The sequence below is a fragment of the Nymphaea colorata genome, chromosome 8 (assembly GCF_008831285.2).
Source record: "Nymphaea colorata isolate Beijing-Zhang1983 chromosome 8, ASM883128v2, whole genome shotgun sequence".
NCBI classification, from domain to species: Eukaryota; Viridiplantae; Streptophyta; class Magnoliopsida; order Nymphaeales; family Nymphaeaceae; genus Nymphaea; species Nymphaea colorata.
The window spans coordinates 15,849,803-15,904,311 of NC_045145.1; the positions used below are offsets into that span (position 1 = coordinate 15,849,803).

Sequence of the window (54,509 nt, forward strand, 5' to 3'; positions counted from 1 at the left end):
ACACTACTGGTTTCAAATCCAACAATTTTAGCATCACACAAGACCAGTAATCGAAGCCCATTACAGGCGGCAAATGCAATAATTTCTGGATCATATAAGACCGTTGATCTGGTCCCAATCCTAGTTTCAAATCCAACAATTTTAGAATCAAACAAGACCACTGATTTAAGCCCACTACAGGCGGCGAATGCAACAATTTTCGGATCATATAAGACTGTTGATCCGGGCACACTACTAGTTTTACATCCAACAATTTTAGGATCAGACAAGACCACTGATCCAAGCCCACTACAGGCGGCAAGTGCAACAATTTTCAGATCATATAAGACCGTTGATCCGGACACACTACTGGTTTCAAATCCAACAATTTTAGAATCACACAGGACCAGTAATCGAAGCCCATTACAGGCGGCGAATGCAATAATTTCTGGATCATATAAGACTGTTGATCCGGTCCCAATCCTAGTTTCAAATCCAACAATTTTAGAATCAGACAAGACCACTGATTTAAGCCCATTACAGGCGGCGAATGCGACAATTTTCGGATCATATAAGACTGTTGATCCGGGCACACTACTAGTTTTACATCCAACAATTTTAGGATCAGACAAGACCACTGATCGAAGCCCACTACAGGCGGCAAGTGCAACAATTTCCAGATCATATAAGACCGTTGATCAGGGCACACTACTGGTTTCAAATCCAACAATTTTAGCATCACACAAGACCAGTAATCGAAGCCCATTACAGGCGGCAAATGCAATAATTTCTGGATCATATAAGACCGTTGATCTGGTCCCAATCCTAGTTTCAAATCCAACAATTTTAGAATCAAACAAGACCACTGATTTAAGCCCACTACAGGCGGCGAATGCAACAATTTTCGGATCATATAAGACTGTTGATCCGGGCACACTACTAGTTTTACATCCAACAATTTTAGGATCAGACAAGACCACTGATCCAAGCCCACTACAGGCGGCAAGTGCAACAATTTTCAGATCATATAAGACTGTTGATCCGGGCACATTACTGGTTTCAAATCCATCAATTTTAGAATCACACAAGACCAGTAATCGAAGCCCATTACAGGCGGCGAATGCAATAATTTCTGGATCATATAAGACCGTTGATCCGGGCCCACTTCTAGTTTCAAATCCAACAATTTTAGAATCAGACAAGACCACTGATTTAAGCCCACTACAGGCGGCGAATGCAACAACTTTCAGATCATATAAGACTGTTGATCCGGGCACACTACTGTTTTCAAATCCAACAATTTTGGAATCACACAAGACCAGTAATCGAAGCCCATTACAGGCGGCGAATGCAATAATTTCTGGATCATATAAGACCGTTGATCCGGCCCCAATCCTAGTTTCAAATCCAACAATTTTAGGATCAGACAAGACCACTGATTTAAGCCCACTGCAGGCGGCGAATGCAACATTTTTCGGATCATATAAGACTGTTGATCCGGGCACACTACTAGTTTTACATCCAACAATTTTAGGATCAGACAAGACCACTGATCGAAGCCCACTACAGGCGGCAAGTGCAACAATTTCCAGATCATATAAGACTGTTGATCCGGGCACATTACTGGTTTCAAATCCATCAATTTTAGAATCACACAAGACCAGTAATCGAAGCCCATTACAGGCGGCGAATGCAATAATTTCTGGATCATATAAGACCGTTGATCCGGGCCCACTTCTAGTTTCAAATCCAACAATTTTAGAATCAGACAAGACCACTGATTTAAGCCCACTACAGGCGGCGAATGCAACAACTTTCAGATCATATAAGACTGTTGATCCGGGCACACTACTGTTTTCAAATCCAACAATTTTGGAATCACACAAGACCAGTAATCGAAGCCCATTACAGGCGGTGAATGCAATAATTTCTGGATCATATAAGACCGTTGATCCGGCCCCAATCCTAGTTTCAAATCCAACAATTTTAGGATCAGACAAGACCACTGATTTAAGCCCACTGCAGGCGGCGAATGCAACATTTTTCGGATCATATAAGACTGTTGATCCGGGCACACTACTAGTTTTACATCCAACAATTTTAGGATCAGACAAGACCACTGATCCATGCCCACTACAGGCGGCAAGTGCAACAATTTCCAGATCATATAAGACCGTTGATCCGAGCACACTACTGGTTTCAAATCCAACAATTTTAGAATCACACAGGACCAGTAATCGAAGCCCATTACAGGCCGCGAATGCAATAATATCTGGATCATATAAGACCGTTGATCCGGGCCAACTTCTAGTTTCAAATCCAACAATTTTAGAATCAGACAAGACCACTGATTTAAGCCCACTACAGGCGGCGAATGCAACAATTTTCGGATCTGTTAAAATAGATGTAATGGGGAATCGGGTCCATTTCTGGACCCGGTCCCATGGGGCACGGGTATCGAGGCCGGCTCGGTACCCTAGGTGGCATTCTTCTCCCCTCCTATATAATCTTCACTTAAGTGTAATTGTGTGATTAAGTGAAATAATTTTCTCTCTCCTAGGGTTGCGGTGTGCACCTAGGTCAGAGCTTCCCGTGGTTTTTTCCTCTTTCTGAGGTTTTTCCACGTATATCGTGTGTTCCTCTCTTCTTCTTTCGTGTGTTGCATGTTTCTACATGGTATCAGAGCCGTGAGATCGTTCGGCTTCGTCTCGTATTTTCGTAGTCGCCCTTGCACCGCAGCCGCCTGCGCCGTTAGGGTTTCCCGCGCCGCCGCCATTGGGATCTTTTGCGTCGCCGCCGTCAGACGATCCAGCGCCGCCGCCTGTTGCCGCTTGTGACTTCCGCTGCCGTGGGTGTCTCCTTTTCCGCCGTCGGTCGATCCAGCGCCATCCCATCTTTCCGCTGCCGTGGGTGTCCAGCGCCGTCACGTCTCTGCGTCGCCATCGTCGGGCAATCCAGCGCCCTCGCCGACACCTAAGGTTCCGGGTGGTGCTGGTGTTTCAGCCGCTGCCGTGCTGTCTTGATGGCGGAAGAGCTTGCACCTAAAAGTGATATGGCCTTTGACGAGGGCAGCGCTCCCAAGAGCGAGATGTTGCCGGTTCAGGTCACGCCCATTCGTCTGACTAAAGACAATTATCTCTCTTGGTCTGCTGCTCTCGAGATTGGGATAACGAGCCGTGGTCGTCTTTCCTATATCACAGGCGACAAACCGGCGCCCAGCAAAACTGATCCTCAATGGGCGACGTGGGTGTTGGAAGACAGTCAGGTTAAGGTGTGGATCATTAGCTCTGTGTCCGCTGATATTCAGCCTCTTATTCTGCGGAAGCCGACTTCGTTTGATATGTGGACTGTGCTTGCAAGGATGTATGGTCGCAAGAAAAGGGTTCTGCGTACGTATCAGATTAAACGCAGTATTTATTCTCTGAAACAGGGTGACCTGTCTGTTGCCTCCTTCTATGCAGCCCTGAGAACTAAGTGGGAGGAACTTGATTATCATGTGAATGATAACTGGGACTGTGGTTCTGATCATGCTCGGTACTGGGAAAAGGAATGGATGGACCGGACATTCCTCTTCCTTGGAGGCTTGCGTGATGAGTTTGAATCCATTCAGAGTCAAATTCTCAACTGTGATGAGATTCCTGGAATAGAAGATGTTTATGCCAGAGTGGAATCCGAGGAACAAAGGCGTCAAGTGATGCAAATTGACCCCAGTCACGGGACTGGTCCCTCGGCCTTTGTTAGCCGTTCTTCTGTGTCTTGACCACGCCCTGTTAGGCGATGTACACATTGTCACAAATCAGGACATTCTGTTGACTTCTGTTGGGATCTTCACCCTGAGAAGAGACTTGTTCGTGGTCGCCCTCCGTCTAGTCGGCGAGGTCCTCTTGTGCAGGACTCAACTCCGAGTGGTTCTTCAAGTGGTGAAAAATCGAGGCTTTCCCCTGATCAAATCAAGGAACTACAAGGTTACATCAGTCGCCTTTCTACTACGTCAGAGGACACATCTACGTCTGATGGAGCTAAATTAGCTCAGGCTCTTGTTGCTACAAGTGATCAAGGTAATTCCTCTCCCGGTGATTGGATTGTTGACAGTGGGGCTACTCATCATCTGACCGGGGACCCTAAGATGTTTCAAGAATACAAGTTGACTTCTGGGCAGCAGCGTGTTTCTATGGCTGATGGTTCTTCTATTTCTGTGGCTGGAAAAGGGAGTTTCTCATTACTGAACAAATATTGTCTTCATAATGCCCTGCATGTTCCTAATATTCCCGTGAATTTGTTATCTGTCAGCAGTATTACCAAAGAGCTAAACTGTAATCTAATATTCTCTGCTGATCGTTGTTTACTGCAGGACTTGGGGACGGGGCAGAAGATTGGGATTGGTTCGGCTATTGATGGTCTCTACAGAATGCCAGTACAGGTTGCCTCTGCTTTGATTTCAGCCACCAGTGGACAGTTATCTGACGTGGAGGACAGATCCGCTATTATGCGCTGGCACGAGAGACTTGGTCATCTTCATTTTCAGTTGATTAAACAATTGTTTCCTAAGATGTTTCGGTCTGTTTCTTTGGACACTTTCGCCTGTGAAGTGTGTCAGTTGTCTAAGCATGTTAGGGCCTCGTACCCTATTTCGTTCAATAAAACCAGCCGTCCTTTTGCTTTGGTTCACTCTGATGTTTGGGGTCCTTCGGGAGTGCCCACCGGTCGTGGTTTTCATTATTTCATGACTCTTATCGATGACTACTCTCGTTGTACGTTCGTGTACTTGTTGAAAGAACGTAGTGAGGTTCCCGGCATTGTCAAAAACTTCGTTGCATTTGTTGAAACTCAATTCCAAACCCCTGTTCAGACCCTTCGTACTGACAATGCTCGAGAGTATGTCTCCCTATCCCTTGATGACTTCTTGCGAAGCAGGGGTATTATACATGAAACATCCTGTAGCCATACACCTCCTCAGAATGGCGTGGCTGAAAGGAAGAACCGTCATTTGTTAAATGTCACCCGGGCCATTATGTTTCAACGTCATGTCCATAAGCGGTACTGGGGTGATGCACTTCTCACTAGTGCTCATCTCATTAACCGTATGCCTACTCGTGTGTTGAATGGTCATTCCCCTTATTCTGTTTTGTGGCCTAATCAGAGTCCCTGGCCTTTGACCCCTCGGGTGTTTGGGTGTGTTTGCTTTGTCCATGATCATAGTCCCACTCTCAAGAAACTTGATCCTCGGTCCATCAAAGCGGTCTTTTTGGGGTATTCCTCCACTCAGAAGGGATACAAGTGTGTTGACCCTAGCACTTCCAGAGTCTATGTCTCCAGGGATGTTACCTTTCATGAGCACGAGGCATACTTTCCTGCGAATCCTCTTCAGGGGGAGTGTTTAGGTGAGAGAGTGGACGAGTATTCTTCGCATCAGTTGATTCAGTTCACAGATTTCTTGGATTACACGGCTAGTTCTCCGAGTGTGCGTGTGGTTGACACAGTCAGTGAGGACAGAGACAGTCAGATGGAAGGGGGCCCTGTGGAAGAACAGTCCCGTGATCATTTGTTTGGTCAGGTATACACCAGGAAGAAGAATGATGTGATGGAGGTTGTTGATGTTACCAATCCCGATCTTGTGAGCTCCCCGGATGATCCAAGTCCAATGAATGAAGATCTTCCCATAGCCCTACGCAAAGGCACCAGGTCATGTACTTCTCACCCTATTCAGAGATTTGTCTCGTATGCTAAACTCAGTAAAGACTACAAGTGCTTTATTACCTCTTTATCTATGGCTGTTATTCCCAGGTCAGTGGAGGATGCCCCAGGTCAGTGGAGGATGCCAGGGAGGATCCCAAATGGCTACAGGCCATGACAGAGGAGATGGACGCCCTGGCAAAGAACAATACGTGGGAGGTTGTTGATATTCCTAATGGAACTCACTTAGTTGGTTCCAAGTGGGTGTTTACTGTGAAGTACAAACCTGATGGCACTGTAGAACGCTATAAAGCTCGTCTTGTTGCAAAGGGGTTTAGCCAGAAATATGGGATTGACTATCTTGAGACGTTCGCTCCCGTTGCTAAACTAAAGACAGTAAGGGTCATCTTAGCTCTGGCAGTACAAAAGAAGTGGAGCATGGACCAACTTGATGTCAAGAACGCCTTCTTGAATGGTCACCTTGAGGAAGAAGTCTATATGAGCATGCCACCTGGATATGCGCAGAAAGGAAAGTGTTGTTATCTCAAGAAAGCATTGTATGGCCTCAAGCAGTCCCCTAGAGCGTGGTTTGAAAGACTAAGGGTTGTGATGAAGACTAATGGATATAAACAGGGAAATGGTGATCACACCCTCTTCATCAAGCAGAGAAATGGTCTGGTGAGCCTCCTACTAGTATATGTTGATGATATGATTGTCACAGGTGATGATGAAGAAGAAAAAAGGAAGATGAAAGAGACGTTAGCTGCCGAATTTGACCTCAAAGATTTGGGTAAACTGAGGTATTTTTTGGGAATTGAGATTGCTAGATCTGAGACTGGTCTTGTTATGAGCCAAAGGAAATACACTTTGGACCTTCTAAAAGAGACAGGTAAACTGGGATGCAGACCCTTTCTTACTCCAATGGAGTCTGGCACAAGGATAAGTATCAAAACTGGGACGATCTTGGATGAGGAAGGAAAAGGGAGGTATCAGCGGCTGGTTGGTAAACTCATTTATCTCACCCTTACTCGCCCGGATATTACGTATGCTGTGGGTGTGTTAAGTCAGTTTATGCATGCTCCTACTGATTGTCATTGGAAAAGTGCTGAAAGAGTATTGGGATACTTAAAGAATGACCCAGGGAAAGGACTGCTCTATACTCGACAAAGTCAACTCAGTATTGAAGGATACTCTGACGCCGACTGGGCAGGTTGCACAGATACTAGAAGGTCTAGATACTGCATCTTTCTTGGAGGTAACCTGGTGGTATGGAGAAGTAAAAGACAAGAAGTTTGTTCCAGGTCCAGTGCTGAGGCTGAATACAGGGCGGTTGCCATGGGGGTTACAAAAATGTTATGGCTCAAAATTCTGTTAGCAGATATTGGGGTGAAAATGGAAGAGAAGATGAAGATGTATTGTGACAACAAGTCGGCTATTAACTTGGCAAACAATCCAGTCTTGCACGACAGAACCAAACATGTGGAGATCGATCGCCATTTCATACGGGAACGCATAGATTCTAAGGAGTTGATCCTGCCCTACATGAAGTCTGAAGATCAAGTTGCTGATGTTTTAACTAAGTCTTTATGTACATCTCAATTTGAGAAAAATGTTAGCAAGCTTGGCATGTTTGACATGTATGCCAAGCTTGAGGGGGAGTGTTAAAATAGATGTAATGGGGAACCGGGTCCATTTCTGGACCCGGTCCCATGGGGCACGGGTACCGAGGCCGGCTCGGTACCCTAGGCGGCATTCTTCTCTCCCTCCTATATAATCTTCACTTAAGTGTAATTGTGTGATTAAGTGAAATAATTTTCTCTCTCCTAGGGTTGCGGTGTGCACCTAGGTCAGAGCTTCCCGTGGTTTTTTCCTCTTTCTGAGGTTTTTCCACGTATATCGTGTGTTCCTCTCTTCTTCTTTCGTGTGTTGCATGTTTCTACAGGATCATATAAGACTGTTGATCCGGGCACGCTACTAGTTTTACATCCAACAATTTTAGGATCAGACAGGACCACTGATCGAAGCCCACTACAGGCGGCAAGTGCAACAATTTCCATATCATATAAGATCGTTGATCCGGGCACACTACTGGTTTCAAATCCAACAATTTTAGAATCACACAAGACCAGTAATCGAAGCCCATTACAGGCGGCGAATGCAATAATTTCTGGATCATATAAGACCGTTGATCCGGTCCCAATCCTAGTTTCAAATCCAACAATTTTAGAATCAGACAAGACCACTGATTTAAGCCCACTACAGGCGGCGAATGCAACAATTTTCGGATCATATAAGACTGTTGATCCGGGCACACTACTAGTTTTACATCCAACAATTTTAGGATCAGACAAGACCACTGATCCAAGCCCACTACAGGCGGCAAGTGCAACAATTTTCAGATCATATAAGACCGTTGATCCGGACACACTACTGGTTTCGAATCCAACAATTTTAGAATCACACAGGACCAGTAATCAAAGCCCATTACTGGCCGCGAATGCAATAATTTCTGGATCATATAAGACCGTTGATCCGGGCCCACTTCTAGTTTCAAATCCAACAATTTTAGAATCAGACAAGACCACTGATTTAAGCCCACTACAGGCGGCGAATGCGACAATTTTCGGATCATATAAGACTGTTGATTCGGGCACACTACTAGTTTTACATCCAACAATTTTAGGATCAGACAAGACCACTGATCGAAGCCCACTACAGGCGGAAAGTGCAACAATTTCCATATCATATAAGACCGTTGATCCGGGCACACTACTGGTTTCAAATCCAACAATTTTAGAATCACACAAGACCGCTAATTGAAGCACATTACAGGCGGCAAATGCAATAATTTCTGGATCATATAAGACCGTTGATCCGGACCCATTTTAGTTTCAAATTCAACAATTTTAGAATCAGACAAGATGAGTGATTTAAGCCCACTACGGGCGGCGAATGCAGCAATTTGCGGATCATATAAGACTGTTGATCCGAGCACACTATTAGTTTTACATCCAACAATTTTAGGATCAGACAAGACCACTGATCGAAGCCCACTACAGGCGGCAAGTGCAACAATTTCCAGATCATATAAGACCGTTGATCCGGACACACTACTGGTTTCAAATCCAACAATTTTAGAATCACACAAGACCAGTAATCGAAGCCCATTACAGGCGGCGAATGCAATAATTTCTGGATCATATAAGACCGTTGATCCGGGCCCACTTCTAGTTTCAAATCCAACAATTTTAGAATCAGACAACACCACTGATTCAAGCCCACTACAGGCGGCGAATGCAACAATTTTCAGATCATATAAGATTGTTGATCCGGGCACACTACTAGTTTTACATCCAACAATTTTAGGATCAGACAAGACGACTGATGGAAGCCCACTTCAGGCGGCGAATGCAGCAATTTGCGGATCATATAAGACTGTTGATCCGAGCACACTATTAGTTTTACATCCAACAATTTTAGGATCAGACAAGACCACTGATCGAAGCCCACTACAGGCGGCAAGTGCAACAATTTCCAGATCATATAAGACCGTTGATCCGGACACACTACTGGTTTCAAATCCAACAATTTTAGAATCACACAAGACCAGTAATCGAAGCCCATTACAGGCGGCGAATGCAATAATTTCTGGATCATATAAGACCGTTGATCCGGTCCCAATCCTAGTTTCAAATCCAACAATTTTAGAATCAGACAAGACCACTGATTTAAGCCCACTACAGGCGGCGAATGCGACAATTTTCGGATCATATAAGACTGTTGATTCGGGCACACTACTAGTTTTACATCCAACAATTTTAGGATCAGACAAGACCACTGATCGAAGCCCACTACAGGCGGAAAGTGCAACAATTTCCATATCATATAAGACCGTTGATCCGGGCACACTACTGGTTTCAAATCCAACAATTTTAGAATCACACAAGACCGCTAATTGAAGCACATTACAGGCGGCAAATGCAATAATTTCTGGATCATATAAGACCGTTGATCCGGACCCATTTTAGTTTCAAATTCAACAATTTTAGAATCAGACAAGATGAGTGATTTAAGCCCACTACGGGCGGCGAATGCAGCAATTTGCGGATCATATAAGACTGTTGATCCGAGCACACTATTAGTTTTACATCCAACAATTTTAGGATCAGACAAGACCACTGATCGAAGCCCACTACAGGCAGCAAGTGCAACAATTTCCAGATCATATAAGACCGTTGATCCGGACACACTACTGGTTTCAAATCCAACAATTTTAGAATCACACAAGACCAGTAATCGAAGCCCATTACAGGCGGCGAATGCAATAATTTCTGGATCATATAAGACCGTTGATCCGGGCCCACTTCTAGTTTCAAATCCAACAATTTTAGAATCAGACAACACCACTGATTCAAGCCCACTACAGGCGGCGAATGCAACAATTTTCAGATCATATAAGATTGTTGATCCGGGCACACTACTAGTTTTACATCCAACAATTTTAGGATCAGACAAGACGACTGATGGAAGCCCACTTCAGGCGGCGAATGCAGCAATTTGCGGATCATATAAGACTGTTGATCCGAGCACACTATTAGTTTTACATCCAACAATTTTAGGATCAGACAAGACCACTGATCGAAGCCCACTACACGCGGCAAGTGCAACAATTTCCAGATCATATAAGACCGTTGATCCGGGCACACTACTGGTTTCAAATCCAACAATTTTAGAATCACACAAGACCAGTAATCGAAGCCCATTACAGACCGCGAATGCAATAATTTCTGGATCATATAAGACCGTTGATCCGGGCCCACTTCAAGTTTCAAATCCAACAATTTTAGAATCAGACAAGACCACTGATTTAAGCCCACTACAGGCGGCGAATGCAACAATTTTCGGATCATATAAGACTGTTGATCCGGGCACACTACTAGTTTTACATCCAACAATTTTAGGATCAGACAAGACCACTGATCGAAGCCCACTACAGGCGGCAAGTGCAACAATTTCCAGATCATATAAGACCGTTGATCCGGGCACACTACTGGTTTCAAATTCAACAATTTTAGAATCACACAAGACCAGTAATCGAAGCCCATTACAGCCGGGGAATGCAATAATTTTCGGATCATATAAGACCGTTGATCCGGGCCCACTTCTAGTTTCAAATCCAACAATTTTAGAATCAGACAAGACCACTGATTCAAGCCCACTACAGGCAGCGAATGCAACAATTTGCGGATCATATAAGACTGTTGATCCGGGCACACTACTAGTTTTACATCCTACAATTTTAGGATTAGACAAGACCACTGATCGAAGCCCACTACAGGCGGCAAGTGCAACAATTTCCAGATCATATAAGACCGTTGATCCGGGCACAGTACTGGTTTCAAATCCAACAATTTTAGCATCATACAAGACCAGTAATCGAAGCCCATTACAGGCGGCAAATGCAATAATTTCTGGATCATATAAGACCGTTGATCCGGTCCCAATCCTAGTTTCAAATCCAACAATTTTAGAATCAGACAAGACCACTGATTTAAGCACACTACAGGCGGCGAATGCAACAATTTTCGGATCATATAAGACTGTTGATCCGGGCACACTACTAGTTTTACATCCAACAATTTTAGGATCAGACAAGACCACTGATCCAAGCCCACTACAGGCGGCAAGTGCAACAATTTTCAGATCATATAAGACCGTTGATCCGGACACACTACTGGTTTCAAATCCAACAATTTTAGAATCACACAGGACCAGTAATCGAAGCCCATTACGGGCCGCGAATGCAATAATTTCTGGATCATATAAGACCGTTGATCTGGGCCCAATTCTTGTTTCAAATCCAACAATTTTAGAATCAGACAAGACCACTGATTTAAGCCCACTACATGCGGCGAATGCAACAATTTTCGGATCATATAAGACTGTTGATCCGGGCACACTTCTAGTTTTGCATCCAACAATTTTAGGATCAGACAAGACCACTGATCGAAGCCCACTACAGGCGGCAAGTGCAACAATTTCCAGATCATATAAGACCGTTGATCCGGGCACACTACTGGTTTCAAATCCAACAATTTTCGAATCACACAAGACCAGTAATCGAAGCCCATTACAGGCGGCGAATGCAATAATTTCTGGATCATATAAGACCGTTGATCTGGTCCTACTTCTAGTTTCAAATCCAACAATTTTAAAATCAGAAAGACCACTGATTTAAGCCCACTACAGGCGGCGAATGCAACAATTTGCGGATCATATAAGACTGTTGATCCGGGCACACTACTAGTTTTACATCCTACAATTTTAGGATCAGACAAGACCACTGATCGAAGCCCACTACAGGCGGCAAGTGCAACAATTTCCAGATCATATAAGAGCGTTGATCCGGGCACACTACAGGCGGCGAATGCAATAATTTCTGGATCATATAAGACCGTTGATCCGGGCCCAATCCTAGTTTCAAATCGAACAATTTTAGAATCAGACAAGACCACTGATTCAAGCCCACTACAGGCGGCGAATGCAACACTAGTAGTTTTACATCCAAAAATTTTAGGTTCAGACAAGACCACTGATCGAAGCCCACTACATGCGGCAAGTGCAACAATTTCCAGATCATATAAGACCGTTGATCCGGGCACACTACTTGTTTCAAATCCAACAATTTTAGAATCACACAAGACCAGTAATCGAAGCCCATTACAGGCGGCGAATGCAATAATTTTCGGATCATATAACACCGTTGATCCGGGCCCACTTCTAGTTTCAAATCCAACAATTTTAGAATCAGACATCACCACTGATTCAAGCCCACTACAGGCGGCGAATGCAACAATTTGCGGATCATATAAGACTGTTGATCCGGGCACACTACTAGTTTTACATCCTACAATTTTAGGATTAGACAAGACCACCGATCGAAGCCCACTACAGGCGGCAAGTCCAACAATTTCCAGATCATATAAGACCGTTGATCCGGGCACACTACTGGTTTCAAATCCAACAATTTTAGAATCACACAAGACCAGTAATCAAAGCCCATTACAGGCGGCGAATGCAATAATTTCTGGATCATATAAGACCGTTGATCCGGTCCCAATCCTAGTTTCAAATCCAACAATTTTAGAATCAGACAAGACCACTGATTTATGCCCACTACAGGCGGCGAATGCAACAATTTTCGGATCATATAAGACTGTTGATCCGGGCACACTACTAGTTTTACATCCAACAATTTTAGGATCAGACAAGACCATTGATCCAAGCCCACTACAGGCGGCAAGTGCAACAATTTTCAGATCATATAAGACCGTTGATCCGGACACACTACTGGTTTCGAATCCAACAATTTTAGAATCACACAGGACCAGTAATCGAAGCCCATTACGGGCCGCGAATGCAATAATTTCTGGATCATATAAGACCGTTGATCCGGGCCCACTTCTAGTTTGAAATCCAACAATTTTAGAATCAGACAAGACCACTGATTTAAGCCCACTACAGGCGGCGAATGCAACAACTTTCAGATCATATAAGACTGTTGATCCGGGCACACTACTGGTTTCAAATCCAACAATTTTGGAATCACACAAGACCAGTAATCGAAGCCCATTACAGGCGGCGAATGCAATAATTTCTGGATCATATAAGACCGTTGATCCGGCCCCAATCCTAGTTTCAAATCCAACAATTTTAGGATCAGACAAGACCACTGATTTAAGCCCACTGCAGGCGGCGAATGCAACATTTTTCGGATCATATAAGACTGTTGATCCGGGCACACTACTAGTTTTACATCCAACAATTTTAGGATCAGACAAGACCACTGATCCAAGCCCACTACAGGCGGCAAGTGCAACAATTTCGAGATCATATAAGACCGTTGATCCGAGCACACTACTGGTTTCAAATCCAACAATTTTAGAATCACACAGGACCAGTAATCGAACGCCATTACAGGCCGCGAATGCAATAATTTCTGGATCATATAAGGCCGTTGATCCGGGCCAACTTCTAGTTTCAAATCCAACAATTTTAGAATCAGACAAGACCACTGATTTAAGCCCACTACAGGCGGCGAATGCAACAATTTTCGGATCATATAAGACTGTTGATCCGGGCACGCTACTAGTTTTACATCCAACAATTTTAGGATCAGACATGACCACTGATCGAAGCCCACTATAGGCGGCAAGTGCAACAATTTACAGATCATATAAGACCGTTGATACGGGCACACTACTGGTTTCAAATCCAACAATTTTAGAATCACACAGGACCAGTAATCGAAGCCCATTACAGGCCGCGAATGCAATAATTTCTGGATCATATAAGACTGTTGATCCGGGCCCACTTCTAGTTTCAAATCCAACAATTTTAGAATCAGACAAGACCACTGATTTAAGCCCACTACAGGTGGCGAATGCAACAATTTTCGGATCATATAAGACTGAGCCCACTATAGGCGGCAAGTGCAACAATTTTCAGATCATATAAGACCGTTGATCCGGGCACACTACTGGTTTCAAATCCAACAATTTTAGAATCACATAGGACCAGTAATCGAAGCCCATTATAGGCCGCGAATGCAATAATTTCTGGATCATATAACACCGTTGATCCGGGCCCACTTCTAGTTTCAAATCCAACAATTTTAGAATCAGACAAGACCACTGATTTAAGCCCACTACAGGCGGCGAATGCAACAATTTTCGGATCATATAAGACTGTTGATCCGGGCACGCTACTAGTTTTACATCCAACAATTTTAGGATCAGACATGACCACTGATCGAAGCCCACTATAGGCGGCAAGTGCAACAATTTACAGATCATATAAGACCGTTGATACGGGCACACTACTGGTTTCAAATCCAACAATTTTAGAATCACACAGGACCAGTAATCGAAGCCCATTACAGGCCGCGAATGCAATAATTTCTGGATCATATAAGACTGTTGATCCGGGCCCACTTCTAGTTTCAAATCCAACAATTTTAGAATCAGACAAGACCACTGATTTAAGCCCACTACAGGTGGCGAATGCAACAATTTTCGGATCATATAAGACTGAGCCCACTATAGGCGGCAAGTGCAACAATTTTCAGATCATATAAGACCGTTGATCCGGGCACACTACTGGTTTCAAATCCAACAATTTTAGAATCACATAGGACCAGTAATCGAAGCCCATTATAGGCCGCGAATGCAATAATTTCTGGATCATATAACACCGTTGATCCGGGCCCACTTCTAGTTTCAAATCCAACAATTTTAGAATCAGACAAGACCACTGATTTAAGCCCACTACAGGCGGCGAATGCAACAATTTTCGGATCATATAAGACTGTTGATCCGGGCACACTACTAGTTTTACATCCAACAATTTTAGGATCAGACAGGACCACTGATCGAAGCCCACTACAGGCGGCAAGTGCAACAATTTCCATATCATATAAGACCGTTGATCCGGGCACACTACTGGTTTCAAATCCAACAATTTTAGAATCACACAAGACCGCTAATCGAAGCACATTACAGGCGGCAAATGCAATAATTTCTGGATCATATAAGACCGTTGATCCGGACCCATTTTAGTTTCAAATTCAACAATTTTAGAATCAGACAAGATGAGTGATTTAAGCCCACTACGGGCGGCGAATGCAGCAATTTGCGGATCATATAAGACTGTTGATCCGAGCACACTATTAGTTTTACATCCAACAATTTTAGGATCAGACAAGACCACTGATCGAAGCCCACTACAGGCGGCAAGTGCAACAATTTCCAGATCATATAAGACCGTTGATCCGGACACACTACTGGTTTCAAATCCAACAATTTTAGAATCACATAGGACCAGTAATCGAAGCCCATTACAGGCCGCGAATGCAATAATTTCTGGATCATATAAGACCGTTGATCCGGGCCCAATCCTAGTTTCAAATCCAACAATTTTAGAATCAGACAAGACCACTGATTTAAGCCCACTACAGGCGGCGAATGCAACAATTTTCGGATCATATAAGACTGTTGATACGTGCACACTACTAGTTTTACATCCAACAATTTTAGGATCAGATAAGACCATTGATCGAAGCCCACTACAGGCGGCAAGTGCAACAATTTCCATATCATATAAGACCGTTGATCCAGGCACATTACTGGTTTCAAATCCAACAATTTTAGAATCACACAAGACCAGTAATCGAAGCCCATTACAGGCGGCAAATGCAATAATTTCTGGATCATATAAGACCGTTGATCCGGGCCCACTTCTAGTTTCAAATCCAACAATTTTAGAATCAGACAAGACCACTCATTTAAGCCCACTACAGAAGGCGAATGCAACAATTTTCGGATCATATAAGACTGTTGATCCGGGCACACTACTAGTTTTACATCCAACAATTTTAGGATCAGACAAGACCATTGATCCAAGCCCACTACAGGCGGCAAGTGCAACAATTTTCAGATCATATAAGACCGTTGATCCGGACACACTACTGGTTTCAAATCCAACAATTTTAGAATCACACAGGACCAGTAATCGAAGCTCATTACGGGCCGCGAATGCAATAATTTCTGGATCATATAAGACCGTTGATCCGTGCCCACTTCTAGTTTCAAATCCAACAATTTTAGAATCAGACAAGACCACTGATTTAAGCCCACTACAGGCGGCGAATGCAACAATTTTCGGATCATATAAGACAGTTGATCCGGGCACACTTCTAGTTTTGCATCCAACAATTTTAGGATCAGACAAGACCACTGATCGAAGCCCACTACAGGCGGCAAGTGCAACAATTTCCAGATCATATAAGACCGTTGATCCGGGCACACTACTGGTTTCAAATTCAACAATTTTAGAATCACACAAGACCAGTAATCGAAGCCCATTACAGGCGGCGAATGCAATAATTTTCGGATCATATAAGACCGTTGATCCGGGCCCACTTCTAGTTTCAAATCCAACAATTTTAGAATCAGACAAGTCCACTGATTCAAGCCCACTACAGGCAGCGAAAGCAACAATTTGCGGATCATATAAGACTGTTGATCCTGGCACACTACTAGTTTTACATCCTACAATTTTAGGATTAGACAAGACCACTGATCGAAGACCACTACAGGCGGCAAGTGCAACAATTTCCAGATCATATAAGACCGTTGATCCGGGCACAGTACTGGTTTCAAATCCAACAATTTTAGCATCACACAAGACCAGTAATCGAAGCCCATTACATGCGGCAAATGCAATAATTTCTGGATCATATAAGACCGTTGATCCGGTCCCAATCCTAGTTTCAAATCCAACAATTTTAGAATCAGACAAGACCACTGATTTAAGCCCACTACAGGCGGCGAATGCAACAATTTTCGGATCATATAAGACTGTTGATCCGGGCACACTACTAGTTTTACATCCAACAATTTTAGGATCAGACAAGACCACTGATCCAAGCCCACTACAGGCGGCAAGTGCAACAATTTCCAGATCATATAAGACCGTTGATCCGGGCACACTACTGGTTTCAAATCCAACAATTTTAGAATCACACAAGACCAGTAATCGAAGCCCATTACAGACCGCGAATGCAATAATTTCTGGATCATATAAGACCGTTGATCCGGGCCCACTTCAAGTTTCAAATCCAACAATTTTAGAATCAGACAAGACCACTGATTTAAGCCCACTACAGGCGGCGAATGCAACAATTTTCGGATCATATAAGACTCTTGATCCGGGCACACTACTAGTTTTACATCCAACAATTTTAGGATCAGACAAGACCACTGATCGAAGCCCACTACAGGCGGCAAGTGCAACAATTTCCAGATCATATAAGACCGTTGATCCGGACACACTACTGGTTTCAAATCCAACAATTTTAGAATCACACAGGACCAGTAATCGAAGCCCATTACGGGCCGCGAATGCAATAATTTCTGGATCATATAAGACCGTTGATCTGGGCCCAATTCTAGTTTCAAATCCAACAATTTTAGAATCAGACAAGACCACTGATTTAAGCCCACTACAGGCGGCGAATGCAACAATTTTCGGATCATATAAGACTGTTGATCCGGGCACACTACTAGTTTTACATCCAACAATTTTAGGATGAGACAAGACCACTGATCGAAGCCCACTATAGGCGGCAAGTGCAACAATTTTCAGATCATATAAGACCGTTGATCCGGGCACACTACTGGTTTCAAATCCAACAATTTTAGAATCACACAGGACCAGTAATCGAAGCCCATTACAGGCCGCGAATGCAATAATTTCTGGATCATATAACACCGTTGATCCGGGCCCACTTCTAGTTTCAAATCCAACAATTTTAGAATCAGACAAGACCACTGATTTAAGCCCACTACAGGCGGCGAATGCAACAATTTTCGGATCATATAAGACTGTTGATCCGGGCACACTTCTACTTTTGCATCCAACAATTTTAGGATCAGACAAGACCACTGATCGAAGCCCACTACAGGCGGCAAGTGCAACAATTTCCAGATCATATAAGACCGTTGATCCGGGCACACTACTGGTTTCAAATTCAACAATTTTAGAATCACACAAGACCAGTAATCGAAGCCCATTACAGGCGGCGAATGCAATAATTTTCGGATCATATAAGACCGTTGATCCGGGCCCACTTCTAGTTTCAAATCCAACAATTTTAGAATCAGACAAGTCCACTGATTCAAGCCCACTACAGGCAGCGAATGCAACAATTTGCGGATCATATAAGACTGTTGATCCGGGCACACTACTAGTTTTACATCCAACAATTTTAGGATCAGACAAGACCACTGATCCAAGCCCACTACAGGCGGCAAGTGCAACAATTTCGAGATCATATAAGACCGTTGATCCGAGCACACTACTGGTTTCAAATCCAACAATTTTAGAATCACACAGGACCAGTAATCGAACGCCATTACAGGCCGCGAATGCAATAATTTCTGGATCATATAAGGCCGTTGATCCGGGCCAACTTCTAGTTTCAAATCCAACAATTTTAGAATCAGACAAGACCACTGATTTAAGCCCACTACAGGCGGCGAATGCAACAATTTTCGGATCATATAAGACTGTTGATCCGGGCACGCTACTAGTTTTACATCCAACAATTTTAGGATCAGACATGACCACTGATCGAAGCCCACTATAGGCGGCAAGTGCAACAATTTACAGATCATATAAGACCGTTGATACGGGCACACTACTGGTTTCAAATCCAACAATTTTAGAATCACACAGGACCAGTAATCGAAGCCCATTACAGGCCGCGAATGCAATAATTTCTGGATCATATAAGACTGTTGATCCGGGCCCACTTCTAGTTTCAAATCCAACAATTTTAGAATCAGACAAGACCACTGATTTAAGCCCACTACAGGTGGCGAATGCAACAATTTTCGGATCATATAAGACTGAGCCCACTATAGGCGGCAAGTGCAACAATTTTCAGATCATATAAGACCGTTGATCCGGGCACACTACTGGTTTCAAATCCAACAATTTTAGAATCACATAGGACCAGTAATCGAAGCCCATTATAGGCCGCGAATGCAATAATTTCTGGATCATATAACACCGTTGATCCGGGCCCACTTCTAGTTTCAAATCCAACAATTTTAGAATCAGACAAGACCACTGATTTAAGCCCACTACAGGCGGCGAATGCAACAATTTTCGGATCATATAAGACTGTTGATCCGGGCACACTACTAGTTTTACATCCAACAATTTTAGGATCAGACAGGACCACTGATCGAAGCCCACTACAGGCGGCAAGTGCAACAATTTCCATATCATATAAGACCGTTGATCCGGGCACACTACTGGTTTCAAATCCAACAATTTTAGAATCACACAAGACCGCTAATCGAAGCACATTACAGGCGGCAAATGCAATAATTTCTGGATCATATAAGACCGTTGATCCGGACCCATTTTAGTTTCAAATTCAACAATTTTAGAATCAGACAAGATGAGTGATTTAAGCCCACTACGGGCGGCGAATGCAGCAATTTGCGGATCATATAAGACTGTTGATCCGAGCACACTATTAGTTTTACATCCAACAATTTTAGGATCAGACAAGACCACTGATCGAAGCCCACTACAGGCGGCAAGTGCAACAATTTCCAGATCATATAAGACCGTTGATCCGGACACACTACTGGTTTCAAATCCAACAATTTTAGAATCACATAGGACCAGTAATCGAAGCCCATTACAGGCCGCGAATGCAATAATTTCTGGATCATATAAGACCGTTGATCCGGGCCCAATCCTAGTTTCAAATCCAACAATTTTAGAATCAGACAAGACCACTGATTTAAGCCCACTACAGGCGGCGAATGCAACAATTTTCGGATCATATAAGACTGTTGATACGTGCACACTACTAGTTTTACATCCAACAATTTTAGGATCAGATAAGACCATTGATCGAAGCCCACTACAGGCGGCAAGTGCAACAATTTCCATATCATATAAGACCGTTGATCCAGGCACATTACTGGTTTCAAATCCAACAATTTTAGAATCACACAAGACCAGTAATCGAAGCCCATTACAGGCGGCAAATGCAATAATTTCTGGATCATATAAGACCGTTGATCCGGGCCCACTTCTAGTTTCAAATCCAACAATTTTAGAATCAGACAAGACCACTCATTTAAGCCCACTACAGAAGGCGAATGCAACAATTTTCGGATCATATAAGACTGTTGATCCGGGCACACTACTAGTTTTACATCCAACAATTTTAGGATCAGACAAGACCATTGATCCAAGCCCACTACAGGCGGCAAGTGCAACAATTTTCAGATCATATAAGACCGTTGATCCGGACACACTACTGGTTTCAAATCCAACAATTTTAGAATCACACAGGACCAGTAATCGAAGCTCATTACGGGCCGCGAATGCAATAATTTCTGGATCATATAAGACCGTTGATCCGTGCCCACTTCTAGTTTCAAATCCAACAATTTTAGAATCAGACAAGACCACTGATTTAAGCCCACTACAGGCGGCGAATGCAACAATTTTCGGATCATATAAGACAGTTGATCCGGGCACACTTCTAGTTTTGCATCCAACAATTTTAGGATCAGACAAGACCACTGATCGAAGCCCACTACAGGCGGCAAGTGCAACAATTTCCAGATCATATAAGACCGTTGATCCGGGCACACTACTGGTTTCAAATTCAACAATTTTAGAATCACACAAGACCAGTAATCGAAGCCCATTACAGGCGGCGAATGCAATAATTTTCGGATCATATAAGACCGTTGATCCGGGCCCACTTCTAGTTTCAAATCCAACAATTTTAGAATCAGACAAGTCCACTGATTCAAGCCCACTACAGGCAGCGAAAGCAACAATTTGCGGATCATATAAGACTGTTGATCCTGGCACACTACTAGTTTTACATCCTACAATTTTAGGATTAGACAAGACCACTGATCGAAGACCACTACAGGCGGCAAGTGCAACAATTTCCAGATCATATAAGACCGTTGATCCGGGCACAGTACTGGTTTCAAATCCAACAATTTTAGCATCACACAAGACCAGTAATCGAAGCCCATTACATGCGGCAAATGCAATAATTTCTGGATCATATAAGACCGTTGATCCGGTCCCAATCCTAGTTTCAAATCCAACAATTTTAGAATCAGACAAGACCACTGATTTAAGCCCACTACAGGCGGCGAATGCAACAATTTTCGGATCATATAAGACTGTTGATCCGGGCACACTACTAGTTTTACATCCAACAATTTTAGGATCAGACAAGACCACTGATCCAAGCCCACTACAGGCGGCAAGTGCAACAATTTCCAGATCATATAAGACCGTTGATCCGGGCACACTACTGGTTTCAAATCCAACAATTTTAGAATCACACAAGACCAGTAATCGAAGCCCATTACAGACCGCGAATGCAATAATTTCTGGATCATATAAGACCGTTGATCCGGGCCCACTTCAAGTTTCAAATCCAACAATTTTAGAATCAGACAAGACCACTGATTTAAGCCCACTACAGGCGGCGAATGCAACAATTTTCGGATCATATAAGACTGTTGATCCGGGCACACTACTAGTTTTACATCCAACAATTTTAGGATCAGACAAGACCACTGATCCAAGCCCACTACAGGCGGCAAGTGCAACAATTTCCAGATCATATAAGACCGTTGATCCGGACACACTACTGGTTTCAAATCCAACAATTTTAGAATCACACAGGACCAGTAATCGAAGCCCATTACGGGCCGCGAATGCAATAATTTCTGGATCATATAAGACCGTTGATCTGGGCCCAATTCTAGTTTCAAATCCAACAATTTTAGAATCAGACAAGACCACTGATTTAAGCCCACTACAGGCGGCGAATGCAACAATTTTCGGATCATATAAGACTGTTGATCCGGGCACACTACTAGTTTTACATCCAACAATTTTAGGATGAGACAAGACCACTGATCGAAGCCCACTATAGGCGGCAAGTGCAACAATTTTCAGATCATATAAGACCGTTGATCCGGGCACACTACTGGTTTCAAATCCAACAATTTTAGAATCACACAGGACCAGTAATCGAAGCCCATTACAGGCCGCGAATGCAATAATTTCTGGATCATATAACACCGTTGATCCGGGCCCACTTCTAGTTTCAAATCCAACAATTTTAGAATCAGACAAGACCACTGATTTAAGCCCACTACAGGCGGCGAATGCAACAATTTTCGGATCATATAAGACTGTTGATCCGGGCACACTTCTAGTTTTGCATCCAACAATTTTAGGATCAGACAAGACCACTGATCGAAGCCCACTACAGGCGGCAAGTGCAACAATTTCCAGATCATATAAGACCGTTGATCCGGGCACACTACTGGTTTCAAATTCAACAATTTTAGAATCACACAAGACCAGTAATCGAAGCCCATTACAGGCGGCGAATGCAATAATTTTCGGATCATATAAGACCGTTGATCCGGGCCCACTTCTAGTTTCAAATCCAACAATTTTAGAATCAGACAAGTCCACTGATTCAAGCCCACTACAGGCAGCGAATGCAACAATTTGCGGATCATATAAGACTGTTGATCCGGGCACACTGCTAGTTTTACATCCTACAATTTTAGGATTAGACAAGACCACTGATCGAAGACCACTACAGGCGGCAAGTGCAACAATTTCCAGATCATATAAGACGGTTGATCCGGGCACAGTACTGGTTTCAAATCCAACAATTTTAGCATCACACAAGACCAGTAATCGAAGCCCATTACATGCGGCAAATGCAATAATTTCTGGATCATATAAGACCTTTGATCTGGTCCCAATCCTAGTTTCAAATCCAACAATTTTAGAATCAGACAAGACCACTGATTTAAGCCCACTACAGGCGGCGAATGCAACAATTTTCGGATCATATAAGACTGTTGATCCGGGCACACTATTAGTTTTACATCCAACAATTTTAGGATCAGACAAGACCACTGATCCAAGCCCACTACAGGCGGCAAGTGCAACAATTTCCAGATTATATAAGACCGTTGTTCCGGACACACTACTGGTTTCAAATCCAACAATTTTAGAATCACACAGGACCAGTAATCGAAGCCCATTACAGGCCGCGAATGCAATAATTTCTGGATCATATAAGACCGTTGATCCGGGCCCACTTCTTGTTTCAAATCGAACAATTTTAGAATCAGACGAGACCACTGATTCAAGCCCACTACAGGCGGCGAATGCAACAATTTTCGGATCATATAAGATTGTTGATCCGGGCACACTACTAGTTTTACATCCAACAATTTTAGGATCAGACAAGACCACTGATCGAAGCCCACTACTGGCGGCAAGTGCAACAATTTACAGATCATATAAGACCGTTCAAGTTGTGGACTTTGTAAGAGTCATGTTTTACATTTCCATAATATAAATCAAAGGGCTTTCAAACCTTTTGAAACTATTTTTTCTGATGTATGTGGATCAGCCCCTATTGATTCCATGTCTAGGTCAAGATATTATGTCTTATTCATTGACTCTTACTCATGTTCACCTGGATTTACTTCATGAAACGCAAATCAGAAGTACCCCACATATTACGAAACTTTTATGCCAGGATTCAAATCAAATTTTCATCCAATGTGGTGCATTTTCAATGTGATAGAGGGGAAGAATATTCCTCACTTGATTTTATTGAATTTCTACGTGAAAAATGGATAACTAGACAAATCTTCTGCCCTTACACACCACAACAAAATGGTGTAGTTGAGCGGAAACATCGACATATAGTTAAAAGTGCCATGAGCATGATGCATGGTACTAATGTGTCCATTTCCTTGTGGACTGAAGCCTTCCATACTGCTATATACATAATAAATTGTTTACCTATGACACTCTTGATGTCTAAATCACCATATTTTACACTCTTAGGTAAACAACATGATTACAAAACTTGAAGGTTTTTTGTTGTGTATGCTATGTTTACGTTGATGCTGCCTTGAGGAACAAGTTTCAAGACAAAGCTATTCAATGTAGATTCGTTGGATATGTTGATGAATATAAAGGTTTTCGATGTTATGATCCAACAACTGAATGTATCAAAACTTCAAGAAATGTCATTTTTGATTAACATAGTTTTGATGATACAAATGAAATGCTTATGACCATTGAATCTTATGATCCCTGGACCAGTACACAGTTATTCAATGCAGATCCTATTATATAAAATAATGTGCCTCTAGGTGAAGATCCAGAGAGAGCAATACAACCGTCGAATATGGCTCAAAGTGAAAATCAAGAAGATTCAACACAGTCATCAAGTCATCACGAAAGCAATAATGAAGAACAGAGCAACGATTCACATCGGTATTCGGGTCTTATCTATAGCCGACGACTAAGGGACAGAGATGCTCATAGTGAAGAAGATCATAACGCATTTGTCATCCCATTCACAGGTGAGTTAGCTATGATTTTTTATCACTTGATTTTCAGTAATTCATGACAAAAGTAGGCAAGGAGGAAGAACCTACTTCATTTGATCAAGCATCAAAATCACATTATTGGAGAAAGGCTATGAAAGAAGAAATGGATGCCTTGCATGAATGTGGAACATGGGAGATCGTTTCAAGGCCACACGGAAAGAATGTAGTGGGTTCCAAATGGGTATACAAAATCAAATACAAACCTGACGACAACATAGAAAGACACAAAGCAAGGTTAGTAGCAAAAGGGTTTACACAACAATATGGAGAAGATTATGATGAGACATTCAGCCCTGTGATCAAAATGGGAACAATTCGCGTGATTATATCATTGGCAGTTGAATATGGATGGAGACTACACCAAATGGATGTGAAGAATGTTTTTCTTCATGGTGATTTGAGGGATGAAGTATATATGGAACAACCTCCATGATATATAAAAGGAGACTCTCATGCATGGGCTTGTAAACTAAGAAAATCTATTTATGGACTTAAACAGGCCTCACGCTCGTGGTTTGGCAGTTTCTCTTGCAAGATTCAAGAATGTGGTTTTTGGAGATGTCCTCTAGATCACTCTCTTTTCATTTATCGAAAGGAAAACATATTTACTTTATTTCTTATATATGTTGATGATATTATTATCACAGGAAATTCAGAAAAACACATAGAAGAAACTAAAGGTTTGATGATGTAAAACTTCAAAATGAAAGACCTTGGTGATTTACGATTCTTTCTTGGAGTGGGGATTGATAGGTACAATAATCGCCTCACATTGACACAACAAAAATATATGTTGGATCTGCTGAAAAAGTCAGGTATGTCTAATTGTAAACCTGTTGGAACTCCTAGTGTTCTAATTCAAAGACTAAGTGTTCAGGATGGAGAGTTATATGAAGATCCTACGCAATATCGAAGTATTGTTGGGGCACTTCAATATCTTACATTTACTAGACCAGATATTATATATGATGTGAATCAAGTATCTCAATTTATGCATGCACCTAGAGATACTCACATGGATGCTGTCAAAAGAATATTAAAATATCTTAAAGGGACAACAAGAGATGGCTTAGTTTATGGTTAGAGTGAAAATATAACTGTTGGGTATCAACTTATGACATTCACAGATGCAGATGCAGATTGCACGTAATCTTGTGTCTTGGAGTTGTCGAAAGGAAAAGGCAGTAGCAAGATCCAGCACTGAAGCTGAATACAGATGCATGGTTGCAGGTACTGCTGAAGTTACATGGGTTAGACATTTGCTAGAAGACATTGGAGAAAAGATTAAAACGTCAATGTTAATGCAGATTTAGATGCAGATTGGACGTAATCTTCTGTCTTGGAGTTGTCGAAAGCAAAAGGCAGTAGCAAGATCCAGCACTGAAGCTGAATACGGATGCATGATTGCAGGTACTGCTGAAGTTACATGGGTTAGACATTTGCTAGAAGACATTGGAGAAAAGATTAAAACGTCAATGTTAATGTGCGATAATCAAAGCGCTATTAACATTGCCTTTAATCCCATACAACATGGTCGAACGAAGCACATTAAGATTGATCAACACTGTTAGACAAAAGGTGAAAGACAAGGAGATTCAGCCTATTTATGTTCGTATAGATGAACAAGTTGTAGACTTATTTACAAAAGGATTAACGAAGCAACGATTCTGGTTTCTCAAAGGCAAGTTGTACATGGTGAAAAACCATGCACAACTTGAGGGAGGGTGTTAAACTATAATTCCTTCACCAGCACGTTGAAGGGGAGCCTCTTAGGATTCCACATCCTTGTAAAATGTATTAAGATATTTAATGTTCTTGTAACATGTGAAAAGTCTCCTAGGATTCTATGTTGTAGTTATTATCCTTGTAATATGTGAAGTCTCCTAGGATTCTATGATGTAATTAATGCCCTTGTAGCTTGTGAAATCTCTTAGGATTCTACGATTGGAGACTCTTAGAATTCTGGAAATGAGATTATAAATAGAGGCCATGCCAACCACTTTGGTCATGACTTCTTCTCCTCATCTTCTTCTTGTTCACTCTTTCTCTCTCTATATTCCTGCGTGAATGCCGTTTTCAGAACTCAGATATTGGTGCTTGAATTTCTTACAGAGATGACTACAATGAGAGACTAAAGAACTGTTGGAGGATCTTAAAGCCTTTTTTGTAGCATTCTGTAACAAAATCAATGGTTAACGAAGGAAATCATCATGTGGGAGGCAATGACAGTGCTCACGTTGGACTTCTTAGTGGGTGTTTTGTGCTTATACGACTTTTGCATTAGGCAACCCATGTAGGAGCTGCTCAACATCAAATCAAGTCATCTGTTATACGACTATAATCATCTAGAGCCAAAAACGTATTTTAGTATCGTGGAGATCTAATTGAAGATGGGAAAGTGGCTTGCAAGTGTTGCAATGTACCATACTCAGGAGGAGTTACTCAGCTGAAGTATCATTTGGCAGGAACTCAATGTCATGAGGTTGCTTCATGTAGACATGTGCCTTAAAATATTAAGTACATGGCAATTAAAGCTTGCATAGATTTTAATGAAATGCCTATGAAGAAAGGGAATACACAAGGTGATGCAATCCAATTATGTGGAAGTGGAGTTTATCCAGTTCATTTAATATGTGTTGTGGGACAAAATCAATCTTTAACTTAGGCAATGATCATGTGACAAGCAGTGACGATGTCCATGTTAGACTTCTTAGGTGGTATTTTGTGCTTACCTGACTCCTGCATTGGGAAACCCGTGTAGGAGCTGCTCAACATGAAATCAAGTCTCAGTTATACAACTACGACCATTTTTTTGTTATTGACATTGTCAAGAAAGCCCTTACTATCATTTTGGTTAATTTCTTGAAATAACCAAATGCAAATCCAAGAGTTTCAGTATGAGATAAGACCACTGATCCAAGCTCACTACCGGTTTCCAATGCAACAATTTCCGGATCATTTATGACCGTTGATTTGGGCACATTGCTAGTTTCAAATCCAACAATTTTTTGGATCAGATAAGACCACTAATCTAGACGCTCTACCTAATCCCGTTCCAACAATTTCTCGATCTGATAAGACCACTAATATTTGTGGTGTATTTCTACCTACAATATTGGTGGTGTATTTCTACCTACAATATCTCCCAGATTCAGACTAGAGTTCCAACTAAAAAATTCATATTTGATATAGTATGCCCTTTCTCACCCATGGTTTTCATGAATGGTTCCACACACATTTTAGTCTTTTAAGAAGTTAGTAGATGTGTACCTGAACCATAAAATGAGTCAAAATCCATTTCTATGAAAGGTACCATGTCTTATTGTATGTATCATGGGAGCAGTACCCTTGCAGTACCAATAAGCCATTGGGTATGGTCTAGGTACGTCCAAAATCGTATCAGGTATGGTCAATATACCTATAACCATATCCCTCCATTTTAAGTTGTCACTTGAATGTGGGGTGCGGCTGCTGGTGCAGGTGCGGATGCAGCAATTTTTCAAAAAAGTTTAGGTTATTGATGCGGTGAGGCTGTATATATATGTGTGTGTATACATGGATGTAAATTGTTTGTGTATATATGGATGTAAATCATTTGTTACATAGTTATTTAACTGTCCTTATTTATTTATATTTGTATATATTTTTTTTGTATTAAAGATAATTTAGTTATGTGCACATTTAAAATGGTCAGTTTTGACCCGGTTTGACTGACCGAACCAAATGTGTGGTGTCGGAGAAGCACCAGCACCAGCTTCGACAAGTATGCGGCAGCCATTTAGAAGCACCCAGGTGACATAGATTTTAAGACTCGGTCAAAGTTGACCAAGTCTTTTTTTCGATCAGAATTTTAGGGTTTTTTTTATTGTTACCATGTAGATACCAATGCATACTATTTAATACAATAATAATAACTGCATATTAAGTGTTGTAATAATGTAGATGCTATAGTAATGAATGTTAACTGTATATTTAAATGCTATAATAGTGAAGATTAACCAAAAAGAGGCCTCATAAAGAGTGGAAGATGGGGGGGGAGTGAGAGAGAGCCCAATTACCAAACCTTATTCTGCACTATATAAAAATTGTATTAATGTGGAGATTTAGTTTCTTTATCTTGATTTTTAAATAATTTCTATATTACTTCTAAATAAAACTTCCATCATCAAGACTAAATTTTTCTCAATTCATAAACAATAAACAAGTAAAAATCAGGATGCAAAAAAAAAAAAAAACACTAACAGTATGCAAGAATTTTAGATGTATATATATATATATGTACGGCTACAACCCCGTACCCAAATTTTTTCAAAATGCTTTGTACCTGTACCTATGTGACATGGGACATGAGTGCAAGGTGTGGATGCTAGTGCAGAGCTGACAATTTTCAAAAAAAAAAAAAGGGTATGGGTGCAACAACACACGCACACACACACACACATATTGAGGAATCATGAAAGTATCTTTTTTGCAGTCTAACTTCATAGATGTCAACTCACAGTGATTTGATTAGAAACATGTATTAAATTAGTTATTTATTTTTACTTTGATAATGTTTTTTGAATAATAAAAAAATGCTCGACTCTTATTACATTGACATTTTGGTAGTAGAAAAATCACTTTTTTTACAACAATAACTAGAATTAAATCAGGATTTATCTTAAATTTGTGTTTATAAGCAGATTATGATGTTCACATTTTATTTGAAATGTTTCTTAACACAAATTTAAGAGGTTTTATTTTTGTCCCTTATTTAAGTGGTCTTGTATTTACCAATTATTATTATTATTATTATTATTATTATTACATATGTATAATGTGTCATATCTTTAATTAGTAACTGTTTAATTGCTTTATTTATCTATTTTTACACTTTAGCATGTATAAACATTTGTATTAGGTCTACCTTAGTCGGGTGTACATTTAAAATGATTTGTTTCGTTGGGTGTACAATATTCAATTCGATCAAGTATCAATGTACGTTTTATATTAATCATTCTATTTTCCTAGAGTTATAAAGAAGCAATATGCCCTCATGAAGGCCTGGCTAAGCAACTGAACGAGGAAAATATTTAGAAACCACAATTTTATAGCATTTGAACTAATGTATGGATTTGGCTACCATAACAGTCATTATAAAATATGGACTGTTTAAAAATGCACTCATTAAAAGAGTCATTATATGAATTGTGTTTTAATTTTCTTTTGCAGGAACTTATTATGAAACAACTACATAAAGTCTTGAGGCATTTGATAACCTTGTTACTCTTGTTCAATTCCTTCAGCTTGGAGAACTATGGAGGTACAGAAAAATGTAGTCAATTGTTTATGTAAGTGGACATTGGTTGTTTGGGGTACATATTAGGCTTTTTTCATGAGCTAAGGTATTATAACGATGGCCTTAATCCCTTTCCTTATTTTCCAGAAATATTGAGTATCTGCAACATGAAAAAAAAAAAAGGTTGAGAAGGTAATCTCAGAATGACATTTATGCCTCCTTCATGACATTGTTTCCTTCCATATCTTGTAAAGTCTGACTCATTATGATATTGCTTAAAATAAACTAAGATGGTTGATACTTGGATTGATAAAATGGACGAGGTCAGCATACCAGCTATGGCTCCAAACGATACAGCTAAGTCCACATATAGAGTGGGCATTTATCCTTATTTACCCAAAACAACCTGTCAAAGGCATGCTTTGTCACATGTGAAGTTGCATCTGCGTTGCCTCATACATGCCATGCGAACATACCAAAGTAGAAAATTTGAATCTTGTTTACTAGTGTATTTTTTTTTTCTTACTTGTATATGTGTGTGTACTTGTGTGTATGGCTCTATGTGCGTGGTTGTGTGCGCGTGCACACTTTGCATACATGTTTAGAAGACTTTGTTTCCAGTATGATGGCTTCTTCTTCTGGTTGTCATTTTCAGCCTTTCAAGCTATCATTTAGTTTTGCAACTACCAATCACTGTGTGAAAACATATGTGAAGTTTGTTGGCAACTGATGCTGAGACTTCAAAGTTTATCATTCTATCTGCATTTTTACTCTAGCTCTGTTTGGAGACAATCAACATGCTATGTAAGAGATCTTTTATTCTTATTTTGACATTCCCATCATAGTGAATTGACAGTTTTGTTACAAGCAAATGATTTGGTTTTTTCTTAACTGGCCAATTATTCAAATGATTACTTTTCAAGATGATAGAACTGGAACGATTCATTGAGGAGGGAGGATTGGAGAGGAAAAAAAGCAATGTAGAAAACTGCAAGTCATGACTTGTATCATAACTGTCGAGAAGTGTATTATAGAAAGTATGAAACTAATTGAGAGAGAAATAGTAAAAATGAATTACAATACTTTTCAACCAAGAGAATAAGGCCAATTTATGATGTAGCCATACTATCACATATGAATCATTAATCACATCAAAATTTCAAGAATCAATCTAATAAATTATTTACAGTAATCATGAAGAAGAAAAAAATGAAAAATCCTTCACCATGTCAGAAACTAGGTAGTCAAAATCAGAAATCAGAACCAAGTCATTTATGACCCTAAAACAAATAACAAGGATTCATGTCTAGCCATCCACCTCGGTCCAAGTCGATTAACTATGCACAAATGAATACATATTTATGTGGAAATAAATACAGGCATAGCAAGAGAATACATTTTTAGTGACAAGTCAGCCCGTTGTAAAAAACAGAAAAAGCCCATACTGCATTGTTTCCTAATGTTCATGTTTAAATGTCCATCATGTGACATGATGTTTTTTTTACGCATGAAATACTCAGGCTTGTTTGAAATAGATATGTTCACTCAAAGAAATGTCATTGAGTGGTTGACAAACTTATGAAATAAAATCCTGTTCTTTACTCTTCATTTTTTGAGATTAAAACACCTTTTTTTTCTTGGCTGAAGGTACCTCTTTATAAAGATCCTTCATGCACGATCCCAGGAAACCCAGGCATTGTGCAGCATGAGGTTTTGAAATAAAAGAGAAGCCCTGACCAAGGTGAGATAAGTTTCTTTCTTTCTTTCAACTGTTGTCCTCTCCATTTTTTTTTTTTGGTTTTGCAGGAGTAAGTTTTTTAATTTTGTTTAGGGAGCTTATGGCTTGAGCCTTTCTTGATAGGATGCTGCTGGGCTTATGAATTGTTTTTCATTTCTCCTGCTATGTCTTCTGACTCTTTCCCTCTTTTCATTTTTTTATTTCTCCCTCCAGCCATCCCTCTGTCTCATTCTACCTCTTTCCCTCGAGATGGTAGCTACCACTTTGTTAGTATCTCTCGGCAATTGACACACACACACACACACACACACACACACACACATATATATATATATATATAATATCAGACTCTTGCGCTATGATACAGCGCTGGTGTGGGTTTATAAAATTTGTTGTTTTCTATTCTCAAATTGACTAAAAAAGAGCTTCCAATTTATGCTTAAGATTTTATGAGAAATGTAAAACTAATTGTCTAGACTTTTCGGCTTATAGAATCCTAATTAATTGCATATGTAAATATTAATATAAATATCAATCTTTAGGTTTTTGGGTATGAAAATAACATTAAACAGTGGTTGCAAGGTCCCAAAGTTTGTATTTATGTATTATACATTTATAAAGGTAAAAGAGTCTTTTATCCCCACTAAACACCAACTATTCAAAAACTCAAGGATGCTGAATTTAACTGTGGACATTTATGGAAAAACCTTTACGTCACACACATACATACATACATGGTTTATGATCATAAAAAGAAATGATGAGAACAACTACAAAAAAGGTCATTCATATTGGCCTTTGCTTAAAGGTGAGCAAAATGGCTATAGGAATAGCTAGATGTCTTTAGGGGTTGTTTGGTAAGAAAACTTTGTTAGTATTTCATGTATGAACTAAACCTAGGTGCTGGGCTTGGGTACCCGGCCCGATTGTGCTCGGCCCCGAAAAAAATGGTTCGGGTCGGCTAGATTATTTTTTAAAAATTTTTTTTATTCTTATTTAATAATAATATATACATTATTATTAAAATTATGTTTTATATTCAAATTTTTTATATTTGTATTTTAAAAAGTAGTTTTTATTTTAATTGGGCCAAGCTTGGGTACCAGGTATTGGGCCCGGCTCGGGTTTCGGTCCGAGCTGGCCCGACGCCAAGGTTTAGTATGAACCCAAAAAATTAGAGCAGATTCATAAAACACTTGTAAAACCATTTAAGAACTTTACCCGAATTATTAGGGTAGATATATGAAATACTAACAAAATGTTTCTCTCACCAAGTTGGCCCTTAGTGCTACATTTGCGTTCACCAAATTTCTTTTCTCCAAACAAACTTTGGCCTCTTTTCTCGAGACAAACTTTGGCCTGTTATCTATACATACACTGGTTTGATAAAAGTTAACCAGAGAATATAAAACTTAAAAGTATCACTTGACTCTTTTTCTTATGAAATTTGATATATGAATCTAAATAGCATGCCCTATGGGCTGGGTCAGTTCTTATGCTTTTATATATAGGGATTCAATAAGAAAACAAACATTTAGATGCAAAGAAAGCATGGCATATCAGAGAATGAAGTAGTGGATGGGAAGGAACCCAATGGCCAATGTATGTTAACTTTATTGAGACTCACAGCCTACACAAAACGAGACGGAGAAACGGTTAGAGAATCGTCCATATCAAGGTAAACCATCAAGAAAACTTCTTGGCTTGCTCTTCTTTCTACCTATATTGATTAAGACCTAATTAATCGTGACCATTATGCTAGCATCCCTTTTAAGTAAAGGCTTTCACTTTATGTATAAGTATTTCAACGGCTAGCTTGAAATTGCTCTAAGTTTAAATGAAACTGTGTTTTATATTTTTTATTCACGTGCAACCAAATGAAAAATGGCTTCGTAATTTGGCTCAGGAAAGCCTCCCAATAGATCATATCAAAAGACTCGAGCTCGGCATCCAAGTCTACACTTACTTCAACTTAAAGGTCTTCAATAGGCATATGCTTCGTGTTTGTGTGGTGGGTGATAAAAATTTTTTTACTTATTATAATAATTAATCATAATAACTATGCATTGAGGATTGTAGGGTAGCGCAACAATGAAAGTCCATTCTTTTGGACTTTAGTTTATGGGTATCTCATTTCCCATTTCCCACCCATGTCTGAAAGTAGCTCCAAACCCCGAGAGCCAATGGAAGAGGGGTGGTTTCGACCTCCCATCCGATCGCCACTTATCATAATAACTATGACATTTTACCAAGTCTCCCCTGCCCAAAGTAGTTCCTTATTAAACATTAAATGTGTAACTACATTTCACCCTTAAATGTCATTTAACTTCTAAAATGGCGTTATTGGCAATCAACGTTAAGTTTGTAAAAAAAAATAATAATAATAACAAAACGATCAAGCCAAATATATGTTTATCAGCATATACGACCCTTGGGTTTGTATTGGTTTAGGTTTGAAAAAGAAAAAAATCCTTTGGTATCTTACGTTACACTGTCCGATGTGTTTAATGAAGCTCGAGACGACCTGAAGATTTAAAGTCCCCTAATGAAGCTCGAGAGCGTAGAAGAACCATGTAGAAATCATCGATTTTCGTTTAATACAGAAGCCTGAGCTATATGTTACATTTTCCAATGCGCATCTGCCTGTATCAAAATACACAGGCTGATGCGAGCAAGAAGGCCGTGTGTTCGGGCTCCCCTGATGCTGAGGAGGGCCGAACACCTGTTCGGTCTGTACACGTGGCCCCACACACCGATTTTCAGGGATTCAGGGACCCACATATGACAATTTGGTCTCCCCTTGGTGAAACTAGATGCCTGACACACTGACTGAGCTCCTCACATGAGTGTCTTGACGCCCACTTAGATGGCATGGAGATGTGAGGAGGTGGAGGAAGCCACTGTTTGGTGGAAGATTGTCCAAGCGTCCCTATATATATATATATACTACAAACGGGCAGGAGAGACCCCATCCAATTATCAGAATGAAGAAAGAATACATGAACTAAAAAAAGAATGAAACGAATGCCCAACTGGAAAGAGAACAGCTCAATCAAGAGCAAAGAACAGCAAGATCCTGTTTACATATATAGCCATTAGCTAGAACAGAAATAGACTCTAAAGACAAAATATCCTTCGAGGTGTGAATATCACCAATATGTTTGGCTAGACAGGAATAACCATGTAGAGCCATGGTAGAACTAACTATGTCATCGAACAGCCATCTCTTCCATTTGCAATTATTAGATCTAACTTGGATGGAAGAAGTCCATAGACATTGCTTGTTCTAACAAAAGGGCAAGACTCAAATCTACTATGAAAAAACTGTATATATATATATATATATATATATACTATGCAAAAAATTGCAAAGAAGTTTCCACTCATGGCCGGCAGCTTCCTGGCGCACTTACTTGAATCAACAATTGATGAAAGATCAGTTCTTAGTTTGATTCTCATCGGCATCAATTAAATCTTCTGTCCAAGTCCAAACGGATATAGTTCTAGACCCTGAGAGCAAGCGAAAAAGCAAACCCTTGGCTCCTTATTCTTAACATCTAGTTTTTTTTTTTTTTGACTTTCCGTCTTAAATTGGTTAGTCTGATCTAAAGAACATTGAGTCTCCTTTTCCTTGTTTATCTTCATCCCTCTTTTTCCTTTTGTTCATAAATATTCCTTAAAGAAAGAGGAAAATTGTTCTTTCTATGGTCTGGATGGTCTACTTTCCTTCAAACATAGGATAACCTGGTTGCCATGTCCAAAGAAAATGGAATATTGGATTTGGGGAATCCCGAAACCCTAGCGTTATCATAAAAATGTACCGACAAATGAAAGAAGGAATATTGTGAAAATAAATTCACAATTAAATGCAGCCAAATAGCATCCGAAGCGTTCGTACCCCAACCTGACCAGACCGGACCAGAAAGGGTCACACCGAACACATGTCAATGATTGCTAGAATTCTGAAAGATGACGACGTGAATATGTTTAAAGAAGTACTGTGATCTCTCAGAATCATTAGATTTCACGATCTTCAATCAACAGCAATCGTAGTTTGAGAAAAAAGCTGCAATAAATTTCAGACTCGTATATGGTTATTTTGTCATTTAAAATAAAAAAAATTATATATATATATATATAATCAATAAATGCCATATATTTATATACTACATGGATAATGAACAATTTCAATTATTGATTCTTTTTAAAATGATGAATAAAGAAAAACCGTTCACAATCTTAATCATTGATTTTTTAGATTTGGAGTCAAAAGAAAAACAGTTGACATTCTCTCTCTCTCTCTCTCTCTCTATATATATATATATATATATATTATATATATATATATATGGCTTGAAGACAAATACTATGAACAGGACATAGCTTGAAGACAAATTTTCCGTACCATCATATTCAGAGAAGCATTTAAATTTTAAGCATTATTGGTTATATATGTACCGATAGTTTAAAAAAACAAGTTCAAACATTAAGGAAATAATGGCAATATGCTTATGTTTGAGTGTTTTGAATTAGCCACTTGATTTAATAACCAAAACAATGCACAACTAAAAACCGCGGCATCAGCAAGTGGCCAATTGGTGCTGTCAACTTCGCCAGAATAAGATTTTGCATGCCCTTGGAATCTACCCAGCCACTTCCCCGATCTCAAGTTGGGCTAGACCCTATCCATTTGGAATCCCATACTAAATAGTGTGTGTGTGTTTGTGAATCCCATCCCAAGTTGTGTGTGTTGTGTGCGTGCATGAAGGGGAGAGGAGCGGGGAAGAGAGAGAAAGAGAAAAGAAGAATAAGAAAAACAAATAAATAGCCAATTACATGGTTGCTCCTAAGGACCTCGGGTCGACTCACAAAAAAAAAAGTTCCACATTTTGAATTCTCGTAGTTATTGTCACGCTCTGGTCTGTTACTTTCTTGAATTAAAAAAAAATGTTTATATTTTCTAGCCCATCTCTTGGAACACGTTTCTTAAAGGCAAAATCACGAATTTTTTATTCATCAAACTTTGATATGCCGTGAGCTATTGATCCGGTTTATATGCTTTAAGGATTCTTATTGATTAATAAACCATATACCAAACTTTTTTTTGGACATTTGATCTTGTTAATAGTACTAGGGTATCAAGACAAGTAGTGAAAATGCCACAAATCAAACAAATCGGATTTGATTCTTAAAATTTTAAGTCGGTCCAACTGTGGCTTAGGATCCATTTCCACATGTAAATTAACGTTGGTACCGAACAGTGTATCGGACTCATATCTTGCTTTCATTCGAATCGGGTATCGCCCAAACCATTGACATCACCAATATGAGACAAACAGTTCCTGTCCGGACCGATCCAGTCCCAGTTGTCGCTAAAAATGACAAACGCCCCGTTCCTGGCGACCGTCGTTCGCACGCCTGTCCCTCGGTGAGGATCTCTAACCCCACGTTAACCTGACACGATGACAACATCAGTCAGTCAACGGCTGCACCAGACCTGTTCCCTGGCATGGGCACTCCCCCTTTTGTCCGTCTCGTCTCGGACAGCACAGACAATCACAACTCAAAAGTTAGATTCATAACTAACTAACTCTGTGAAAGTTTGATCGTCAGGTTAGATTCATAACTAACTAACTCTGTGAAAGTTTGATCGTCAGTTTGATTATTATTTGTGTAACCCCTTGAACTTGAAGGCTTCTCAAGCCAAACTGGTGTTAATGGACCAAATATTTTGACAGCAAAAACACCGCCACCTTGGATTACCAATCTCATTTGTTCATTTTCCGGTGAATATTTGGTGCTAACACGAAGCTCCTTGTTTGAGTGCACAGAAAGCAAGAATGAAGATGGTTTGGGGTTGTAAGCTCATTATATGAAAGCTTAATGTAGTGATTGAATTTGAGTAGATTTGAGTCCAGTTATTTAGGAACACCTTTTATAATCAATTGAAAATTTGTTAAAAACAAAAAAATTCACGTCACCCCTGATCTTGATCCGATGAAAAGAGAGTCGCTTTCAATGAAGATTAAAAAAAAGTCGTGCCTGAATTTCAATCTTTCAACTTATGTTATGAACGATACATAGACACCAGTTGGAGAACTTTGAACGATTTAAGACATGGTGTCTGACATCATAACTTGGCAGAACAAAGCCAAACTATATTAAATGTGACACGACATCCTATCGTGCTTCACATTGGAACCGTATATTTTGCAATATCCTGGCAACATTTCAATCACAGCCATCCGTTTTGTTCTTTGAAACTTGTATCGTGGCACGAGATTTTGGAAGGGCCAAGGAAGACGATGTCAATAAAAAAGAGACAACAATAGAATTTATTACCGATGGTATCGTTTCTATCTTATGCGAAAAATGATGTTCATGGAAAGCAAACTGCACTACGACTACCATTGATATGTTTTCCTTCATACTATTATTATTCCTATTCTTATTAGTGACCAAAACAATTTGAACCACTCAATTAGCGGCAATGCTGTCCATGAGCCGCGTTCGAGCCGAGCTAGGCCAGCTCAAATTTAGCATGCTTTAAGTGACAACTCGAGCTCAAGTTTAAGTATCTCAGCTCGAGCCCAAACTTGGTTTGGCTCGACCAGAGCTTAGCTGAACCGCTAATGTTCAACAAAAATGGCAGCCAAAAGAATTGAGCTGAGTTCAAGATTGAGCTACACCAGCTCGAACTCGGCTCCAATGCTTTCGGTGACAACTCCATCTCGACCTCAGCTTGGTGAAGCTCAAACTTGGTTCGGCTATGCCAAAGCTTAGCCGAGCCGCTTATTAAAAGAAATTAATGCTTGAATGGCCTTTCATTTATGATAAGGTCTTGTAATATCTCACGCATACTCTCATTTGAACGAGTTTAATGAGTTCAAAAGAGTCAAGATTACCTAACTCAAGCCTGACTCGTTTATTCGATCAAACCCATTTTTTTAGTTCAAAATAGACTCGTTCATTACAGGTGAGTTCAAATTGAACTGGAGTTAGCTCAATTCGTTAAACGCCCTCAATAATGCATGAACCTTAAATATATCTCATTTTAACATGGAACTGTAACTATCAATCGAACCAACGGCGAGCCCCTAATCGGCCACGGGCCCGGCGTGGTTCGAACCTAGCACCGGCGTGACCCCAGCTCGCACGCCAAGTTCGATCAAACGGCACGATGAATTTCAAATCAACGGTGGCGGGGACACTGTCGTCATATCCGTAGATGGTCTGCACATTCGGGGTATTCGCCCACGTAGGATATTCGCATCCAACGAGAGCCCGAGGCTTCCCCCGAGTTTCAAACGCGAAGAGGAGTACGAGAATGCCCAAAAGAATCCCCAAACAAAACTAAATACCCAAAAATGCCACAGAGCCGATGCTCTCGGGCCCGCACGACAACCCGTCCTTGTTCCTCTCCCGCTCAGCCAAGCGAAAAGGAACTTTTCGCTCTGGGTCCAACATGTTGCTGTAAATTTTAAAAAGCGACGTACTTCTACGTTTATTGGAATGGGTGGGAGATTGTGTGTACTGGCCAGCTTACATCGCCGTTAGTTTAAGAAGAGCCACACACTTATAGGTTTATTACCATGGGTGGTAGGGTGTTGTGCTAACCAGCATTAACTACTACTTTTCTCTATTTCGCATATAACTTGCAATTATCAAAATTTGTTAGTAGGATTGTTCAATGAGTCGAGCCAATTTAAATTGAACTAAACTTGTTGAGTTAAAGCTTGAATTGACCTCAACTCGTTTGTTAAATGAGAAATCCTCAAGCTTAAACGAAAACTTGAGTGTGTACATGAGTCAAATTTCAGTCGTGTGTGCTTGATTCGATTAAACTCAAGTGGGATTTTACAACTTTAATATTTTAAATAAGGTTCCGTGGATTTTACTGTGCACCAAGGGAAACTTTGTATGTCTTTTCACTTTCAATCAAATATAAGAAAAATTAACCAGCTAAAATAGATACATGAAGATAATTTTACCGTGCAAAAAACGTCATACCCTCTGAAATCTAACTTTTTACCATGAATTTTTTTCCGTGGTGAATTTATTTACCATGGATTTTTTTTCTGTGGTGAATTTACCATTTCAATTTTTTATCTGCCACCGAATCGAGCCTAAGTGATCTTAGATTTGTATACCATGCATTAATTAAAATCATTTACGCAACTTGGGGCTTTGTATGTTCATTTCTGCATGTTATTTGTTTGAACTTTGCTTAATTGAGATGAACTTCGATACAATTTATTTGAGGAGAGCTTAAGCTGACCTGGGTCCCGGCTTGGCTCATGTAAATTACTGCCTGTTAGTAAGGGTGACTAAAGGGGATTGAATTTGTATAGCACTAGATTTCACGGTTCAACAAACTAAGAATCTTAAATTAAATTCATGGGACGTGCAATAAATATATTGCACTCGTGTTTCACTATTTTCTTTGTAATATACGCTCATTTATGTTTGTTTAACACATTTTTCTATTCCAATAACCATATTTGAGGATTGGAAGAATTAAAAAAAAAAAAAGAAATCATCTTCCCCTGGACAACAAACTATAGCTGGAAGATCGTATTTATGCCAGAGAGAAGCTCCATTTCGGAAAATTGGGAAACATGGAGCCAAGTTCGTCCGGATTAGGAGCAATATGTTGGACTAAAGTAGAAAATTTTCGAATAAGAAAAATGCGGTGAAAGGGACCCGCCATCTCTCCCCGTGACGAACCACGATGGGGTGGGGCGGATCTGTGGAGGTCAGCGAGGGTAACGTCCAGATTTCCGACAAGTCACGAGGTTAAAAGAGTAAAAAGGATGGGGAGGGAGAAACCAAGGACGCCATGGTTGTGCATCTGCCATTATTTCTGCTCGAGGCAAGAGGGAGACAGACAGAAGAAGGAGAAGGGAGAAACTGGAAGAAGAAAAGCGTCGAGCATTGACGCACGTCGTGTCGTCTCCTCGGCTAGCCGTTGCGATGGGATTGCCGCTCGCCCCCCGCCCTTCCCCACCTTGTTCGTCTTCGTCGTGCTTCTGATGGGCGTTGTCCATTTTCATCGATCTGTAAGCCCATCGCTTTCATTTCTTCTGCTTCAACTTCTTGTTTTTGTTTGTCTTCTTATTTCGTGTCATTTTTCATTGGTTTTAGCGTCTTCTGCGTTTTTTGAGTCTGTATCGTTGAGGAGTCCTTCAGCTTCGGTCTCGGGGTTTATTGAACGCAGTCGTTTGGTGTTCTTTGCCTTTTCTATTATCGGTTTTGATTTGGTTGAATTTTCAGTTTTCGGGCTGTCGATCTCGATGGTTTCTGGGAAGATTTGGGCTTAGTCTTGGCGTGGGCGTGGCACGTTGTGGGTTTTTCTTTGCGCTTTCTTGATATTTCTGATGGAGGTTGGGTTCGGTTTGTTTTTTTCCGTTTTCGGGAAGGTTGCCGGGAAGTCGCTTTCTAGGGAGTTTCGTGTGTTGTTTCTCTTTAATCGCATGTTTTTCTTTATTTGGATTTGTTTCGCAAAAATTGAAGTAGACAAGGTAAAAACTGTTTTGCGTGAAAGAAGGTGGGTGGTAATATAAATCCGATTGCATTTCGTTTTATTGGTACTGAAAAGTGTTCCAGAAAATGAGAATGACCCCTGATTCTATGTAGTTTTTTAAAGTTTCTTTACCTAGCATTACTTATAGATCTCAAGAATGCTACATTTTGGTTTTTATTGTATCTTAGGAATGCTTAATGTAGAGGTCGACGACCTTGGATGTTACATCGAGAGAAAGTTATGCACCCGTCGACTCTTTCGGCAATCTGAAGCTCGTAATTGTGAGCTCGGCCTTGGAGTACTTCGGCGCTGATAACAATGGCAGACACTATCGACGTCATCTTGGATTACTTGAAGAGGCACCGGTTTACAAAAGCTGAGGCTGCTCTAAGAGGGGAACTCGTTGGTCGTCAGGAATCAAATGGTGATCTGACACATCCTTTTACTGAAGGTTTGAATAACACAAATCGAGACGATGGTGCTTCAGATAGAGGTGCATATGCTTTTGAGCCTAGCCGGTCAGAAAAGCTTGCAAATCAGGCATCTGGAACTGGAAGCCTACCAGGCAGTGATTCATCTGCAGAGCTTATAGTTAAGGAGGTCGAATGTGGGAATGTTAGAAATAGTTCTGGGAGGACGTGGGAAAACAGCTCTGCTGTTGCAGAGACGAGCTTGAGCTTGTCTGAGAGGCGTATGGTGAATGAGTCCGCTGGAACTAGTGAGAAGAGCTTCGATTTCCAGCAAGGATCAACAAACCTGCAAAGCTTCAGCATGCCAAGCCTGTCTGCAGATCTTTATCCGTGGACTCTTGGCATGAAAACTGATGCAAACTTGAAAAATTCTGCCACTATTATGGAAAAAATTTCCGATCTTCGATTATCTGGAGATTCTGGACACCCTGAGCATCATAGTGTTTATAGCTTGAGTAAAAGTAATTCTGTGAAAAGTGTGAAGACTGTTGGAGATAGCTCTGGGTGGTGTCAGAAGAACAGCAGCGTCATAAGTGAGTCTAGAACTCTTGGCTCGAAAAACGGTTCTAGGGACACTGATGTCTCAGAAGCAATGCCATCATGGTCTGGGTTTGGAGGTAATGCAGCTGAAGAAAAGCACCAGAGGGTCCAAGGGAGGGAGCATAATGATGACAACAAAACTAGCAAGCCATTGGATACTATTCCCTTGGAAATATCTTCAGATGGGAGCAAACATGGTGGTCTGTATCTAAAAGATCAAATGCGAGAGTATGCATGGACAAAAGATTGTGGAACATCATGCCCTCCTGCAGATGCATGGAAGGAATGCTCCATTAAGACAGTGTTTCCATTCCCCATGGCTGAAGCAACATCTGCATACAGAAATGTTACCGGTACAACCTCTGGGCGCTCTGATGGTGGTGGCAAAGAAGGGAAAAGGGGTGGTGAAGGAGCAGAATTATTATCTTCAAACAGTACCCATGCGACTCAAACTTCTTTCGTAGGTATATCTAAAGCCACTTTCGAACATACAAACACTGGAAACAGGGGTGTCACTATCAATAATGAAAATCACAAGGAAGAACTGCCGAGATTGCCACCTGTCAAACTAAAGTCAGAAGAGAAGTCCGGAAACATTCATTGGGAGGACAAGGGTGGCCACTATGGACTAGCACCAAAACCGTCGAACTTGGATAATGCATTTTTAATAGGATCCTTTCTGGATGTTCCTGTTGGACAAGACATTAATTCTTCAGGTGCTTTGCCCGAACTTATAATATTTATCTTTTGTCTTTGGTGTATCCTGATCTCATATGTTAATTCAGAGAAAAAATAACATCATTTGGAACGACAAAGCGTGCAATATGCATGTAGATGTTTATTTGATATCGCCAAAATAAGGGCATGGGAATCTATCTCTTTCATTATTCTTTTTTTCCTTTCTTCGTGCTTAGAGCAAAACACATAATTGGTGCACATTGGTTCATGATTTTGCCCTTCCATACCTTTATTGTAAACATATGACTCTCCTGTAACTGGTGCATGTTGATGGTTCAAGAATGTGACTGCAAGAGGGCACATGCATCAGCAACCAAGCATCATATCTGCAGGCCATCTAAAATTGTTCGACTTTTGGAAAACATGGTTCCTGCTTTGAGTTGCTTCCAATCTTTCATGTCTTTATTGGTTAGGATTTTCTACTAAGTGATCGTCAAGCAATGTGAATGCTGTAAGCTTGCATATCCTTGATATATTCATTCCATAGTTCTACATATGCTTATCTCTCTTTTATTCAAAACATCAGTTATTCTGCCCTAGCTATCCTTTTCTTGATCACTCTCTCAAATGCTGTTTTTGAATGAAACAGGTGGAAGGAAGACAGCTGGAAGTAGTTGGCTGTCAGTAAGTCAAGGAATTGCAGAGGATACATCAGATTTTGTTTCTGGGTTTGCTACAGCTGGTGATGGACTGAGTGAATCTATTGACTACCCAAACGAGTATTGGGATTCTGATGAATATGAAGATGATGATGACGTTGGGTACATGAGGCAGCCTATTGAAGACGAGTCTTGGTTTCTGGCACATGAAATTGACTATCCTAGTGATAATGAGAAGGGAACTGTGCGTGGCAGTGCTCCTGATCATCAGGAAAGGTCCCAACCAAAAGATGATGATGATCAATCTTTTGCAGAAGAGGATTCTTATTTTTCAGGGGAGCAGTATATTCAGGCCAAGAACATTGAGCAGGTTGCCGTGCCTGAGGATCCAGTAGTATCCATGACTGAAATGTACGGAAGAACTGATGAAAATGATCTCATTGCTCAATATGATGGGCAGTTGATGGATGAAGAAGAGCTAAATCTGATGCGAGCAGAGCCTGTTTGGCAGGGGTTTGTCACCCAAACAAGCGAACTTATTATGCTGGGTAATGACAGGGGCCTGAAAGAGCATGGTCACCATCGACATGAAGACCCATGCATTGATGAGGACCAACATGGTTCGGTCAGGTCTATAGGTGTAGGGATTAACAGTGATGTGGCTGATTTCGGCAGTGAAGTACGGGAAAGTTTGATTGGAGAGAGCAGCGAAGGAGACTTGGAATATTTCCCTGACCAGGACACAAGTGTTTCTGAATCGAAAAAGGCACACCATCAAAAGGTGAAAATATCTTGTAAGAGAGTAGGAATAGATAAAGCAAGGGCATATAAGTCCATGTCAGGTAAAAGCATCATTGGGCCTGACAGTGATGGTTGTGCTCTTGGAATGGACTATGATGGTGGATTTTCATTTCCATCTCCTTTGAGGGCTGAGGAAGTGATGAAGTCAGAGACTGATAAGGCTTTCTGGTCAGTGAAAGGTGATGGGCTTACTGCTGAGGACGACACCGATGATGGTGCTGGCCTGATTGAGGCAGAAGACATGCTGGCTTCATGGAGGAGAAAAAGTACTGAGTCCTCACCTGCTAAGAGCTCAAGGGATGAAGGCATCACTAACACAAGAAGATCACAGTCCTCATCATCTGCAGTTTCAAATTCATATTATGGTTATGGAGATAGAGAGCAGATCAACAATGCGCAGGATGAGAAAGTAAGTGATACCAGGGAAGAAGATGCAGTGACAACCCTGGAAGATGAAGAGGCGGCTGCTGTGCAAGAGCAAGTACGGCAGATAAAAGCTCAGGAGGAGGAATTTGAAACCTTCAATCTCAAGATTGTCCACAGAAAAAATAGGTTGCTCCAACATCTTAATCCTTTACAATTTCAATGATCTGCTGTTCTTCTGTTTGTGAACTTAATGGTTATGCCATTGCCAAGTATGTCCATCCGATGTAATGCCAGTTTCTTGCTGCATTCAATGTGTAGCTTGGAGGGCATCTTGGAAAAGCAATTACCTCTGACATTCTCCAACTAACCACTTTTTTCTTTTTTACACTTCAAGTCTATGCTCACTGTCTTCTTGTCTTATTGGTTAGGACGGGTTTTGAGGAAGACAAGAATTTCCATGTTGTCCTGAACTCCGTGATTGCTGGGCGTTATCATGTTACTGAGTATTTAGGCTCTGCTGCATTTAGCAAAGCTATTCAAGCACATGATTTGCACACTGGCATGGATGTATGTGTCAAGATAATCAAGAACAATAAAGATTTTTTTGACCAGAGTCTTGATGAAATAAAGCTCCTTAAATTTGTCAACAAGCATGATCCTGGTGACAAATATCATATTCTTCGGCTCTATGATTACTTTTACTACCGAGTGAGTATAATCTGTTCTTTCTGACTGCTTATTCGTTATGAAATTCTCGCAGAGATTCATAGGATGGTGCCCTTGGCAAGTTAAATGTCAATTGGTTTCCATTTGTTTTGAAGCATTGTCAATTCGCTTATCTGATAGTTCATTGATAGTTGATGCATTTACTTGTGGAACCTTATATAATCATGACTTCAAGAAGCAAGAAGGAGAGGTTCTAGAACAAATAGTCGTTTCACTTTCACTCCAAGCCCTGGACTTTTCAAGTGTGTGATGCTAGTACAAGATGTTATATTCTTCCGAGACATCTATTGGGCTCTTTATGAGTGTATTTATAACTAAAAACAAATTGCAGAAGTGTCACTTCATTGTGTCCCCTCTCACACGCAGATGTATCTATGCTATGAATAATTTGACATTATTGGATCAAATTGAAATAATATTGCAGAATATTCTAGGATAAGAAACATAGAGGAGGTAATGATCAGGATGATTAGGTCAACTGTTATAATTTTATAGCTCCTTTTTTTCTATTCTTGCATCAGCGGCATGTGGTGTTCATCATCAATTTTTTCATTTCGTGTATTTTGGCATTTATATTATGTCTCCTAAGCCCTACATTAAATAATTTAAATTATGTGTTGGCCAACTCTTCATGTATGCATTAATAATAAAATTTATGTCCTTGTCTTTGATGCAAATCATTCTACCTTCTTCTAGTTTCTAACTTTCTTCCCCGCTACACCAGCATATTCTTGCAAGAACCAGCCACAACGTTGTTCATTAATGTAAGCAAGCCCTTGACTTTTAATGAAACATGGAAGGGAATTACCTTTGTGAAGTTTGGTGATATGTTTTCAGTTAAAGACTTAAATAGAAGTCCAACAGTTCATGGGCCTGATTTTTTTGACAATTCAACATTTTGATCCTTTTTAAAATCATTATAAATAAATATGCGCCAAAAAACATGTGTGTCTTTTTGCATGTGTCCCTTATACAAAACTTTAACGTCCTGGTACTTTATAACGTCTAGTCATTTGATGACTCATGACTGTTAAACATCGTGGGCTATGGATTAAGTGAGTTTTCCAGTCCTCTTTCAGCCAGGCTCTCAAACGCTTTCTCCTTCTTGGACAGGAACATTTGCTGATTGTGTGTGAGCTTCTGAAGGCAAACCTGTATGAATTTCACAAATTCAACAGAGAATCTGGAGGAGAGGTGTACTTTACAATGCCAAGATTGCAGGTATTACTAAAAGCTGGTTGTGCATCCTCCAATTCCAAGAATATTTTTCTCTTAAAGTTCCTTTTCCATCTAATCATAGGGTTGCTCCTGCAGTCTATTACTATCCAGTGTCTGGAGGCTCTTCAATTCTTGCACAGTCTTGGTCTTATCCATTGTGATCTGAAGCCGGAGAACATTTTAGTTAAAAGTTACAGTAGATGTGAAGTTAAGGTTATTGACCTTGGGAGTAGCTGCTTCGAAACAGATCATCTTTGCTCCTATGTTCAGTCTCGATCTTATCGGGCACCAGAGGTTATCTTGGGCCTTTCTTATGATAAGAAAATTGATATTTGGTCTCTTGGTTGTATCTTAGCAGAACTTTGCACTGGAAATGTAAGTTGGTGATGCTTTACCATTTTATTACTTGCCAGAACATGCATCTGAATTTGTAATGAATGGTTTCTGTCACTGCAGGTTCTCTTCCAAAATGATTCACCAGCAACTCTACTTGCCCGAGTCATTGGTATCATCGGGCCAATTGACCAAGACATGCTTGCACAGGGACGTGATACATACAAGTACTTTACAAAAAACCACATGCTGTATGAGCGTAATCAGGTATTCCTTTTATGATCTTCAGTTCAGTTGAATTCAGTTGTCTTGCTCATGAAAAACTCGCAATGGGAGTAACCCAATGGTGGTTAAGGTTCAGGATTCCCTTGAATACTTGTGTGACCTTAGGATGAAAAGGCTTGCAAAACTGCGGTATCTAGAATTTTTTATACGAACAATATTTACAATCCTGAAATTTTAGTATGTAGAAAAACCTGCTTCCTTTAACCGAATTATTTGATATTTCCCTCCTTTATCATTCATGCATTGGTTGGCAGGCTAAGAAATGCTTTTTGGGTGTTTTAAGTAATGCAAAGTATCAGATACTGTAGCAAATCGGCATTTTTTGCTAGTGTAAAATATAGGTTTCTCAAGCAAATTAGGCTACCATCCTGAAAGTTTGTACTGCAACTCATAAATGCTTTATTTCTATCAGGGCTTATCGATATTAGCAAAGACATGATGTTTTGAAAATACTATGCCCGTGTGTAGTCAACATGCTAGTGGTGGACCTTCAAAGAGGACTAGGTGGTGGGTGGTGGAAGCTCGAAAAAGACTAGGCAGGCCAAAAAATTAAAGGAAGAAGGAAAGAGAAGAAAGAAGAAGCACAAAGAAAAAAAGGAAAAAAGTAATAATGCAAAGGAAAAAGCAGATGAATAAGAAGGAAAAAAGGAAAAAAAACCTTTTAAGAACTTTTCTTGCATTAACCACCTAGGTACTACAGCCTAGATGCAAGGTGGCCATCCAGGCCCTAGGAGGGTGCCCAGGCACATTCACTTTTAACTACAAAATGGGAATTGATTGTTCAATTTTTTAAACTTTGATTGCAAAACCTTCAAAATGTCATCTGTTTGTGAAATGTTTTGAATACTCTGTTTTATCTTATTAGAACTTGCAAACATATAAGAGGATATGTAAATGTGCATAAAGAAGTAAATAAACAAATTATAAAATCGGAAGTATCATTTTATGACGGATGTTTATTTTTTGTGGTTTTTTTTCAAATTTTGGTATATTTTATTTTATATGAAGAAGTTCCAATATGCTAATATTCTCTTGAATAAAACTACATGATCAGTTTTGTTGCAAGGCTGTGGGTGTAAAGTAACTCCAAAAAGCTTGGATATAAACATACAATTATATATATATATATATATATATATATATATATATATATATATATATATATATATATATATATATATATATATAAGATTTGATAATTTAAAAAAAATGACTAATTGAGAAAGCAATATTAAGTTATTAACAGCTTTTAAGAAGTTCTAGAAAATAAATAAGAAAATGGACAATGTCGAACATGGTTAAACTTGCTTGAATAAAAGAAGTCATGGGTATGTTGATTGCATTTAACATGGTTTGCCTGTATCCAAGGCTGAACCCTTTTCCGTATCAATGTCATAGAAGAGTGCTAAAAATGTTTACGAACTTCCAAATGACAGATCATGAAATTATCTACTTTTGAAGATAGTGAGCGTGGCTTTAAGTGTCCATCTTTACCAACATGTTGGTTTTCCAAGCCTAGAAATGAACTGAACATTTTATCTTCTACAAAAATCATTGTCATATTTTTTCAGGATACAAACAAATTAGAGTACTTGATTCCGAAGAAGTCATCATTACGACATCGGTTACCTATGGGGGATCAGGGATTTATAGATTTCGTTGCTCATCTACTTGAAGTAAACCCGAAGAAGCGGCCCACAGCAAGCAAAGCTCTTAAGCATCCATGGCTATCATTTCCTTATGAGCCAATTTCATCTTGATACATCTATCAGTTTTGATGATCATGGGATGTTGAATCAGATGGTGTTCTTCAGACCTACTGCTAAATTCTGTTCCTAGGCTCGGTTCTTTTGGGAGCATGACCATCCCAAACCCGCAAAAGTTCGAACTCCACTCTTGACAGTTGATTTGTACATTAGATGCTGACCTCGCCAGCCGTTGTTCCAACAAGGCATGAAGCGTTTGCCTGTGCGGCTACTGGAACGGATCTCAGTAACGGGAAGATTGTTGTATCCTTACTTGTAACTTGGGTTGTAATTTTTCACGCCCCTGTTGTTCCTGAATTCTTTCTTTGTTGGCAGACCACTTTGTGCATATGCTGTGATCTTTCTGTTTCCTTTTCTTCTGTCCCAGCGTCGTATAACAGATGATGCTTTGGCTGGCTGCTTGCTATGTCACTTGTCCTTTCCATATTGATGATGCTGATTGTGCTAGTAGTTCGTCATGCATCTCTGTGATTTTTGATATTATTCTGAATGACAGAATTCTGATTCCAAGCATCTCTCTCTCTCTCTCTCTCTCTCTCCCCAACACACTCCACATCACCCTGTCCGTCTATGTTGACACGTCGTTTACACACGACTTTTTTTCTTCTCATATTACTTTCGGCGCGGCGCAACCCATCTGGAGGCTAAGCCTCCATTCTTTATTACCAAAAAATATTGTCCGGAGATGGTGGGCATCCCATCAACCAAACCAAGATAACTTTGAAGCAAACCAAGATAACAGCGAAAGGTTGAACACCTAGAAGGCAAGAAAAGGGAACAAACTGCGAATGTGGCTCAGTCCTTCCGACGGCTCAGAATCGTCGGAGAACTTACTGAACTGGTCATTTTTCTTGGGGCATTTCTAGAATCTGGTCCCTGAAAGTATTCAGATTTCTGGTTTAGCCTTGGACATGGCTTTTTACCCAAGTAGCTTAAAGTCCGATATCTACATGTAGATGAGTAAAGACCTTTTTGAATTTCAGACACCAAACCAAAACTACATCGAATTTGAAATGGAATCCTGTTTGGTTTACCAGATCCGACGAAATGGGCTGGATTCTGTGATGGTTGTGGTGTACCATCACCCTTAACAGCCCTCCTTAGGCAATAACACCAATTTCTTGACTGGACTTGAAACGAATGAAATAAACTTGTAGCTTGGTATCAAACAAGTGGATATTTCAAATCCAAGTCTGAGTAAACTCTAACCTGATCCTTTTAAATTTTCTGTACTGGAAAGTTGCCCGATCTTGTGCGTTTCCGATGGATCCAATTCCACGAGGACCTCATCCTATAAGTGGAGAAAACATTTTCTTTTTTCAATGTTGGTTCAAGCATGGCCGCGCTCATATGTGAAGCATCCTACGCAGGTGGATACATATTAATTAGCCTTCTTAAGGTAGAATCCATTTATCTAAGCATCCCAAACGATCAAGAGACAAAGACGGACCCACCGAAAAATTGGCGAGTTGCCGACGGTCTACGTACGTTTACAAGGCCGGTCTCTAACAAATAGTCCTGTATTTTCTTTTTTTCGAAATACGTTATAGTATAAAACGAAGCGTCTTTGTGCATCCATTGTCTCTTCGGAGACATCCGATAAAATTGGAACGATACAGAGAAGATTAGCATGGCCCCTGCGCAAGGATGACACGCACAAATCGAGAAATGGTCCAAATTTTTTTGCCTTGTTCGCCAACAAAATCCCCAAGTGGTAGCCTGCGGCTCCAGAGATGATCCCTCTTTTTTCTTCTTCTTAATGGAGAAGGAGGCGGTAGAGAAATGGTCCTTTCTTTCCTTTTTTTTTTTCCCCGCTTCTTCACCAAAGAAATCTCCAGATCTTGTTTCAGTTTCTGTTCTGAGAAGGAAAGCGAACAACAAACGGAGAAGAGATCTTTTCTATATCTTTCCTTGCTTGTTTCCTCCGCCGGGATCCATGGCGAATGTCTTCGGCAACTCCTTTCCCCGACTGGATTCTGTCCACCTGTCGTCACCCCTATCTACATGCCCCATGATCTATTTTTTTTGCATTTCGTCCTTTTCTCAAACGCAGACTCCCACAGGTCCTCGGCGTTCGAATCGTCGGAAGCGATCGAGGGGATGGATGCTACGTTCTTCATAGGCAAGAGTGGTTAGCGTTTCTGTTCAAAAGAGCTTTTTGATTTTTTGACAAACAAGTTTTTTGGCATAGTATGAAGAACAGTTCATTTTCTGCTTGCTTTCAGAGGACATTATAGATGTTAACTTCAGCATAATATTTCTGTCGAATATGTTAATCGATTAAGGTAAAATATACACAAACATGATTTACATCGTTCGTTATAAGCAAAAAGGAAACAACAGGTTTTTAATTGTAACATTTTGATGTATCAGAGGGAATAATTGGCATAAAAGTTCAAGGCACGCTTAAAGAAAAAAACGTTTGGAAATGAAAAAGAACAACGGTTTTAGGTTAATCTTTAGCCATGAAAACCACATTCATGCAGTTAGTTTTGTAGAAACTAAAAAAAGGGAAAAGAAATTTAACATATGTTGTGTTTCGACTTTTTAGTTACTGTACTGTAACAAGAGTTGAACTCATGTCTTCAACAAGAACCCCAAAGATGAAACGTCTCCGCTGACAGTAGATGTGAAAAGTTCCAACTTTTTCTACACTTCCTCAAGGAGCATATTCAGGTTCAACTTTTGGCTCACGTGACAGACTCTGAATATTTGTTCAAGCTTGACTCGCTCTTAAGAGTCCAGCCCAAGCATCCTTCGTCATTGAGAGGTTTGTTCATGGGATCTTTCTGTCCTGTGAAGAACTTCCTCGGGATTCAAAGGGGTGTCTTCTTGTGCGTTGAGAAAGCTCATTTTAATGCTCTCCCCAATATTTCAACTACTCAGAAAGTGTCTGGGCGAACCACAAGTTGCCCAAGAAGTTTAGGAAGTTAGAGGAAGAGCATTGAGTATCTAATGAGTGATCAGTTTATCCAAATTGAAGGCTTGAACACCATCGGAACCAGAATCCCATAAGTGGCTACAAATATTTTTATGTTTTCATGAACAGAGGGTGCAGGTACTTCTTTTAGGTTAGCCAACTCTTGGGTTTACACAGTTTCTTTTCTTCAGTTGATCATGCTAAAATCAGCTTCTGCACATTTTTTCCTTTCTTCAATGGATCCTCGTAATAAGTTGTTCATGCATCTGTTGAGAGCCGACGGCGATCAAGAGCCAGTTCATTCAGTTCGATTGATCATGGAAGAACAAAGAAATAACTGAAATTCTTGAGGAGAGTTTCAATGTACACGTTTGTACCAACAATCACCCACCTGGTGTGATTCACTGCTGAATGTGAGCAAGTTGACAGAAAACAGAGATCCATATTCTAATTTTCTTTTGATATGACGACAATGCAGCCGTTTGGCTGTGTAATTAGTCATAGTTGCTCTCTTACTTCAACCGTGGTTTGTCTCTCTTTAGGCAACAAAAATGTCCGTTAATTCCTCCCATAGGCAAACAAATTGGAGTTCAACTTCCACCTGCGGAAATCAACTCAATGCCTCTGGCTTCTCCAGTTTTTGCAATATCTTCAAAGTTAAAAGTGCAGAATGTTCTTTGCCTTTTCGAAAAAATAATTTGACACGTTACACCTTATAAACTATTAGATGAAGTTGCAGATGACTCGCAGTTAGATCACATAATTTTTATATTTGCTTACTTCACATACGCTGCAAACTATATGTGGTTATACATATTCAGCAATAAATATACAACATTAAAGTAATGTGTGCATGTCCTTCTTTACGTAAAGCTGAAGCCGAATATACATCACGAGATAAGGAAGACGTCGGATTATATTGCTGCTGTCAGCCTAAGTTGACCCTTAACTTTTGAAAAAACGATATGATATCTCCATTGGCGTCGCAAAATCTTACATGTCTTCAACGGTAAACGTAGAATGGCGCCCGGTGCTGACGAGTAGCCGAATTCCATTGAGTTTGTTTGTCAAACCGTGCTGAATTAATGTGAATTTGGTAAGAAAACGAGTGGTTCAAAATTGTTACTTGAGCTAACTGGGTGAGGGTTGGTCAAATGACAGTTGAACTTGCCTTTCATCAGCTCAGGTGACGATGAGTCATGGGGGCTGGGAGATGGTCAGTTTCTATTTCTAATGTTAGAAATGTCAACCTCCTTTACTACAAAAAAAAAAAAAAGGGATTTGGTGGTGAAGTGGCCGGAACTTTCATGGCCTACCTTCCCATTTCTAGCCACTAAAAGAGCAAAAGCAACGCCCACCAAAAGAAATTTATAAAGAAACAACAAACGAAAGGAATTCATGACAGAAGCATTGCCAAGCTCGTCTTTTTGCTTATGCAATCAACCCAGCTTTTCTAGTTCGTTGCATTTTTGTACTCGGCAATGATATATTAGTGTCTTTCCTTTTTCTTAATTATAACAAGTCTTAGATGAGAAACCAGAAGATCAAGTAAGCCCATAGACCATAATCTACATCATAAAACCTCGAAGCACTAAAGCAGTGATGACATCCACGCCGGTAGGATTTGTTGTAACCAATTACCCTCAACATTCTTTTACCCTCCTTTCACCCGCCATGAGAGATCTTCGTGCCTAAACATGTTTATTCAACAATTACATGTCCTAGGCATTCACCTCATAAGAGCAGAGCGGAGCCAAAAATTTTTCACCAGGAAGGGCCGAATTAAAGTTTCTGAATTTTTTATTAAGACCGAAATATCATTTTTCAAAATTTTTATACAGAACAAGTGAAATTTTCTAAAATTTACATGTAAATTTTAAAAAAAATTGAGGTGGAGTCAAGGCCCAAGCGGACCCTATCTTGGCTCCTCCCCTGCTAGAGAGGCGACCATAAGGAGAGGGTAGTGGGTGTTATTAACCCTAATTTCAACCGCATTGTTAAACCTCTATGCGGTAACAATGAGTGTAGCATAATTGGTCGGCATCACTGTCACACTAATGGTGTGACATCAATTTGATTTTCATAGGTGTTACTCTTGCACTCAAGTTTAAAGGGTATATACCATATGACCACGCAGGTTTCAAAGTGACCTTAAACTGTAGGGTGAGGGACCACCATATAGCTGTGGAAGAGGTACTAAAGGTACTTTAAACTCAAACGACAAAGGTAAAACCGGCACAATGAGAGTTAGTTCCTTAACTGTTTGCAAAAGCAACTATTCATCATGGATGGTTATGCTGCAGCCTTCACACTCAAAGGGTACTTTTTGTCGAAATTATCAAGCTTGATCTCTATCCATCAATGGCAGGTCGCCCACTCTTATCTCTGTCACCATGTATATATTTTAAGTACTTTAAGCGTTCGACAACCTAAAAAGTGTTCCTTTTTGTTTTTTTAGTTTAACTGAGTGGGCCGTTGAAAGATGGATAAAG

General features: G+C 40.3%; 1 protein-coding gene and 1 non-coding gene across 2 annotated transcripts; both read left to right on the plus strand.

Annotated features, from left to right (window-relative positions):
- Nucleotides 1–41,546: 41,546 nt before the first annotated feature.
- Nucleotides 41,547–49,610, plus strand: LOC116258742 (uncharacterized). Its single transcript, XM_031636101.2, has 7 exons — nucleotides 41,547–42,981; nucleotides 43,593–44,955; nucleotides 45,198–45,477; nucleotides 46,609–46,716; nucleotides 46,810–47,088; nucleotides 47,170–47,313; nucleotides 48,903–49,610. Exons 1-7 carry the CDS (start codon nucleotides 41,574–41,576, stop codon nucleotides 49,089–49,091), a joined length of 3,771 nt encoding a protein of 1,256 aa, XP_031491961.1. The 5' UTR covers nucleotides 41,547–41,573; the 3' UTR covers nucleotides 49,092–49,610.
- Nucleotides 49,611–50,677: 1,067 nt separating this feature from the next.
- LOC116259759 (U6 spliceosomal RNA) lies at nucleotides 50,678–50,780 on the plus strand. The gene has a single exon (XR_004173971.1). It is a non-coding gene; the product is annotated as a U6 spliceosomal RNA (small nuclear RNA).
- The last annotated feature ends 3,729 nt before the right edge of the window (nucleotides 50,781–54,509 follow it).

Bases quoted from the DNA above. Each gene is read 5' to 3' on its own strand.
- LOC116258742 (XM_031636101.2), top strand. From the start codon at position 41,574: ATGGCAGACACTATCGACGTCATCTTGGATTACTTGAAGAGGCACCGG. The intron at 45,478-46,608 runs GTGAGTATAATC...CTTCTTGGACAG, and splicing joins ATGATTACTTTTACTACCGA to GAACATTTGCTGATTGTGTG. The intron at 46,717-46,809 runs GTATTACTAAAA...TTGCTCCTGCAG, and splicing joins TTACAATGCCAAGATTGCAG to TCTATTACTATCCAGTGTCT.